This window comes from Myripristis murdjan, chromosome 7 (genome assembly GCF_902150065.1).
Source record: "Myripristis murdjan chromosome 7, fMyrMur1.1, whole genome shotgun sequence".
NCBI lineage: Eukaryota > Metazoa > Chordata > Actinopteri > Holocentriformes > Holocentridae > Myripristis > Myripristis murdjan.
In genome coordinates, this window is record NC_043986.1 from 17150166 (window position 1) to 17222254 (window position 72089).

Sequence of the window (72089 nt, forward strand, 5' to 3'; positions counted from 1 at the left end):
TTGTTAATGCAGTTGTGCCTGCAGAGTAATGGGTCTTCGCCTGATAAATCTGGGGCATGTTAAGCAAGCAACACGGGTATCCACATAAACATTACAATCCTGGCAGACTTCCCCAGAGCATGCCTCAAGAGACAAAGTGTAATTTGAAATCTCCTAGCCACTTCCAGGAGTTCCATGTTGCCATGTTCTCAGTGTTGTTTCCAGTAATTACTGCAGGTTAAGTGCACGTCCTGGAGCCCAGTGGCGGCAGCTCTATCCCTCACCTGGGACATTACTCAGCAGAGTCCAGGTCATCCGGCTATTTCCCTGACCATTTGACCACACCCCGACCTACTCTAAACCCACAACACTGGTGCTCTTTATGAAGAACAGCCCAGCTGCCTGCTCTTGCTTCATTCCATCTTTGTTTACATCACATCGTGAAACACTAGCTTTTTTCACTCACTCAATTTTACATGCAAGTATAGACTTAAGTATTCAAAAGTGTTCGTATATGCATAAAATCTAAAACACAATGCAGGACGATATTTGTATTATAATTAGCACTGTATATTTTCATTGCAGTTTGCAGTTTTTTCAGCTTTAATATTGTCAGAGTTGGCCTGATAAAGTGTACAGTTGAGAATATTTTTCCACTGACAAAGAATCACATTTGATTTTCTTCCTCTAAAAGGATTCTGTCTGGCCTTGCCTTACATTCGAACATCAAACAAGAGATATCTAATGCCTTTCAACCTGTTTCTCCCCACATGGTGTAGATCCAGACTATTGGAGCCTTCCAGTGCCTCGGCCTTGTGGTCTGTATTAAAACTCAGAAATGCAGATATTTCATGGTCTACTCTCAGCCGTTAATGTTATTGTTTCATGCCGAGAGGATCTGTTTCATCTCTGGAATATTTTGGCTGGGGTTGAAGCCTGGGGAGAGGTAGTGAGAGAACCCCAGGGTGTGTGAGTGTGTGTGTTTATGTGTGTGTGTGTGTGTGTGTGTGTGTGTATGAATGTGCATATAAAAGTGTGGTGTTTGTTACCTTGTGTGACTGAGTGTCGGTCAGTTAGTGACTCATTTCACCCAAAGGCCTTTGAGTGTGTCTACAGTGCGTCCATGTTAGAACTGAATGGATGAACCCAGCCGGCTGCCCTGTCCATCCACCTGCCCCTGATTAATCTTCTGTGTGTGTGTGTGTGTGTGTGTGTGTGTGTGTGTGTGTGCGCGCGCACGTGTGTGTGCACATGTGTATGTGTGTGTTTTTCTATGTGTGTCTGTGAGTAAATGGTTATAGATGGGGCGACACCACCACACTGGCAGTCTGAATCATTACTCACACAGATAAGGAGAGACCCAGGGCAGAGGAACCCCTAACATCCTCCTCCTCCTCTCCTACTCACTCACACACACACACACACACACACACACACACACAAGCACACACACACACACACACATCCCCAGGTTATTCATTTCTAAGCAGAGTGCCTGGCATTTTACCACATCCACCCCCCCTTTATTAAGAGACTGAATCACAGGGTTTCCTCTCAGAGAGGGGGAGTGAGGGATGGTTTTCGATTGGGCCTTGTACTCTTTGTTTGCACCCGTCCTTTCCCCCCCTGGTCTTACTCTTGTCAGTTCTCTAAATCTTTCATTTCCATCTCTCTCTCTCTCTCTCTCTCTCTCTCTCTCGCTCTCTTTTTTTTTTCTGTATTTCCAGGGAAACTCAGAACCCCATCCTGGCCTGCCTGACAGATACTTTTTCTGCCGGACCTGCCAAGGTAAGAGTGAAAAAAAAATGGCCCTGCAACATACTCATATAAACCTCTCTGTAATGTATGTATGTGCACATATACTCCTGGTCTCCCACACTGCCTGTGGAGTCGTAATAAATTGGCAAACAACCCTAATGTACCTTGCAGACTTCACACTGATCCCATATGTAAGGAGTCCAAAGAGACAGCAGAGAAAAGAGAGACGTTTCTAGAAAAGGCAATGAACTCGGTTAGACACCGGCACTCACGTCTGCCTGTAGTGGTGGAGGTGCCCTCTGTGTAGACGACAGGTGCGCCACGTTGCCACATTAGAATCAATGACACATGCAGGACACCATCACGCTCACCCTGTTTAATGAGAGGTGACAAACTACTCAGTTGAAAGGACGCTTTTGTGAATGAGCTGTACTTAGTGAATTTGTGAACAAGAGCATGGAGTTTAAGTGTGTGGCGCGACCAGGATTTGTTTGTCTTCTCCAACAATATTCCTTGGTATTTTTAACTTATTCCTTTGAATTGATTCCTTATTTGGTTTATCTGCTTCCAGGTTTAAACAGAGCCCCTGCTTGTTGGAATATATGAGAGCAATTATAGTCCCATCATGAAGAGACTGTGGACCTAAACAGAATGGTAAAATGATAATAATGTTGTGGAATGTTCCTCACATAAAACTCTTAGAGAGCGCTACGACACAGAGATATAAATGTGTGCGCGTACTGTATGTGTGTATCTGTGTGTGTATTTATCCATATGTGTGGTGTGTGTGTGTGTGTGTGTGTGTGTGCATTTGATTTTGGATAAGGCATGTTTGCGGTCTTCAGTGGTCACACATCTTTTCTTTACGGAGTGTATATGTATGCACATGAGTATATGTGTCTGTAACAGTATGCATGCATGTGTTGGAAGGGGGTGCATATGTACAGGAAGAGAGCCTGTAAATAAATCTGTTTGGGGATTGGGGGTGTGGGGATGAAATATGGTCCCAGGGATGTGGAGCAATGTGAAAAACTCGGCAACACCAGGGAATAACAAATCTCCTGATGTCGCCTTGCTGCAAAATAAATACACTCCCCCATACAAGTCATCCATCTGGACTATGAGTCGCAACAAAGACGCCCCCAATACATCCCCCATCCCACCCCAACACACACACACATGCACAAACAACAGGCACATGCACACGCACACGCACGCCCCCCAACACACACACACACACACACACACACACACACACTCACACTCTGTAGTTTATTTATATGTGTTCTTTATTTTTATTTATTTATTATTTTGTTTGTTTGTTGATTTAAATGGGAGGTGCTAGCAGGGGGGATTTGACTGTATTTATTGGTTTTTGTGAATGAAACATGATTCCCCCCCCCCACTTTCCAAAATGCTCTCTGGGTGGGGGTGGAGTGGGCGGGGGGGTTCGTGTTAGGGGAGATTGGGCTTTTTAAGTAATGATCGATCACAGGGGATTGAATAATTAAATATCGGCCTTGACAATTTAAAAGTCTCCCCACACATAGTGGATTGACTGAGGAAAGAGGGAAAGATGAAAGATACCACCTGCAGCAATGTATCAGAAGGATTCAACATCTAATACATTACAGGGAGAGAGAGAGAGAGAGAGAGAGAGAGAGAAAGAGAGAGAGAGAGAGACAGAGAGTGAGAGGGTAATGATGCACTGCTTTTTAGCACATATACACAGACACACACACACACACACACACACACACACACAAACACTCTACTGTCTTTCTGACATATAGGCTACAGTAAGTACATCCAACTAAGCATGTAGGCCCACAAGATTCTTCTTCACTTTCCTTATCTGGGCCTCTTCTCCAAGACACTTTATTACTATAGCCTCTGCAGCACTAAAAGCCTACAAGTGGGGCAATATGTATCTGTATTAAAAAAAAAAACCTTACACAACAGCATAAAGGCATTCATTGTTACAATAAACGGGTGTTATGGTTGCCATTTTGTTGTTTTCTTTACTATTCAGTGTTCTTTTTTCCAATTACCATCTATTCTCTTGGCTTAATTAGGTCATGGTGAGTTGTGAGTCATGTTTCGTATGCTTGTGCGTGCATGTGTGCGTATATATGTGTGTGTGTGTGTGTGTGTGTGTGTGTGTGTGCACTAGTGTGTGTGAGGGTCACTCTGTCCCTCCCAGGGATAAATATTAGCCCTCGTTGTTTGCAAATAGGTGATGTATGGTGGCCATATCTCGCGGTGATGAATGTTTTTTAGAAATTTCCTCTCCTTTATCAATTGACTAACAAACCCATGTATCACTGCCACTCTCTTCCATTCCCCACATAAATTAAATAACCAGCTCTCTCTCTCTTTCTCTCTCTCTCTCCTTTTTCTCTTCCGATTCTGACCATTTGCTGCTCCTCCAGGCCCCCACTCTCTCCCATTCGCTTTCATTATTTTTGTTAACTTTATCATTTTAATGCATTTTATTCATTCATATTAGTTAGCACGTGTCACAAACACATGCGCACTCACAGACACACAACAAACCTACAGCAGTGTTGTTGTTGTTGTTACGGGTATACTAGCAATGAAGTTTCTCCTTCTTCCTCCTCCTCCTCTTCTTTTTTTTTTGCATACATCTCAATCTCAAATTACCCTGTAATGTGATTCAGACAATAAAGGTGTTTTCTATTCTGATTACTCCTTTGCCTCTAGCATATTATTTGAAGCACTGATCATCAAGCATAATTTTGAAATACTTAAGTACTGATCATTGTGACAGAAAATATGTTTACTCATTCCTGTTCGTCACTGACACTCTCTAAATCTGCTGTCTTTCAGATGGACGGTGTGTAAAGAGCTACAGGCTGGGGCTGGGCGGGTTCCTCTCTGTCACAAGAGATGACAGGAGGCAGATTATACCACAGCACCATATTGTAAACTACTCATCATTAGCGGGCCCATCCCAGCTAACGACCGCACTGGAGATAAACAGGGGCGATGTGGAGAGCCATCTTAATCAGGAGAGCCGTTTAGAGCGGGGCTCTGTCATTAAGCACAGCTGTATCACACCAGGATATGGGAGATGTTTAGCTGTAAAGCTGAACTGTTAAGTCGGCCCAGGCCCAGCCTCGAGCTTCGCAGGGGTCCAGTGTTGTTCTGATTGCCCTTTAAATCCCAAATGATCAAGAATAGAAAGATAAGTACCTAAAACACCCAGCCAAATTAAATTATTACCCACCATAGAGGGTCTATAGTCGCAGCCTCCCAGCGACAATCACAAACTTCAGTTAGTGGGATGAGGGGAGGGGATGAGTCGAAATTAGTGGTTGATTTTAAACCTACTCCCTCGCTCCTTCTGCCTCTGCTGCTATGTTTATTCACAACACTCCCTTTTCTCCTTGTCTCCCTTTCCAGCATCCCCAGGCCTCACCCTCTTGCTCCCTTGTTTCCTCTCAGTTGGGACTATTGAGGTCACTGACTTCAGAGGAAAAACAAATAGATAATTATGAGAATAGCACTCATTAACACACATGAAACACACGCAAAAAAAAAAAAAAAAAAAAACGGGATGATTTTACTTGTCTTCCAAAGTTCATACCCTTGGCTATGCATGAACAAACATATATAGGATGTGATATCTTCATGCCAACTGCAGTAAGCCAAATTTAAAGACTTGTTTACTAATATCAGTTTTCCCTGATTCCCACTTATTGGGGGATATATTTAAAGTTTCATTGCAGAAATAAAACTTACTCCATGATAAGAAATTTTACAGGTCAAATAAATTTCTTTGTAACAAATTTGCAGCTTTTAAAGTGACATTTGGGAGTTGTTGGTCGATGATTACATGAGGCAGATGAGCAGCTGACATATAGCCGGTCGTCTTGGTTGTCTTGTGGGGTCAAAGACACCTTTTCCCTCTTCTGTCTTTTTTTTACATACACCCAGCTGTTTCAGATACTCACAGTATGACAGACTCTACTAGTTCCTTGCCTCTTTGCCTCTCCCTCATCCCAGTCCTTCTTTCCCTGCACTGCTGTCATCCCTTGCATCCAACATCTCTCTCCTTGTGTGCCCTGTTCGCTGTTCGCTGTCCCTCAGATGGACAGGCGTGAGTTGTCTGGACAGGCCGTAGCTCTCCCCACAAGCGCTTGAACAATTGGAGGTAAATACACTGGAGACAGCCCATTTGTTTTGGGCTGGCGGTGATGCATGCTTTTGCAGCGAGCAGCACATTTTTACCACGCGGCCCAAAGCAGCTGTGAGTAATGGACTGCTCCGGCCTGTCCACTCATACTGCTATTTTTATTATTGTCTCCCTTATAGTTTTCATTTTTCATATCACAGAGAGAGAGAGAGAGAGAGAGAGAGAGAGAGAGAGAACGTACAGCATTCCCTTCAAGTATGTTCTTTCCCTAAAAGAGGCGGGAAGCAAGGCCCCCATATTCCTACTTCCACTCACTTCATCATCTTCCATCAGACGTCCCTCGCTTTTTTTAGTCAGACTGACAGGTTTTGTTGGATGAGAGGAAGAGAGAAATAAGGGACTATCAACAGACAAAACAATATTTCAGGTTGGACAGCTTTGTAATAATTTTTCATCGATCCATCACTCTGTTTCTGTGGCATGTTCTCCGGTTCGGGCCTCTGGGGACACGTCACCGGGTATTCTGAGATTGGAGATCTTTGAGTCCATGATGAAATGAACGCAGAAGAGAAAGCCATGTCGAACCAGCACCTTCACCCGGAGCAGAACAGGAGATAATGTGTGTTCTGTGGAAGTTGTAGCCGCGTCGCTGAACCTAGCAGGACTCCTGTTTTGAAGATGATTCACTAAGTAGCTAAAATTATCTCGCTCTCCCGGCCCCAGGGAAGACTGATATTTTGCATTGAGGCACACGTATGGGCACCTATAATGGCTGCCTCTTAATTCCAATGACAGCTTTACGGGTCCTGAGTTATGGAGCCGCGGCCATGCTGCTCGTTAGGCTCTAGCCAGGCTTCATGCTGGGTTACACTAATACACCTCCTTTCCCCCGCCCTTAGCCCCTGCACACACTTTCACACATGCAGGCATAAAATCAACCGTATGCAAGACTAGCACGTGAGCACAGACCCAGAGAGCTACTGCTGGCCCACACAATTCCTCTACACACCCTTCTCATATAATGGGGGTTATTTGTTCAAGTTGTTTGTTGATGTTTGGAGGCATCAGATTTATTTCCTTTCCCCTGCCCTTAATTTTCTATTCCTATCTTCCACCTACATTTTCCTCTCCCCTCTTCCTCTTGTGCAGTGCCCGCCAGGCCAACACCTTCTCCCTCTCCCTCCGGCTCCATCCCCCCTGCTCCTATACAGACAGTAGCGGGGTCTCGCTGGGTGATCCATCTCTGTCAGCCTGCTAAAATGATAATGCCAATTAAAGCAGAGGAGTAATTGCCCTCCGCTGCCTCTGATCCCTGCAGACCCTCAACAGGAGCCACGGCCCCAAATACGAAAGAGACCCAGGCCCCTGGAGGCCCCTGCTGGGCGAGAGTAAGGACAGGTGGGGAGGAGCGGAGGAGGCAGGGGGAGGTGGGTTGGAGGGCAGGGGGAGGAGGGGTGATTTGTTACTTTTAACCTCCACTGATCACCGATGGCCTTGACATGGAAGGAGTGGAGGGGAGAGGAAGAGATATCACATACACACACACACGCACATACACAAGCATACAAACACACCGGCGTAGATGGTGGTAGCTGTTGCACATGAGTGAACATACACACATATGTTCAAGGTCGCTGTCAGAGGACTTATGTCCCTTGCCGTTGCACATGGGTTCTCAGTGTGAGGAGCCTAATAGGAAGTGAAAGGACTATTCGGCAGTGGACTGTAACACCACTGATCAGAGGTGACATCGCTGCACTCTGGCAGGGGCAGGTCAGCAAGGTGGCCATTATTACTACAGTACCAATCACTTTTAGGATTACTGCCTCCCCTCCGATCACATGCTCAGCCAGGGCTCTGGGTCTCAAAATCACTTCGGCTGGTGGGTCAGTAAGCTAAGCCGTGAACCTTGCACTCATGAGATAATGTATTTTATTTAAACCAAACTTTATTTATGATTGTTTTCATACAATCAATTGTAGTGCAACGTGCTTTACAGTGAAACAAAACAGAACATTGTGGAAAAGAAGAAAAAAGACTAAAAAAGACAGCGGCTACAGTCTCAAAACCTATAAAATGAATTGTGTTTCAGCATAGTAACAACTTTGTGTGCTGATACAGGCTGTAATGCAGCATATTAAAACAAGCCGCTTTACCTGTGCAGTTCCCTCACTTTATAATATAGCATCACCACTGTACACCTGTCTGAGTATCTATTGACCTTTGTGATGCTTTCTTTTTCCTACCACTCTCAACTGTGCATTGTCTGTTAAAGCAGTAATGTGTAATGTGAATTATCAAAAATTAATGCCTGTCAAAGTTGACACACCGTCATTATGCAGGAACTTGCACAGGCACTCTTTCAAGTTCAACCAGGCTGTGATGACAGACCATGCATTTCAGCACGCTTAAGGCATGCCTGTTTTGTATGAGTGTGTGTGAGTGTATTATGACAGCTCAGTACCAGGAGTGTGTGGGTGGACAGCTGTGTGCGGGGTGAAGTGTGTAGGTGGCTATTAGCACAGGCTCTGTCACCCACTACGACTGAGTGGTGACCTGTGGCACGGAGCAGCGGGTGAGCGCAGCGGTGGGGAACGTGACATGACATGGGCTCGGAGCTGAAAATCACTTTCACATTGTTTGCATAGGTGAAACCGGGGTTGTTATCAAAAAAAAAAAAAAAAAAAGTTAAAAAAGGGGACTGTTACTATACTTCAGTTGTGTGTGATCTGTTTAAGCTCTTGGACTCTTGATGGTGGTGTAAGAGCGTGGGCCGCGTTGTTGACGGAGACCAAAGACACTGCAGTGTGCACATCAGGCGAGCAGCTGAGAGGCTTCACTACAGAGACCCAATAAGCTCCATCACAAGAGTAATGATCACCAGAGCCTCAACGTGACAATAATCTCCTCTAACTTCATCAACACAATTTATGCCAGCCAGCCACCAAATGCTTTCAATATGTTCTGCATTATGATTCTCCCCTCTGCTAAAATAATAGCTACAATAATAGCAATAATAAAACACGGAAGCTGACATTGATTCTGCTGGGGTTAGTCTACGCTGTACGTCCCAACGCCTTAGCACCTTACCGCGGGCCGATGCTAACACTGACTTATTACAACGGAGCGTGCCGCCAAATCCATAATTAGACTCCTTTTGTTGCCCCCGTTGTTGTTGAAAATGTAATTATGAAAGATGAAACACAGCCTTCAATGAGATGGCTGTAAAATAGCATAATTAATATGGGCTTTTGCGAGAACAATCCCCGCTTTACGGGAGCCCCGCGTTGGCCGTGAAATTAATTAAGTGTGCCAGGATTTATGGCCTGTGCTCGGAAATGAAGAGAATTAATCGCAGGCCGAAGATGGATGGTTGCTGGAAAATGATGACGCCCAGGACCGTGTGTGGGGGGGTGGTCTAACTGCTTTAGGGGGGCACTCTTGGAGGGGAATAGAAGGTTTTGACGCAATTACACACCCCCAACCAACAGCTGGGACAGGGGTGGGATGCAGAACATTTTGGGCCAGGTTGGAATTATGAAATTTTACACACCTCCAACCCACCTGCACCTTGTCCCCGCACACCGCATAGAGCCCCAAGGTAATAAAGGTGGAGATGGTTTTGGCAAACGTGGAGAATTTCTTGGAGAGTGGAAGAGTTGTGTTTGTGTTTTTGCGCTGGCTGTTTTATCATGGATGACTAATGTCTCATTTTCTTCATCCTCCTCTATCTACTTTCCATTCAGACAGATGAACAATAACCATGTAATTGAACACAATTACGACAATTATAACATAAACAAGATTACGGCTCCAACTAATCCAATGTTAACACTGTTTGACGAGCAGAACATTATTGAGTATGTGTGCTGCTGATTTAATGAGTTATCTCTTATGCAATGCCTTCTATGCTGAATGAATGGGTGGAAAAAGATTTCAATTAGCAAGACTGCAGCGGTTTGTTTCATGAAAGTGTGAGATATGCAAAATCCAGGGAACCCTTAAATTACAATAAAATAAATGTTTATCTCTCACGTTCAAAGTGTCTATTAGGAGCATTTTCTGCTAGAAGAGGTCAAAACAAGGGCAAAGAAAAACGACCAAATAACATATTTTGTTAAATAGCAACTGATATGAAACATAGACTGTGACCTTCCTTGATCCGGGACAAGTCCTGAAGCGTGTGTGTGTATGTGTGTGTGTGTGTATGTGTGTTTGTTTGTGTGTTGTAATAATGGAAGGCTAATTACCTACCTCCCATGTCCCTGGACAGCGCCACAATGTCTGGGTTAGGCCTGTGTGTGGGATGAGTTCATGGTGGTAATTAGCTTGATACACACACACACACACACACACACACACACAAAGACAAGATAAATGAAGGCTGGGTGGGTGTCTGTTGTTGGACACTTGATTGGGCAGGTACTAAGGGAGTGTCTGGGGTCTCCAGAGCATGTCCGCTCTGATAATTATGTGTGTCCATGAGCCTCTGTGTGTGTGTGTGTCAGTGTGTGTATGAATGTGTGCAGCTTCACTAAGGAGGAGCTCTTAGCCCAAATTGCTGTCTCTTGTCTCATTGTCAGAGTGATTATGAAATATTGTTTAATTTACTGGGCGGTAGAGTCTTCTGTGATTTTGATGAATCGGGGCTTTTATTTCTTCATTCCCTTTATTGTCTAGTGGTTAAGCGTCGAGTGTTTGCACGCTCGAGTGTGTTGAGCGCTCAGTTGGTACCCGTGTGAATAGACCCTACAACATATTACAAACCACACAGATACAAATGTATGTGTATCGTGTGGAAAAATTAGAGGAAAGGGGAGGGGCCATAAGTGATGCCTTGCTCAAGGGATAAGCGAATAAGGTCGATCATATGCAGCTGGACCATCTCCTGCCTTATAATTTGCTGTAGTTTACCTAATGATGTGCTTTAAAATGAAGTAGACCAAAATCAACACCTCAAATCCTACTCTCTGTCCTTCAATGACCAATGAGTTTTTTTTTTTTTTTTTTATGTGTGTAGAAGGTGCCAAAGCTGTAGGATTCACAAACCAGTGTTAGACTGGATAAGAGAGTATTTAGAAAGTGTGCCAGAGGTGTGTGTGTGAGAGAGAAAGGGAAAGAGGGATAGAGGGAGGCCTTTGCCCACTCTAATTGATTATACAGCTATCGACAGGGACCCAGAAAAACAGGCGCTCGCTTTCCCCCTGATTGAATTAAACACCTTTTATGGGGCAAATCGATGGGGCGGAGATGATAAGGGGGCGGATGAAGGGATAAAGGGAGAGGAGGGGCAAGTGTTATGATATGTGGAGGTGAGATCTGTCTTTAGGGTATGCTCTCTCTCCCTTCCTCTCTCTCTCTCTCTCTCTCTCTCTCTCACACACACACACACACACACAGCCTCCCACAGACAGGCGGGACGTCCGATGCTGTGTTGTAATTCAGGCAAATCAATGCTTTTAAAGCATTTAGCCATGCCTCGTGATGAAGTACAGTCAGAATTGGCCGGTCAAGCAATATATGTCCTGGGCCCATATCAATCATAATTACAGGGCCAGGCTGGGACAGTGTAGTGGATGGACAGAAGGACTGACTAGACTCTACTTCCCCATTCTCTCATTTTATAGTTTGATCAAAGACAAATTGTAAAAAGAGGATTGCCAATCAGATAGGCACTGAAGGGCTATCTGACAGAACAACAAATGCCCGTCTTGGTTGCATTTCATGCTGGATTGTTGGATTGTACACATTTTCCATATCCAAGCCTCATCTTTTCTCCATCTTCTCATTTTGCAGTTTTATTCAAATTTGGATCATAAACTATGGGGGAGTTTAGACAACTTGGACTAGTGGCAGAGGAGCCATACCTCACGTCAGCCAGCCTGAGTTGCGAGCCAACAGATGCTGCCAAAGTGACATCATACCCACAAAACTGGTATAATCAATAAAAAATGGGAGGCCTCAGATCGTTTTTGAACCCGTCTGTCCTCTAATTAGTGTACACTGACCCATTCCTCCTGGCCTGGATTGCTTTCATAGAGTCCTGCTAGTTAGGAGCTGGACTGTATGACCTCATGTTGCCATGAGGAGACCCCCGCCTGTTGCCAGTCCTAATCAGCTCCTCGGCCCATTCATGAGTCCACTATGACCACATTTAGTGACCGCCAGCCCCCTACCACTGACCCCCACAAACCACCATGCTAACTCCTTAGCCCGGCTCGGCCAATCAACAATGCTGCCAACACTGGCCAAACCAATTAAAGTGTCTAATGAGCGTCTTGTATAACACTAACACACCCATTAAAGAGCGTTTAAAGAGAGCACAGGGGTATCGGGTGGAGGGCTGCGGGTTATGGTGTCATGGCTTATTAGTATTCAAGCAGCGTTTGGTTTCCATTAAGGCTGCGTTCACAAGCGCCTCAGGTGTCTTGATGGAATCGGCGCCGGCGCTGTGATGATTCACACGTCCAAGACTTTATAAACAGCTTTCAAACCGATGAGAACAATCTCCCCTCATAAAGAGCGCTTTTCGATTTCATTTGTGAATACGGAGATGTGCCGAAAAATAAATAAATAAAAGTATGCGAATGTGTTTGAGAAAACAGTGACTTGACAGTATTACGCAGGCACTCAGTTTAATACCCAGCCATAATATTGCTGGGGGAACGGGCCCAGGGCGCTACTCTCTTTTATTAGTCATTCACTGGGATTATGGACACATTGCTTCCATTACCTAAGAGAGAGGAGCAGAAGCCCTGTCCCCCTGGGGATAGTCAAATAACTCTCTCTCACACACACACACTTTCACACACAGACTATGGCTTAAATAGATCTGAGCATCAGTGAACACACACACACACACACTCCCTCATCATGATGAACACAGGCCTCTATGAACCCTTTTTACCAGTAAGATAATTGAAATCAATATTGCATGTAAATAAATGGCAACATAAAGGGATCTGTGATAAAGTGGCTGAAAGACATTAGATTAAAGAGGCATACTGTATATGCATTTCCACTGGAATATTTTTATCTGTCTGTAGTCTCCACGGTTTGTTTGTCACAGGCATTATCTGTGTTTGTGTCTCTCTCTCTTTTTCTCCATGTCTTTCATCTTTGAGTTAATCTATTAGATCTGTGTGTCCTGTGCTGGGATGGGTGGAGGTCACATACTGATACCCACTGATCTAATCAAATACATGTGCTCAACATCCACACACACACACACACACACGCACACACACTCTCAGTTGGTTTGACAGTAGTGATAAAATGAGGTTGATGGGTGGCTGAAGAGAGGAAAAAGATGGACAGATGAATTTGATTTGTCTCAATGCAGGTGAACTGCAAGGTGGCGAGGGGCTACATTAGGTCATTACTATTTCAGCCATGAATGCATGTATCAAAGTAAATCAATTACAAATCGATAAGATTCTTCAATTTGCATAAATTGGACTGTTTGGAGCAATAAAGCTCGCTCCTCCTTGGATCTCTCCTCTCTCGCTCTCTCTCTCTCTCTCTCACTCTCTCACTCACTCACTCACTTTCTTTCTTTTCTTTCTTTTCTGTTTGACATAGATCAAGCCTGCTCTTCACCTTCATCCTCCCTCTCTGAGCCCATCACCCCCCCATCTCTCTCTCTCTCTCTGCACAAGCTCCTGACTTTGATGTGACATTGCTTACAATAGAATGTTACGGTCTCTGGGGATGGAGATCTGCATCAGTCCATCATGTCATTCCGCACATATTGCACAAGTTCAGATGAACATGCTTCTGCTGACCTGCTGTGGCATGACACATAATTCAGTTTTGTACTCACTGTGGCTAGAGGTGCTACATTTACAGTGTATGCTGTTATCTGGCATTCTTATCCAGTGAAATGTAGAATAGGAGCAACAGCAGAATAAACTTCACTTCTTAGATAACAAAAATTACAAGAAGCCGTTAACAAGGAGTGCAAAGGTTTGAGAATTTGAGAGCAAACTCAGCAGGTGGAGGAACTAGGATAAGGTTTTGTGTGGAAATTGTGACATGACGTACCTCTTGAAAACAGGCAAACAGCAGGGTACAGCCAATAAAGTCTCTTCAAAACAGCATTACTGGTACTATGACAGTCCATTGAGGCTAATGACTGCAATTTTGAATCTGGATCATTTTATCAGTCAACACCCCACAGATTTGCTTGCTCACACTTGTGAGGCAGCGAACAAACAGACATTATACACTAGAAAGTAACTGAATAAAATCCCTGCCGGTGAAAAGGAAATGTTTTGTTTTCTTCAAACAGCCCCATGAAAGCATGCGTTGAAATTCATGTACAAACGCTGATCATTTAAGAGATTCTGGCTGCATGAGCAGGAAAACATGAGGAGTGCAAAGCAGCCGCCTCTTGACATCAATTCGGAGAATTAATGTGTCCAACAAATCTTGTTGTTTTATTTCCACCATCACGCACTGCCTCCATTATGTGCTTTTAGTCATTAGGGCTGATATTTAATGATTGACACACAGTTAAAGTGCACCCCCAGTGCATCACTTATCACAACCTGCTCACATGCACTCCACGCACATACACATGCAAGAATGCATGTATACACACACTTGCACACACACACACACACAAACACACGCACATATTAATATTTACTCACTTAAACACACAAACACACACAGCCAAGCACCCACTCTCCTTAACCCCAATGTGGGCATAAATTTCTCCAGCTGTGACTTCAAAGACAAATAGCCAATAAAAGTGCCAGGGGTGTTCACACACATGTTTCTGGCACAATCAAATCAATTTCCTCTAAGTAGCCATAAACATGTTCTCTTTTAAAAGGTGTGAGAAAGGTCCCATTATCCCTGGGCCCCTGGCCTTCTCCTGCACCCCAGAGGCCTCTCCGTGGGGGTCAGCATCAAGGCCTAATCTGTCTCAGCCTGCTACATCCATCTCTAGATCTCAGACACAGAGAGATCAGGACCCAGGCCATGTCGAAGCCTTCTGATCACAGACTTATGTCCATTAATCAGTAGCAGGCAGACCAGTAACAAAGAGATTGCCTGGCAGGGGGCTAAGGTCCAGAGAGTTTCCCCTGTCCTACTTCAGGACCCGTGCTGCCCTCCAGGCCTGCAGAACATGGAAGACCAGACAAGGGACTCTAGTGTCCTATTAATTGGCAATGGGAGTGATCGACTTTGGACTTTCCGGATTCAACAGAACACTAAACTACGTCTGTCTGTTATCCCCTTGCTTCTGTAAGTCATCCCTCTTACACCAGCTCCATTTGCTCCATTGTAATGCAGTTACTGTAGTGCCTTCAAGGGGGGTGCAAAGACTACAATTACCCTGGATGTCCTTCCCATGGTGAATGATTGTAATTGTAATTGACTATAACCACTTTTTGCATATAAACCCCATGTAAAGCACTCCACCCCCACCCTGCTACCCCTCCCCACGCTCTCTCTCTCCCTCTCTCTCTCTCTCTCTCCCCCTCTTTCTCTCGCTCTCTCTCTCTCTCCTCCTTCACTGTCTGGTAAACCTTGGGCCCCCGGCTTACACTCATGGGAGTTGACGCTCAGCTCCTACAAATCCAGTTAATATTCAATGGCTCATTAAAGATTGATTGGGAGCTGTAAAAGGGAAAATCACACACATATAAGAACACCAAATCCTGCCTTTAGCTTGTAATTGTACTTTATGGAGGAGCTTTGGCCTGGCTGCTCCCCTGGTCCTAGTTAGTGAAGGTAAGGGATGTGTAGACCTGCGTGATGGGGACTTTGGCCTGGCCCGGGTCGACCCAGACCTACCCAACCTATAAACACCAGACCGGGGCAATCAGGCATAAGATTGCCCCCCTGAGAGAGAGGTTCATTTCTACTGCTGAAATATTCAGGAGTCTGAGCATGCCCTAAGAGACTAGGGGTAGCAAATCTTAAACATATGCTGGTAGAGGTAATCCCTCTGCATCCCAGTCCAGGTGATCCCCCAGTTTATTGACAGTGAAACAAACCAGCACCAGCATTCCTGCAAACAAATATATATGCGTCAATGAAGAAAAAGAGAAAAGATTGCCTGATAAAGTCTTCATTCTATTTACCTAAATTATAACTATATTTATTTTTTTAACTATTTAATTTTTTTTTTTTTTTTAAAGAATTCACGTAACATGGACTCTGACTTTTCGTCTCTTGGTCTGTCTTGGTGTCTCAGTTTCTGTGTTTTCCTCTCTCTCTCTCTCTCTCTCTCTCTCTCTCTCTCTCTCTCTCTCTCTCTCTCTCTCTCACACACTCTCTCTCTGTATCTGACCCCTGTCACCCTTCCAGTTTCCCAGGAGCCCCTGAAATAGACGCCACAAACACAATTTCCGTAATGTCATTTGCAGCACGGATGAAGGAGAGAAAGTCCCGGCTGTCAAAGCCGCCTCAACGCCACACCGAGAAACACAACCCGACACATGACAGATTCTTAGGTTTGTACAAATGGACAAGGCCCCAGCTCCCCTCCACAGCCCTTCAACCCCAGCCCCCAACTCCCTCATCTCCTCCCTCCACCACCCTAACCCCCATCGCCTTACCCCTCTTTCCCCTGCTCTTTTCAAGCCGTTCTGCCCCCAGTTTGACTCAACCTCTCAAAGTGTTGCTCCCTCCCTCTCCCCATGTCAAATGGGCAGAAATTACTGCATTATTAACGGTGTTTCGAGGGTGAAGTCATCTTATCAAGTCTAATCAAGCCTTGCTGTCACATGATCTTTGCCCTCATGGTTTTGATGCACAAATATGAAGAGTTCAGTCATTGAAAAATGGGCCAATCCAGTGTTTTTCATTTTCTGGAACCCCCAGTGTACTTTCTTTAATATGAAAATATTTTAATTTGTGTTAAGTATGAAAGTATGCAGATAAAACATGATGTTTAAATAATCACTCATACATTTTTTTGTATTGTAATAATTGTCAGTGAATTAAATTTTAGTGAAATTAAAATATTCCTTATTTTGCTACGGACACCTTGAAGTTCTCTGGACACTGTTTTGAAAATCTCCCCCCTTTTAACTATTGAACTAATATAATCGGTTATTTGTTAATAAGCAGTGTTACATGTTACATAAAAGTTAAAAGTGCATATAAAGAGGGAACATTTGTTTTCATGTTTTCTACATCTGTCATCACCCTTTACAATGTCTCCTCTCACTTCAGTACATGCTGCTGCTTGCTGGCATTGTGAAGAAAGGCAGGATGCTCTCAATCATTGGGCCAATCAATGGAGATGATTGGACCAGTGAACAGGAACACATTGGGTTAACACCTCCAACCTGTGCTGCACCTGATGTGACCCACAGACACCCGGAGTGTGCTCACATCCCATTTGTCACCGTCGTTTTCCTGGAACGGGGGAAAAGATTGAGTGGGCCACCATGGAAATATGATTTTCAGTACGCATTGTTAACTCGCCAGGGAAAGGCTTTTGCCAAATTCCATCAAAGTGTGCAACTGTGTATTAAATGACTATCAAAGGGCCAGCCATCATTTTTCATGCTGTAACCACGGTGTGCCCCAGGGCCAGACCCTCTACAATCACAAAGAGGGCCATTGCTATTGATCCACTGTGAAAATGTGTTGACACTGGTTATTGATAGTGGCTTAGACAAACAGAGGCAAGACAGTTGAGAGCTTTGAATATGAAGTCGTGGTTAGTATATCAGTGCTGCATGGCGCGTGCAAAGGTCCAGGTTAATACAGCCACTTGCTCTGTGTACAGATGGAGAGGAGGCCTACGAGTCTTTTTCTTCCCACGCTATGTCCAGAAGTTTGCCGCCATAGCAATCCATATGGAAGCAGGTGGGCGTGGGGCTGTGAGTGGGTGCGATGGGGTCCCAGTGGGCGGCGGGTCATGGATCTGCGGTTGATGAAACATCAGAATCTCCCACAGCAGAGAATGGCCGCTGAATGCAGTGTTCAGTGTGTAGGAAGAGAGCTGGTTAAAGTTTAACCAGTCCCATCCTGTTCTCCACACCCTCCATCAGCCAGGCAGAGTCAGGCCCAGCCCTGCAGCCTCCACCCCCACTGACCCCCACCCTGTTAGGGACAGAAGTGATGGATCGCCCCTGTCATTGTACCCTGTGAGGGGACCATGGCTAAGAGGGACCCGGGCTCCTTGTTAATCTGACCCTCCGAGCCAGAGTGGACAACGCAACACATTATGACAACCCCCCTCCAAAAACAAAAAGAGAACACATGGCATGTAACTAAAGTCGCCCTCCTACATAAGACCCAATACTCTTCTCTTTTCCTTTTTATTCAGTCTATTTTCAACCCCCAACCCACATAAACCATTATAGGAATGCCTCAGAAGCGGGGTCTGTTCAGTGAGGAATATAAAAAGAACAGAGAAAGTTGGGGAGGAAGAGAAAAATGAGAGGTGGAGGGGAGAGACGGCGAGCAGCTGTGTAGAGTGACAGGACTTGGTGCAGATGAGTAATGGCGCTGGACAAGCTCATGATATTGATGAGCAATCAGTCATATATACTGATGCTGTCTCTGCCGCACCATGTGTTCACTCGCACAGAGTCTTGTTGCATTAACGCTGCGTTTCCCTCTTGATTATGTGAAAGAGATATATCAGCTTGAAAGGAGGAATACAAACGATTTGATAGAGACAAACATTTTTATCAAGCTTTGAAGTGTCTTAGAATGAAAGTAAAACAATTCAACTTCAGATTAGAGCAGTGTGGCTCCTACATACATTGAACTGAATTTTAAATATAAGTAAATTTACACTATCCTTTTTTACCTTTCATATATCAAATAAATAATGGTTACCAGTTCACAGAGAGCTCCATGAGATCAGGATCTCATGTAACTCCCTTGAAAATAGGTCCTGTGTATTAGCAAGCTTATTTGAATTTTTTTCCTGACATCTTTAATAAATGAATAATAAAACAGCAACAATGCTGTATATGAACCAAACACAATATTTTTGTCCAGGTGGCTGCACATGAACTGCACACCGCGTATGAACCCAACACAGAATTTATGTCCAGGTGGCTAAAAGATTTTTTCACTACTTCAGCAACCTTTCTGAAATTTACTAACATTTGTCTAAAGAGTGCAGAAGCATGCGTGGACTTTATAGCTGAGGAACCAAACATTTGCCATCTTAAAGGCTTCACATATTATGACAAAAGAAAAATAAAATCATGCTAATTTGTAACGGCCCTCCCCTTGATTATTATATGTTTCCCTTGGGGTGTGTTGGCAAAGTTAATTTTACTGGCTGGTTAAGGGAACATGATGTCAAGCCCTCACAAGAAAATGTAATGATGCGAAGGACATGGGTCAAATTTAGCATTTGCAGGGAAAAAAACGTGAATCTGTCGTCCTTCCCGCTGTGACAGTGGGGTCAGCTCCAACCATCTGGTCGAGAGTGGAGACATGGGGTGTCAGTGGGTGAAAGAGAGGGGGCCCCATACTGCCTGGGTGCAGTGGCTTGATCATGGATGCACATGTGTGTGTATGTGCGTGTGTGTGTGTGGGTGGAAGGCTTGACACACACGCGCTGCACCTCTCTCAGCTGACTCTGAGAATATGTTTGCGTGGGACAAGTCCACCAAGACCCATCCATCAAGCAGGCCCAAATACGCCCTGCGCCGCTGCTGACATGGGGTTAACAACTTGACACTGACAGAGGTGGGTGCGGCCTACGGCAGAATGGCTGCTGGGACAGAGAGGGAGATGGATTGGACTGTGATCGACATTCAATTTGAATTATTGCAAATATTTCCATTTAGCTGAAAATTGAGTACACGATCAAGTGGACATGTTACAATTGAGACTGGCTTTCACATGCATTGTACGAGGTAACCGTTCACACACCAACTGTATTCATTTCCATCTCCAGACTACTCAGTGTTTAATGGGGCAGAACTGAAAACAAACACGGATGTATCTTCTCATGACCTTGTCCTTAGTTCACCGAGTATCACTCTGCAACTAGCTGGTCCACTAGGCAGGCCAGAGATGAGTTTGGTTGAAACTGTTCATGAAGACATTAAACTTCCTTCCTCTCTGTAATTACTATGCATTATCACACATTAAACATACACTAATGTACAGTTCAATCAATGCTGTGGCAAGGCAACAGCCAGAAAGTGATTAAAACTTTTAGGGTCCATTGATTTAAAAACTACTTTGTGGGCTACGTGAAGAAAAGAATGCACATGAAGTTGTAGATCAGGGCCAATGAGTGGGTCGGGATGTCAAAAAAGTTCCCCGCCAATATGAGCAGAAAGGATAGGTAAATCTGTGAGTGGCTATGGCGGGGATGCAGGTGGAGGAAAGCGCTTGGGAAATGTAGCGTAATCTCAGCCTCAGCCATGTTATCGGCTGGGCTTTTTAACACAGGGGCCAATTTAATTGCACTTAAAGCAGAATGGCAGAACATCAATCTTGATGAGTGGATCTGCATCACAGTTCTCCCAGGCCAATCTATCACCATCCACGCCTCTGGGCAGCCCCTCCACCCCCCCCACACCCTCCCCAACGCTAACACACTCATACATGCCCGTGCTCTCTCATCCCATCTGCACTTTCCTATCATTTTTTTTTTTTTTTTTTTTTTTTCAAAATCACACATTTCTATGTACGTTGTTTGAATATTGAGACACATTTGCAAAAGCAGCAGTGTTTCCATGCTGGACCATGACTATACTTCTTTACTGTGCTCTACGCGCCAAAGCCCTGCTGGTGTTGGGATAGAGCTGTTAGGGCTGTTTTCACATGTGGCCTTGTAATGCCACAACACAGTGAGAAAACCTGTCCAGAAATGTGTCTGCTTTCAAATGGACATGCTTTCCCCTCTTTGGGAATCATCAGATGGCACAGTGTCTCTTTGGTTTAACATGCAATTTACTACTAGAACAGGTGATTCACTGCTTCATGCAAACTCTACCTTCAAGTTGTTGTTTTTTTTACTCAACACGTGACAAGTTATTTCATTTAGGTTCCAGGTGAATTCAAAAATTTGGATGTTGTAGCATGCATGCACATTTAGAAAACAAACAAGAGAGTCAATAAAAGCCTTGACATTTTCACATGTATCAGTGAAGTAAATGTATGGGAAGTGCACACAGGCATTAGTGCTTAAGCCAATAGTTCTGTGGTTAGAGAACAGTAACTACCTCCTGTGCCATAAGCATCTTAAACTCTTAGTGGCTACAGAACACTTAAATACAGAGAGCGCTGGCTTCATCGAGGCCATAAAGTATAAAGAGGACTTATCTAGCGCTGAAAGCTAGGGACAGAACCTATAGAGGAGTAATGATCCCTTAATGCCGTGGCCTCTCTCTCCTTCTCACAACCTCCATCTCTCACTCTTTCTTTCTCTCCCCTCCTCCCACCCCTGACTGCTACATTAGCAGGGATAATAAATGAGACTCTGGCATCACAAGCATAAACTTTTCATGACCCACCTAACCAGCCTTATCAAATGTGGATGTGAACACCCTGCCAGGTGACAGATGGAAAGATGGATAGACAGAAGTGAAGGAAGGGATGGAGTTGCAGTTAGGGGAAAATGCAGATGCATATTTGGGCAGCGCCTTGATGGACACCAGGTGGAAATAAACCGAGCTGGGCCAGACATGAAATGAGCTAGACATGAAAATTATTTAACATTATGCACATGAAGGAATGATGAGCGATGGGAAAAGTGGGGAGAGGAAGTGTGGAAGCAAAGGATGGGGAATGAAAAATGAGAGGAGAATGAGGGAGGTGAGGAGTGGGAGGATGGGAGTGTCTTGAGTGCTGCTCTGGTAAGCTGTGCTGAATGAACTGGCAAGATGGAGTGGACAGGCTGTATGGGCCCAGCTGAAAGGCCTCTTTCTCCCCTACATGATAACTTTGATCCCTCCTGTTTCTACACACCAGTCAGCAATATTGTTAAGCAGCAGTGGGTTAATACTTTAACCAACTCCTGGTATGCAGACGAAAGGGGGAGTAACCCCCACACCCTCCATCTCCCTTTCCTAGTTTGTCCTAAAGCTTGCATTTTTTCTGCCCCAATTTTTAAGTTACTCTATAGGCCTACCATAATAATTACACACAAAATTATTCAACATTTTCATCAACTGCTGTCTCAGAAGAACATCAAGGATGGAGGGAAGCATTTTCCTCAAGATTTGAGATCTTAATTTTTTGTTTTGTGAAGAATTTACTTGGAAAAGAAATCCCTGGGCTTGCAATATTTTTATACATTACTTTAATATTACAGTAGTACAATGTTATAATGCTTTATATAATTGCCTTGAAAGTTATTTGGTTTTTGTCCATGTTCTTTTTCCTTGCCAAGTTAATTTCTACTTCTCTACCTTACTGCAAAAAAAAAAACAAAAAAAAGCATAACTTGTATTACAGTGAGGGATTTTCCTTGTGCAAAAAAATTACTGTGCCCTGTTAGCTGTATGACATAGCATAGATGCGTACTAAACATGTGTGACATGTAGCTTTTGTTCTGCCTCATTAACGAATGGGCTGGGTATGAAGACATCAGATTAAAGGTAATTAAAATGACAAAAACACACCATCATTCCTAATGCAGCGATAATGATGGCCTAAATGTAGCTGAATGCCAGCCCCCTCCGCCTCCCTCTCTCCCTGCTCTTCCCTCCTCTCATCCCTCTCTCCTGCTCAGCTGTGGCTACAGAATCATTAACCTGGCTCCGTGAGAAGGATGTGCTGACAGAACACTCTGCTATTGTGCTTCCTGTCATCTTCAGGAAATCAGGGCTTCCCCCTGCTGTCGAAGTAAAGCGCCACTAGGTGATGAGCGATACCAGCCCTTTCTCTTCGTTCCTCTTTTTATTTTGCTCTTCTTTCCCTCTGTTTATCTTATTCTCTCTACCCCCTGGCTTAGTCCCTCTGTAACAGCTCCACAAAACAATAATTTGTGTTTTGGTAAAATATCCATCACTGCAAAAAGGAATGCAAGACAGAACAGCAACTGAGACACACACAGCATAATGCATAAAATAATTATTTTCGCTTTCACTGTATGTATTAGTCATGAAAAAATTCTGCAAATCTCAGTAATGACGTAATTTAATTTTGTGCAGGACAGCTACCACCTGCACACCAAACAAGACAAAACATCGCACAGATATACTGCAGTTACATGCAGATATACGCATATACAAAGTACACGTAGGTTTGTGTGTATGGGTGTGAGTGTGTGTATGTGTGTTTGTGTGAGTGTGTGCGTGCATGTGTGTGTGTGTCCGGGTGTAAGTGATGGAATGGGCATGCTCTGTCATGAGCAGCACCGAGTTGACGCTTCCTTTACATGGCAGCTGCAAGGCTCCGGTGATGTATCAGAGTCGGCAGAAGCATTGATCAGAACTGGGGTTAATCATTGCTCCAGGAACCCAGAGGACAGAGGCTGCCTGGGGAGAAGTAAGCCAGGCAAGTGGGCAGCTTCACCGCAGGAGGCCTACAGCGCTACAGTAAAGGAATGCTGGTAGGGAGACTTAGCCACTTGTCTGCCTGTCTCTTCTTCAGCTGTGTGCGATAATGAAAGACTCTGCATTGAGTTTCTATGTATTTACATGTGTGCGGGTGCATTTCTGTATATGAGATGTGGGCTGATGGGACCAGCAATGTAATCCCCTCAAATGGACTGACTTCGGAAATGTGTGCAATGTGAAGCCGGATCTGTGCTGTGTCTACTCAGCAGTACCCATTCACTCCCCTGAGCTAGGGAGTTAATAATTCAAAAGAGAGCAGGGGAAAGAGGCCGTATGCATAAGTGACAACGGAGAGACAGAGTCCAGTAAAACTAAGAAAAAGTGACCGTGAGTTATGGAGGAGGAGGAGAATGATGGAGAGGTAATGGGAAGAAGAAGCAAACAGTTATTTCGCTGAGGCAAAACATGGTCAGTCATGGAGTGTCATGTCATCCTGGACATCTAGATGGTGTCCATTGTGTAATTTCCAGAAAAAAAGATGACCACTTTAACTCTCCACCCATTTCCACATGAAGTGTCCAGCTTTTCCCTGCTTCTCCTTTTCTCCTCACTCCATCCTCTTCTCCTCTTGCTCTCCGTCCCTCTGGGAGGACTCTTCCCTGTGACCTGCTGTCAGCACCATCACTGCTGCCAACATCACAGTCCAGGATGCTCTCTCCAAGAAGTGCACACGAGAATATAAAGGAAGCACAAGTGCCTGCACACACAAACACACACTCCTGCCTGCACATACCAGCACAGACGCACACACACACACACACACATGCACAGATACTTCAAGGAATGTCAAAAATGCCAGCAGGAAGGATAAGGGGCAATGAGAAGACAAAGAGGTCCATCTCTTCAGAGGGGAGGAAAAACAGGGCAATAAAAGTGTCACGTCAAGCCAAGAATCTGCTGATGGCACACATACATATACACAAGTTCAGAGAGACAAAAGAGAATCTGTCAAGCAGATAGAGCTATCGCTTCTTCTTTTCATCCCTGGTTTTGTCCAGAGGCATCCCCCTTTCACCTTTCCTCTGCCCCTCCGACACTTGCCAGGCGAGGGAGTTGTTAATGTTTAGCTGGGCAGTGATGGCGACGCTGACAGCGCTCGTCTGTCTAAGAAGACAAGATGAGAGAGAGGGACAGCCCATCAGAGGATGCCACTTAGAGAGAACGAGGGAGGAATGTGGGAAAAAAAGGGAAAACAGGAGGATGGAGGGATAGAAAAGGGACCCATTTTTCTTTACAAAGTGAAAGGTTACATCACCAAGGTGGGCTGTGAAATAATGCCATTGTCATCTCCCCTCCCTCCCTATCCATCCACCTACACAGCCCCCGTCTCCCCACCCCACCACTCCCCTCCTCGTGCTTGTCAGCAGTTTGATTCAATACCTGCAGGTTAGTTACTCATTGAGCTGAGGAGGGACTGCAGCTAGTGGAGGTGTATGGATGGATGTCTATGGGCAGCCACTGGGCAAGGCTGGTGGTGGTGGTGGCTGGGGGGGGGGTCCGCTGTTTGACTGACAGATCTGCCTGCGTCGTCCATTCCCTCCTGGAAAGACACAAACAGTGCCCAGCTCCACAAAGCACAGGAAGTAGAGGGAGGTAAATAGCTCTGAATGTGAATGGCACACTGCAGGGGCGGTTAATAATTGGGAAGCGTTGGACTATTAATCTGAGAGACAAGTCCTTGGAGATGTTAGCTTTGTTTGGTGAGCTATTTCTGTCATCAATAATGACTATTAATGACCTTCACTGACATTAACAGTTGAATATTAAGATCATCATGGTGTGCCATAAGCCAGTGTCAGTAATTATGAAACCACAATAACAAATAATTTTGATAGTGCCATTACGTTGCTATTCATTTTCTAGCTGTGACAGACTGTGCAGTATACTTTGGACCTCTGATGAAATATTAAGGCTGTAAATAAGTGTCTCTCAAAAACAAGGTTAGTCAGGTTACTAATCAATTACTTCCCTACAACTTGTGCAGCTTTTTCCTTTTCTAATCAATTATTTAAGTTAATATTCCCCAGTTGAAAGATTAATGACTAGTTTGAAGGATGTCAAAGAGTTTCCCTCCAAAATAAGATAAGCACCACTGAAAACTAATAATAATAATAATAATAATAATAATAATAATGCAAAAAAATTGCTGGAATGAAAGTGAAGGACATGGTGAGTTATTAATAAAATTATAAGTAAAACACATATGAAATGGTTATATTTAGTTGTTATGATTATATGTTATGTTTAGTGATATTTATAAAAATTTATTCATTTTAAATTTTCCTGCTTTGGCCAGATAATAAAGTTCTATTCTATTCTATTCTATTCTATTCTAACAGAATCCATTGGTATTTGGTATTATTTATATCAATTTCAGGTAGCATTTGTTTTTGTTTTTCAGAATTTAAAAAGTTTTTTTTTTTTTTTTTCAAATCAAAGACTTCAGTTATTTATGGATAGGATTATCATTTTATGGTGCAATCCTAAACATGTAATGTATTTGGGGTTTTTATCTGTGTGTGTATGTCTGTGTTTGTGTGTGTGAGCATGACCAAATATCTTCTTAGATGCATCAGAGGTTAAAGGAGAAGGTGCTTTGACTGCCATGACAATTTAAGTAGAGGGAGCGGGACCATTGTCTTCCAAATCAGCTGTCAGTGTGTTTCTGCTGTCAGCAGTTTGACTCACTACCTGCCTGGTTAATCATCGAGCCGCTCTGAGCTGCTGCAGGTTTACGGCCCGGCATCACGGACCCCCATCTTCGCCACAACAGGACAACACCTGATTGACAGATTAGCAAGCACTGGCACTTTTTCACAGAAAGAAGGGAAATACAGGGTGGAGAGTAGTGACTGAAATTGAAGGAGACTAAAAGAGGAAGTGTGATGGAGAGGAGGTGTTTGTTTGTGTGGGTAGGGAGGATGCAGGCATGAAGGGGCACGGGTCTCCTGTATTGTGTTTGTGGAGGAGTATAAAGATGTAAGATGTCCTGTTTGGTATAGAAGATTTGTAAGTTCATTCCTTTGTAAAGGTAAAATAATTTATGGGTTTGTTTGAATTTAAGTGTGTGTATGTGTGTGTCAGTAAGGGCCAGATGAGCAGATAAAAAACATCAGAGTGACATTAATGGAGAGTACAGTGGACCATATCTTTCTGACAGCCTGTAACATGTCAAAGCAGAAAATGTATAAAGTGCGTGTTTGCCATGTGTGACTCTGTCCTCATCTGTTCTCTAAATGTGCAGCTATGAGACAAGACACACACACTCACACACAAAACAATGTCTTAATGGCAGGTAGTTTTCCCTTATGAGGGAAAACGACAGAGAGGAGAGAGAGAGTGACAAGTAATGAGGATTCTTTTAAAAGTGAAATTGCCTCCCCTATTGGAAGTTACAGCTGTTGCAACTCCCATTTGTACCCCCCACCCCTCTACCTTATCCCCACTCTAGTCCTCTTCCCCCTCCTCTGATTCCCCCGTGCGCACCCGTTGAGGCTTGATTTCAAATGGAAAAATTAATGGGAGAATAATAGCCTTGGGCCTAGCTCTCCTCTTCCACACACACATCTTAGTTGGTCTACAGGGGTGCAGAGAAGAGGAGGAGTAAAATTTAGATCCATTCCCCTCACTTGGCCCGCTATTCCATTGTGACACAAACACACACATACACACACACCAATGCGCACTCACAAACACATGCACACACACACCAGGGACCTTACCCCCCTTCATTTACACCTTAGAGGGCTTAACTTTCAAATATTAGTACAGTGGCTGTGCGGATTTCAAATAAATAAATAAATGAGGAGGCAATGATTAGCAATTCCCCTGATAGTTAAATCAATGTGTTTCATATTCATTTTCACTTCCAGGAGAATATTTCTGCAGAAACAGTGATTTTGAGAACTTTCCAAGCTCTAAGAGTGGCTCCTAAAAACTGGTGAGACTAAAGGAGTTTCCAGAGTGTTCTTCCAGCCGGAGTAAAGTCACTTCAAAAAAACCCTTGAAAGTCCCCTGATTGGATTTTGACAAAGCACAACAAATTAGATTCTTTTCTTCGAATAACTTGTATTTTACAGTCACACGGTACGCAATAAGCGAACAAAGACAGTCCAAATATGTATTATCCAAATGGCTCTGAGTACCTCTGGGATAATACTGGTAGGAGTTACATCTTGCAGCCTATAGAGGACACAAAAATAGATGCACGCATACACGTGCACACACACAAGATGTGCAAGTTTCACTTCAGCTGATACAGGGCCAAGTTGGTTGCAGGCGTTATTAAATCAAAGTTAAGACGCGCTGCTGTTAGGCTAACAACACAAGAAGTGTGTGTGTGTGTGTATGTCTGACTGGGGTAGGGGGTCGGCTGTTAAGAGTTTAAAAGCGGAAGAGGAGACGTGTAGAACCAGTATTGATGTCGGGGAAGCCCACTGGCACTTTCTGTTCAAACATTTGAGAGGACCAACCTGCAGAGCTGCAGTGCCCGGGTGGCAGGAATCCTGCTCTTCCTGTTTCTCCTGACTTTGAGGAATTTTACGGTGAACAAACTCCCAATGCTCCTCTCACATACCCCACACCTCACCGCGGATACCTGCCTCAGCAAAACTAGAAAGAGATAGGCAAAGGGGAAGAACTTTCCAGGCACGGATATGTTTGAGGAGATTGCAAGTCGTGTCACCCTCTGCGTGCATCGCATAAATAATTTTTCTAGATCACAGACATACTTTTTAAGTCAGACCTTACTTGGAAAGGCCTAGGTGTGTAAAACACTTCCTCGATGGAGCTCAATCACACTTTCTGACCCATGCCTTTGGTTCAATATGCACTCACTTCTTTCTGCCTGTTCAAACATTTGGACACATTGCACTGTGAGATGGCTGCGGAATAGCCTAAACCAGGAATAAACTGTCTTTAGGGACCTGGTCTATTATCAAAAGATAAAAACAGCTTTACACTGAGGCATGCGGTGCAGTTGAGAGAGGAGTCCTTTCTCTCTGGGTTTTGCCAGGCCCTGGCTCATGCATCAAGGTGCACAAATTCAACAATATTAACAAACAGCTGACTAAACTTATGCTGAGTTAATATAACACAATTAAGACTCTTCTGTGGTCTCACTGACAACCAGCCCAGACAAAAAGGAGCATGGCCCTCCATGTTCAGGGATGCAGAAATTCAATCAAAGTGCCTTCATCACAGGAAAATTGGGTGGAATGAGAGGTTTACAATGCATTGAAGGAAAACAAAAGCAGGGGGAAAGCGTGTCTAGGGTATAGAGTGATGGTGCGACACACTTCTGAAGCAAGCAGCGTCCCCATGCCTCTCGCAGTGCGCCCGTGGGCACGTGTAGCATTAATTGCTGCCTCTACAGAGCCTGCAGACTCCACACACTATCTATTGCTCGCATCAAAGAAACCACTCGCTGAACTTTATGAAATTTTTATTCAATGTGTTCACTTCTCTTCCCTCTTTTTCTTCCTATTCCTATTCCCCACCTTAGCCCCCCTCTCCCTTTTTAGCTCCGCCACCAAACAGACAAGAAAGACTTCTCTCTGCCATGTTTTCAGCTCCACTTCCTTCCTGCCCAGAAGCACTGGAGTATCTCGTTAGTTCTCTCACAGCTAACATCTCTCCTCCATCTGCCAGGAGCAAAAACCTGATCGGGGAAAGGAAAAAAAAAAAAAAAAAAAGAGCAGAAACAAGAAGAAAGGGGGGACTACATCAAGAAGTTTGGTGGGCACGACTCTCCAAAGAGCTAGGTGAGAAACAGTAATACCACTTAACTACAATAATTACAGCTACAAAGAGCACACAAAGGAAAGAGCGGAGATGAGAGGGTTTTCTCTCCCTGTGGACAATGTACACCGAAGGGCTTAGTTTCATCATAAACTTAGCACAAAGACAACACGTAAAAACACACGGCAGGTTCGTTGTTGATATGATGCAGCACGGCCCTGTTTTCTAGAAGAGGTGAACAAAGCTTTGCTCAAGGTTGCCTTGTTTAAAATATTTTTAAAAAGTTCACTGATCACTACAACAGACTTACAACAGCACCTTGCTCAGTAATGACAGCTAAAAACAATCAGACATTGGATTGACGCATCTCACACCCGCCCCCCCATTGCTCTCTCTCTTTCGCTCTCTCTCTCTCTCTCACACACATACACACACACATTGGTGATCCATCAGAGCACTGAGTGTTGTTTCTTCCCCCACACGTCTCATACACACAGGTATAAATCACTCAGCCTGATTTCTGGGGCCAGGGTTTAAATAATTAAAGAGCTTTAATTTATCAGGATTTAGCACCCCCAGACAGTAAGGCTGACAAAAGAGAATGAGAGATATATTAGGAAAGGAAAAAAAGTCATTTCACACGAGAAACAAATGCAAAATTATTACACATTTTATTGGAGAGAAAAAAAAAGCAAGACAGAGGTCTAAGTGGCACCAAGGACTATGTGAAAAGGCATTCAGGCGCCGAGCCAGTGCTACTTCATCTGGGTTTGTGTTGTGTTTTTTACCCATTGATGTAGGATGTGGATGTGATCAAGAGGTCTGTGAAGGTTTGTACCAAATGACAATTTGCTTACATGTCAGATGATAGACGGAAAACACCAGACTTATTTTATGTGTATAGTACAAAGATAAAATAACTGTCACTTCAAAATCTGAAAGAGAGTACTTTCCAGTCACCAAATTCTTACCTAAACCGAACTGTCACTTATTGGAAGCATAAACTATGTTGGTATTTCTCCAGCAAAATAAAGAAAGGAGTGTCTTTTTGAGGGGACATTCGAGACACAGGGCATAAGAATAAAAGACAGCAATATGTGACAAAAATCATATTTCAGCGTCATATCACCAACTGTCTAATACTCGAGTAAAATTATGACAAATGCCCCACAGCGCTGAGTTTCTATAGATCAGGGATATTTCTGTGTGCCTCATTTGAACATAGCCCTGTTGAAAAACCCAGGCTGAAGAACAGACTGAGGGAAGCACATTTATAGAATGAAATGTGTGTTGAATTATGTCTTGCGTCTGAGCCAGGAGGCCGGTGAGGGCCAGCGGCTGTGATGGATGGCCAGAGAATGATGGAGCTCTACTGCCCTCCTATGGCCATAAAGATGCAAACTGTTGCCACATGACAGCATGAAAATAATTGAACTGACCAATTATGACATACTGCTGGCCTAATGCTTGCATCTTTTACTTAATTGGCTGAATTATTAGCCCTGTGAGCATTTGGAAGTCAAGAAGATCTACCAGCAGCCACAAAGACATAAGGGAGAAACATTAAGTAAACAGCCGTCTCAGGCCTTGCTTGACCCTCTTGTTATTTATTCTTCCTAGTCGAGCTCAAGGGGAGAAAAAAAAACATAATGAAGAGAACAGAACACCCCTTCTCCTTCTCCCTCTCTCTCTCTCTCTCTCACACACACAGTCAAGTAAAGCATAAAAAATGAGATCCCCATCAAATTAAACTATGCACACACACAAAAAAAGAAAAAAAGCAGTGTCTCTTTGTTTCTGGGAGTAAAACATGCAGAGTCACTCATTTAAGAAGAGTACTTTATATTGTTAACATTATTTAACAAAGACTTCACCGGGTAAAGTTTGTTGTTTCCTGGCAATAGTTAGCCACCTAGTGGTACAACCCTCTTATAACATCAAGTATTGACGACAGTAGGAATTTAAACACAACCTTGGATTTTTTTTTTTTTTTTTTTTTTTTTTTGGGGAGGGTGTGGGGGGAGGGCTATATGACAATGCCATCAATCAATGAACAGCTCAAATAAACATGGTTTAGTGGATATCCAACAAACTATCAAATCTACAGGCTCAATTAGGGGGAAGATACAAGATTATCACACCAGCAACACTGTATCACTCCTAAATCAGAGAGCACTTTTTTAACCATATTGTATGATTAATTTTCTAGATAATAAATCTCTAGAGTCATAGTTACAATAACAATTCCCTTTGATGCAGATTACCCACGGTTATACCACCATCCTTTGTGATAGACAAATGATGATACAGTACTTTGCTCTGTCTTCTCAAGACACAACATCACAATCTCTCATTTTACTTTATTCCTCCTTTGGTGGATTGTTCCTCACAGCTCAGTTCTCCATGAGGGAGCGCTGTAGAGCCTCCTGGATCATTGTGTGCTCATCTGTGGAGTAATCCTGAAGAGACATACGGGGGTACAGTAAGTGAACAGAATTTGTGTGTTTAATGACTGATAATATACAAAAAAAAAAATGGAAACGGAAATATGGTTCAAGTGTTTAGCTTACAACAAAGGTGTCATAGGAGAAGGTGTGTCTAATCTTCAGGTGCTGGAAAAAGTCAGCGCTCCTGTAGTTAGGGTCCCCCCAAGGCATTGAGGCACAGATAGGGCACACCTAGAAAATGCAAAATTAGTGCATTAAGATTCAAGAAAAACTTTATTGTCCATCACACTGTGATAGAAATTTGCCTTTTGGTCAAAGGCTCTCTCAGTCTATAAACAACATAAAAACAAAAAACATCAACATCTCTGGCCATCATCACACACAACACAACACAAATAAACAAACAAAAAAGCATGTATGAATAAATTACAAACCACACAAAGAGAATGTGGAGCTATGCATCATTAAGTTTTCAGAGAAACACATGGAACAAGATGGATGTCTCACCACTTGGCGTGCATCTCGAGCGTGCTGGGAGGTGCAGTGCTCAATCAGGCCATCCTGATCGAGGTTCTGGCAGTTGCAGTAAGGGCAGGTGAAGGTGTAGCGATTTGGCACTGAACTGTAAGTAAGTAAGTAAGTAAGTAATGTTTATTTATAGAGCACCTTTTGCAGATAAAAATCACAAAGTGCTTTACAATAAAATAAAATAAAATAAAATAAAATAAAATACAACAATAAAAACACGAAGTGCATATCTGTAGGAGAGAAAGGAACAATACAATATGTCTTCGCATTGCTGACTGTTTGAACATTTTTATTAATCTGTAGAGAGTCTTACAGTATGTAGTCCTAAAATATAGGACACGGTCTAGCCTTAAATGTAAAGAAATGCTGAACTACCCTCAGCAATCAAATCATATTAGAATTACACTAATTTTTGTATTCCCCTTGTATTTCACCTGATGATGGCAGGCTGACTCTGGGCAGTGGTCCTCACTCCCTCTTCGATGTACTCCTGGTATTTAGAGCAGGCAGCTGTGTGGCTTCTCATCTGGGAAAGGCCAACCTGAGAGTCGACAACACGCACAACATCAGTAGCTTGTATTGCACTACAAAACCGATACACGTTCCCTCATGTCCTCAAAAATCTCCCAAAATACAAAAAGATGTTTACCCATTTTTACCCAAATGTTTACCCAAACTGTATCCCATCCACCCACACTCAATACAAAGTCAGGGCGGACTGATAGTTTTCTGGTGTTCTTCAGCAGAAAATAGATCTCAAAAAAAGTCTTTGCCCTTGTGGGCTGTGGCTTACATCGAGAATCTGTGTCATTGTTTTTGGAAAGAGCTGTTGCAAGTGAGTTTCTCACATGTAAATTTTTGATGGTTTGAATTGAATTCCAATCCAGGCCCACTGTACTTGGGTGCACAGGGAAGATGGTGTTACACTGGAAACCATGCAAAATCACACAGAAACAAATACACTGCACAAGGAGTATGTGGGAAAATATATATATATTTTCTGCTTGTAAAATCAGCCAATCTGGGGATATGCATTGAGTCATGCGGTCGCCTTGTGCAAAAAAGTGGTTTACTGAAAGCACTGTATACTTTCACATCCGATAAATAAGAAAACCACAACAGGGGTCATGAAAAGGCCCTGTTTCTGTTTCTACACAAGAGATACCCAATTTCCGTCCTGTGAAAGGCCAAAAATTATTGTGGATGCAGGGCTGCCAAAAAAAAAAAAAAAAATGTTGATGTTCGACTGAAATGCAATATATTTCACATAACATCAATACCACAATTCTTTGTAGATAAGACATATATAATTTAACAGGGAAGCTTAACAACACAGGGCTGAACATTGTCGTAAAATTCAGATTATGTACTTTGCAGCTGCACAAAATTTAGGTTTCATAGTCATAATGGTTAGGATTTTAAAGCACTTTCAAAATTAGAGAACAGACATCAGCTTGTCAAATGCCATGTCGGGCCAAAACAAAGGAAGCACAGTCCAAACAACTAAGCAGCCCTGTTTTAGATTGTCGTGTGCCATACCTGAACTCCACATCCCTTGCAAGCTGCCACGGATGAATGGATGATGGCATCTAGCTCAGTCGCTTTAGTCCAGGGACCCAGAGCTGCCCTACACACTGCACACACAGGTTTCTGGGGACGCAAACACTCCTGCAGACAGCTCTGGCAGAATCTGTGAGCAGATGGATGAAAATATGTGATGAGGGAGTGCAGGGAAATTTGGTGATCCTGTGACTGCAACTGGTTTTGATTTGGCCTCCGTTTAAAAGCTGCCTAGTTCCTCTTGTCACACCCTGAGATTATTATTTACAGCCTGACATAACAAAACAGTATCAGTCGTATGCTGACAGATCCCTGCTGGCTCCACTTGTAACTCAAAAACACTTCCTGGAACTCCAATGGAAAGTCCCCACCTCAAGAGGGCGCAGGGACTTGTAGTCCTTGTCAATATTTACACGAGTACAGCGACGGCGCTCTGAACTACAACTCCCAAGTGAGGCCCTTTCTTTGATGTAAACAAAACTGAAACTGATTTAACAAGATTCTTTTGGTTTTGCTAGATGTTGAAGTAGACAAAATAAAAATATTAGCCGATAGCAACACTTAGATGTGCACACGGCACGCACTGTGTTGTGTTGTGGGGGCACGACATGTTTATAAGCGAGGTTTTTCTTTAACAATTTACCTCGTACCGCTGCATCGCTGCTTGTAGATGTGGGTTAACAAGAGGAAGACGGTCAAAGAAGAGCAAATACTCACGTATGTCCGCATTGTGTTGTTACGGGGCTGTCGAAAATTTCGAGACAAACTGGGCAGACAAATTCTGTCATGTCGCCGCTTCCCTCAGAGACATTTTTCTTTTGCTGTGCGGAGCTAAAGCCTCCTAGCATCGCCATTTCTTTTCTTCGGAGTGTCAATCCCCCACCACCGTAACCGTAACTACGTCACCAGCTCTCTGCTGGTTTTTTTTTTTAATCCGGGGGGGGCGGAGTTTAATCCACGGAACCTACGGACTCAATCTGCCGATCATAACCATCTCAGAGACGTGCGTGTAAAATTTAAGGATTATTTTAACTGCACCCGGTGTTCACCGCCATACCAACAACCATGACAACATCCATAGGAGTGTGCCTGGCCCGTTCTCACACCCCTTTGCTATGAATGTTTTAACTCAGATCATAAAGGCTTACATTTAGAGCTCGGAAGTGTGACGTTAACTTCATCACTTCATTTCAACACAAAAGCAGGTTTCCAAAATAATTCCGTCAGACATGGTATAGTTTTTTGGGTGGATGTTGTTAGATATGTAGTTTATACAGTGCTACTCTTCAATCATAGCGAGTGCGAATATTTGTGAAGGCAAACCTTTTTCAAGCAACATCATTAAACCTACTTAAAAAAAAAAAAAAAGGTTCAATGACGAATGAATAAGTGACGACTATTGATGTTTTTTTTTTCCTCAGAAAGACCTGAGGGCATGTCATAATTCTCACTATGGCAGAATTCTGATACATTTTACAAATTGTAACGTATGTTCATATATATTTATTAGCCGAAAAGGTTGGGCACACAAGCTAAAATCATTAAAGATGTTAAACAGTTGGAGTTGGGGTTACCACATCCCTGCCTCTAGCCCTTCCTCTCCCGCTGCACGTGGGCTTCTGGTGCTGATGAACTGTCAGAAGTGCACGCATGCGCGATGCGATGATGGGAATTTCCAACCGCGGAGGAGGCGTAGCTAGCCAAGGCTAGCTTCACTTAAAGGTAAGATGTGATGTTGGTGGCGTTTCTGGCTTTAAATCGGCGTATTTTTTCCTACCAAAAGCAGGACTGAGTTTGATCACGCAAGAGCCATAACACACTCTCAATATATGCTTAGATGGCTGACACTAAATGCCGAAGATTTCCAACTGTGGACCGCCTTGTTAGCCAAACCAAACGTTAGCTAGCCAGCTGCGCTGAAATGGGCGTTCACTGCTTGTGCCCAGCTGGGGGCCCATGCCAGTGACAGAACTGGGCGTTTGTCAGGTTTGAGCTTTGCGAAGCTTCCCAACATCTTCGCACAATGCTTCCATCGTCACCACAGGCGGCCATGACAAACTGTATCAGTCGCAGCTGATCCGTACCAGTAAACCAAGCTAATGTTGTTAGCTAGGACGTATTGGCTACTAGCTCGCTATACGAATGCTTGCTAAGGTTAATGTGTGAGCTAAATTGAGGAATAGCCAGCGAGCGAACCAGAGAACGAAGGGCAGACCCTCCCTCTGTTGCAGCTCCAGCCCCGCGACACATCGTTTTGGTTCAATAGAGCATACTGGTAGCAGTAATCCAATGCTGAGTTTTGCGTGCTTCATTTTAGCTAACATTCGCCCAGTGCAGTCCACCCACATTTGGTGTGTAACGTTAGTTTAAAAGCTATGCTTTACACGCCAGTTAGTAGTTCGCCACTTCACTGACGCACACAGCAGCGAACAACAAAAGGAAATTTCCGTGGACATATTTTAAGGTTTCTGCTTCCGCCCATTTACAGAATATACATCTCGTCAATCATTTGATTCCATACCGCTTCATAGTGATAGTAATCGATCAAGACATGGGCCCGACATGATATAGTCTGCACGGTGCATGCTCACATCATCACACTCAGAGCACCGACACACTTTACTTGAGAATAATTTTTTATACACTCTCTACGTTGACTTTGAAAAGTATTTCATTAAAAAAAAAAAAAAAATCTGTCAGCTGTGAATGATACTGATGCTAGCCTTGCATTTTCTTTATGGTCTCAGTTAATGCTGAATCAGTACTGAGGACATGTGGCCAGCGCTTCCTATTGTGTGTGAGAGTGAGAGAATTGAATTTTGATCCAGCTCTCCTTTGTCATTACAGCTTGGAGATGGTTCAGAAGACTCATACCATGATGACTGTGTCCTCATGTGCTGAGTGACCTTGAACCCAATACCTTTGGTGAAACCTTGGAATGGGCATATAAGACTAGATGCAAGTTTAAATAAACAAAGCATGAAGTAACGGCTCGTCTTGATTTCTTCTAGCATGACACAGGCCTGACCGGAGGACAAGTGCAGGCTTTGAGCCAGTGAACAACCTAGAGATGCTCATAAGAAGGTATACCTGCAGGCTGCTGCCTAGTTACTCCAACTAAAGACTGCAATCAGTTACATCTTGTTATTTGGTAAGGATGTGCTGCTGATTGGACATTTGTCTGCCACGTCTCCCAAAAGTCATCAACAGTGAGTGCATGCCAGGGTGTAGATTGTATGATGGCAGCAGACAATGGTGCTTGAATGCGGCATCGTGGTGCAGGACATGCTAAAAGGCGTGAGGCTCTCTGAAAAAGGTATCACAGCTGACTGATAGTCTGCTGCCGATAATGGATGCAAAGCTAAAAGAGGACCTATTTCGGAGGTATGTGGCAGCACTGGAGAAGCGACTGGAGGATGGAGTGGTAAACACGGGGATTGGAGATGTACCAGAGGGGGACAGAGGCAGACATAAGGACAGTGAAGCGCTACTCTCCACAGCCACAGCTCTGCTAGGAGCCTACCAGCCAGATCCGGGACAGCGTTTTCGAATGGTGCGTTTCTATGAGGTGGTGGAGAACTCACTTCGCTGCCAGAGAGGAGGCAACCTCAAGGGCTTGGAGAGGGCCTTCCACACCCTGGAAACTATCTGCACCAACCTCTTGCTCTTTCCTTGGAAGAAGGAGTTCAGGTGTATAAAGGTGAATTTTGCTTCATGTTTCCAGGGTTGTCATATTATTCCAACTTAAAGTGTTCAGTCGCTGGTTATAGCAGTCAGCTGTCACATCTCAACATCACTTACACCTAGAGTTTGGATGTGCTTTTAGTATTTCTACATTTCTGTATCAGCAGTTGTGAATAAGTAAAGGTTTTCTTAAAAGTATGATGGAAAACAAAATAATAAAAGTGTAGTTGTTAGGTCACTGCAGCTTTTAGACATCTGGAAGCAAAGGAGTGACATGTACGGACTACTTGTACTGTCACTGGTTGTTGTGGATTGCTTAGGGTGAAGTAAAGAAAGTGCTGAATGTTATATCAAAGTGAATTATTTAATGGCCCACTGTACTGCTTGACATGACAGTTAACCTTAACAGCTATGAAACCTTAAAACATGTTAGATTTAGTATTTAAAGAAATACTCCTTATCTAAACACGATTAAGTATAAAATGCCAGCATATGTTTTATGATCATGAAATATTGTGTAACACCATACATCACTGCTGCAGCAGTCCATGAGAGGCGCTAACTGAGGAAGAACTTCTCAAATCATGTGACATGATTTTAATGTGTTTGCATATGAGATGCCACAGCTAAGATGCAAAGAATTATAATTAAAGTTAAATTATGATAATAATCCAACTTTTACTGCCTTGTATGAATTAGGTATTGCTCCAAAAAGAATATACATATGGTGTAGAAAATGATTACTACCACATTACAGTGAAATTTTAGGAAATCCAGGAGGGATGCACCAATATTTTATTTTATTTTATTTTATTATTTTTTATTTATTTATTTATTTTTTGAGGGAGAAGCCAATATTTAAAACATTACCACCTATAATGGTGAACACCAATGCATTTTTGCAAAATTAATAATATGAATTCAAGTGCCAAACAAGGTAGGCTTTGTGGACAGGCCCGTGTTTAGATAATTAATTTAGATAATTAGACTAATTATGTGGTCGTTCATGATTTTTGTTAAACAAAATCAGAATCACAAATACTTGGTTAATCCCTGAGGGGAAATTGGTTAAAGGACCGTCTTTCTAATTTTACAGCTGTATGTAGTGACACACTCCTAGGAAAAAAAGGGGACACAAGTAGCCTACCAATTTTGCATTCAGCCAAATACTGACAGTGAAAATAGTACTGGACCAACATCAATATTGCTGATAATGCCTGATACAAATAATCTGCTGGTTTGTTCATCCCTAGCGTCCAGTTATAGAGAGGGGATGTTTCTTATCCTGACAAACAGTTCTGAATTTGGCTCTTGAAAATTATCTTGTTGTGGTGATCATGCTGTGGTTAAAACAAGTCATGGAAAGAACACCGTTTAAAAGAAACACACTGCACAATCACCAGTAACAGGAAAAATAAACACACTCACCCGAGAGTGCTCTCTCATGTTCAGTACTGAAAGCCAAGATGTGTTCAACAAGAAATGTCAGCACCTTGCTTAAAATTTGCCAAAAATGTTATGTTAGCAAACAGGAAGGACTTATAACAATAGCTTAATGGCATTTCCTCTAAATATTGTAAATCTTACAACAGCATTGTATAAAATTCAATTGCTGTTCAGGATGATTCACTTACTGTTATTGTAGTGACTCAAGCAAAGTTTCCCACTGAATACGTTGTTTAACAAGCTTGATTGCAGTTTCAACACACTATAATTACTATTATAATTTTGATTTGATTATCACATTTCAGAGTTATAACGTAAATAAAACCAACAGTTACAAGTAAAATAGCAATGTAATCAGACCAAAAAAGGCATAACATGAAAGCAACAGAAAAAAGTCAAAAACGCAATCAAGAAAATCTTACATAAAAGCAAATATAATATGTACAAGTGAGTTTGAAGCCATCTAAGAGATGATACTAGCCATGGCCATCCTAAACTTGTCAGACTTGTTGTGGGTCATAAATTGATTAATAATTGTCCTTACTTGCAGTGACAGCATTGTATCCAGTTGAAACTAATGCTGAACAGAGTCACAATGCCCACTCATGTTGGCTGTCAATTTGCATATTGGGCAGTTTTAAACATCTCTGATAATTCATGAACACTATTACCAATGCATGTATGCTTTTGAGCAAATTGTAGACTTTTAAGTTTTGCTTTTGTTTTCAGAGCTGAGAGCACATTTGCTTCTGGGACAGATAACATAACGTAATGTCCACCTTTTAGGTGCAGAAATAGAGATTGATTTAGATCAATTGTACATATTAATTAATCAACCAATCTTTTTTGCCTACGTATGAGAATCACTTCAGTAATAGTAATGCTGATGACAATATATATCTTTTTCTTCAGCAGGGTGAAACTCTTGTGGCAGAAATACTGTGGCAGGCCACATAGTTGCAGGCCACCATAGTTTAGGCCTAGTACATGTCCAATATAAAATTTGTCTGTATTACATGAATAGCATGCCAGTTCAGTTTTGGAGTGGGTTTGCTTTACTTTTTAATGTGTCAAACTGACTTTACCCACACTAATGGTAATTACTCCATTTCTCTTTCAGACCTTCACAGGTCCATATGTGTACCATCTTCAGTCTGCCATTTCTGATGCTGAACTAAGGTCTCTTATGCGCACCATTGGCTACTCCCGTGACCATGAATCGCAGTTTCACTTGCGGGAGCACCCAGGGGGCGCAAACCATCTCCGCCAGTTGGCTTTTGAGCTCTTCCTGGCCCAGGCAGAGTGTCGTCTTCTGGGAGAAGTCGTGGCTTTGGCTCGAGGTTCAGCCTCAGAGCTGGAGGCCCTGGAACTTCGCAGAGGTTGCAGGGATGACGCAGCTGGCTGTGCTGAGGCACTCCGCAGACGGGATAGCCTTGGGGCAGATATGGCGCGACTGTCTGTGCGGCCAATGGATATAGAGCGACCTCATCCCCACCACTTGAGGAGAGGTAGCCGACCATCGAAATCTGTGGATGTTACAGATGGGGCCGGTCACTGGCATGCTGCAGCAGTCAGCAAGCCTGTTCTGAAGGCCTCATTGAGTCTGAGAAAAGAGCCGCTGTTTGTGGACACAGAGGAGGACATGAAGGACGAGATCATCAGGCCCAGCACTTCAGCATCTCTTTTCTCTGTGGCAGCTCCACCTTCTTATAGCCCTGTCGCTGATTTCTTCCCAATTCAGTCACCTCCTCCGGCTGATGCATACTCATCCTACCACCTGTCCTCCTTGGATGAGATTGACTTGTATACAGAGAGGGGTGGGGCTGGGATAGGAGGAAGGCAGACCCCCTCTAGACCTCCATCCAGAGAGCCTCGGGAGGCAAGGGATGGGTGGCTGCTCAAAGCCCATGGTAGTGTGAAGTGTCAGGGTTGTGGGCTGGGCTGTTCCACTATGGCCTCCTGCCAGAGATGTGACATGATCCTCTGTTCTGCTTGCCACGATGTGGACCCCTCCCCTTGCTGTGGCCTGCAGGACTACCATCCCAAGTCGCCACGGCCTCTCGACGGATACATCCCAGTGAAGGAAAAGCTCTCTGTCTACTCTAATACTCACTCCCACTCCCACCTCCACCCTCACCCCCTCACACTGACCCACTCACACACTCATCCCCACCCTCACCCCCAGATGGTGGAGAAGCCGCTCATGTCCACTAAGCTGTTTCCAAGCAAGTCTGTTGCCATGGCAGCACCGATGGGAGGCAACAGTGAGCGTGTAAGCGTGGGGGGATCGCGGTGCGGGTTTTGTAACAAGCCTGGTGCGTCACACACCTGTGTGAACTGCTCCAAGGTGTCATGTGACTCGTGCATGGGCTTGTATGCGAAGGATGTGTGCACCCGTAAAAATCCCCAGCACAGTTTTGTGCCCAACCATCAGCTCAACTTCAAATCTGGCACCATATCTCACCTGGTGTACCGATGAACGAGGCACACAGAATAAGTTGTTCTCTTTCTCCCTTGTAGTCCCTGCCCTTGATCTCCAATGTAGTCTTGCACTATTGCTTTAGCTCTGTTCCCTCCCAAAACAACTCGCTTACTATCTTCCCCTTATCTGATTCTCTCTCTCTCTCTCTCGCTCTCTTTCTCTCTCTTTCTTTCTCTCTCTCCCTCTCTCTCTCTGTCTTGCTCTCTCTTCGTCTGTCTCTTTCTCTTTCTCTTTCTCTCTCTCTCTCTCCTCTCATTCTCTCTCTCCCTCTCTCTCTCTAACCCTCCTTTGAACTTTGTACATTTTCTCTTACTATCAGAAGTAGGGCCCTGGAATGCACATGCTACAGAGAGCCATATCGTCTGCCCATCTCTCTGCCTTGTACAAGTTCAGGCCTTTTATCTACTTCCTCTTTACCTTGCTACCTGCTCTTGAGTAGTCATGTGATGTTGTAGCGCTTCCCAAACCCTCAAATTTTGTCCTCCTGAAAGGGAAATTGGAGAAAAGAGAGCTTGATTCCTTCTTGTTTGAATGAAGTCCGTCCAAATGAACATAAATACTTTGCCTAACTTCTCAGCTAAGAATTCCTCTAATATATATATATATAAATATATATATATATAAATAAATATAAATATATATCTGTGTGTGTGTGTAGAGAAGACCTCTGAACTTGCATTGTGACAAAGGAGATCTTTTTAAACTTGAAAAACAACGGGGGGTGGAAACAAAGCAGTAAACATACACTGGAAGTCAATAGTATATATTTTTAATCTCTTCTCTAGAACAATGTGAGACTGTTAAATGGGCATGAGGTCTGGAATTGTGATTTTTTTGGGTATAAACTTATGTCTGTGGGGTTTGGGTGGGGTGATATTTTAAAGGGACATATTCAGACAATGGTCAGATGCCATATAGTCTATTTAAAAAGGTAATGCCTTGTAAATTAACCCTCAATTGTTTCTGGTTAGATGACTGAGGTTTAAATGCTGCTGTTGACTTGTGGACATTGGAGATATGTGGTGTTGACTTCTTTCTGGTAAATAACCTGTTGGGTTGTGTCAGTTTCAAGCCTCCCCTTCCATTACACTCCATTCCTCAAGCCTCCATGGTCCATGATGTTGTACCCCTTACCACTCAGTGATCAGTTCCCCCGTCAGTGTCTCAGGTGGAGTCATAGGTAGTCTCAAGCTGGGCCACAAAGTGTCATGATTGTGGTTCTTTACTTTGATGGTTTGTTTCTGAGCTTATTGATAGGTTTTTGGACAGCATGAAGGCCTATACTCTGACACGGTTTGTCCGTCTACCTCAAATGGCTTCAGCTTAATCACCAATTTTGACACCACGGTTTTAAACTAGCCCTGGAAACCCTATCAAGTATTGTCTGTTGCATTACTCCACAGTAATTTGCAACATGTATTGGCTGAACAAACACTAACACCCCCTTGTATGAACAGTCGATTCATTCACTTTTAAAGGTTAGCAGAGGTTATTTATTTTGTGAGGTTATCCTGTGCCGCGCCATCTGAAAAGTATTCTGATAAATCTATAAATTTGTTTAATGGGAGAAAAAGTGGGTGTAGAAGTTATCAGTTTGACCTCTTTCATGTCCCAATGTAAAAGCATGGAATGCTACCATATGATTTAAGTGTAACAATTCCATGCTTTTATATTGGCAAATTGATTGACATTGTTCAACACTATTGATGATTTCTTTTAACATTAGAAGTACACACAGACTCTCAGGGCAAGGGAAAAAAAAGTGATTTGAGAGCGAAGAAAAGGTTGAAATGCTGCTCATGCTAATCAGTATCTTGGCAGTTGGATGCAGTTTCGGCATACACACACGCACACACACGATAGGGAGGAGTCCAAGCACAGAGCAAATTAATGTCAGTGTTAAAAAATATTAGAGTAATTTCTCATGATACTTTGTGTTTTCATGTTTAAAGTTCCTGAAATGCTGTTGTGCAGTCTTTGAATGAGGTGATTTAGATAGTGGTGCATTTCATAAGCGGGTCACTACCTTTTGCTATGGAAATTTTTTTTTTTTTTTTACCTTTATTATTGGTATACTTTAAAGGGCATAGATAATTGCAGGTAAATATTATAAACTCTGCTAACATTTAAAATTGACTGTTACAAGGTTTTAGAGGGTACATTACTGTTTAGCCTGCAAGTCACGATGACAAAGGAGAATGAATGCAGTATACTGGATAGTCCATAGTCACCAAGGGCTAATTATAAATCAAATCATGAAAACTGTCTGTGAGTCGAGGTTATTTTGAAAGACCACATACGCTGCAGTAGCCTTTTTTTTTTGTTCTGGAAAGAATAACCTTTAAATGCCTTAAGCTTGTTCAGCTGTCTTACTTGAGACCTTTTTAAGTTGGTGGTATTGTCATCTAATCGTTTCATGTTTCATGTCACAGTTTATAGGGTAAATTTTAGCGTGGTGAATTTGCTGTTTGCTCCATTTTTGTTGGCTACATGCACTGAAGACATAGCATGTCCTGTAACAGCTGAGCATAACTTTAAGAGTAATTAAAAAATACAAATAATTTTGGCGTAACCACATCACAGTTTCTTACATGAAGGCTATAACAAACAAATTCAGCAGAAATTTACAAAATGTGTAGCCCTATAAATATGTGTATGTGTGTATATGTATGTATGTGTGTGTGTGTCTGTGTGTGTGTCTGTATGTATATATATATATATATATATATATATATATATATATATATACAGACACACACACACACACACTCATACACATGTGCATGTGTATGTAATTTTTTCCTTTTACATATTACCTTAAACCTTCACCTTAATACTATGTTGAGCCTAGATTTCTAGTATGCCTTTTCTCTCTTTTTTGTTTGTTTCCCATCTCTCACGTGTTACCTAAACACACCTATTTGGTTGAGGCTTAAAGGGGATAATGTTTAATTTCTTTCTACTTCTTTCTATTTTCTTTCCTATAGTGTTTTCTTTGTATAGTAAGTGTTCATGTGAAAAAAGACCAAGAAAAGATGTTTCAACACTGATGGATGAGGCTAAAGGGTTCTTTTTAAGGGGCTTTTAAAGGTCATTGGGTCAACATTTGGAAGGCTGACTTGAATATCACAGAAGTCTTGAGTGACCTTAGGGAGGTGTGCAATTGTTTTTTTTTTTTTGTTTTCTTTTGTTTTCTTTTGTTTTCTTATATGATGAGCCTTTCTGAAATGGCCTGAGTGTGAATATTTATCAGGATATATTTTAGTTACTTGATTTTGTTCTTAGCAAATCATACCAGCAATGAAGGCAAATTTTCAAAGTATCATTGAGTCATGTTGCAGGAGTGATCATATTGCCAAATGAAGAACAAATAACCTTATTGGAATACAAATCAAAATCCTGTGGCCTGCCTGGATGAGCAGTTTATGTAAAATAAGAAGCCTGTGATTTAGCTAAAGCATAGCCTTGTGTCTGTAGCTGTTGGCCTTTTTAGGAAGCTTAGAATGAGAATAATGAACATTAACATCTACCCGCACATCATCTGACATGGATTTGACTTAGTACAGTGTCTGTTATATTCATTGTATATCAATAGACTGTCTATTTGTGTGTGTAGGCCACCACAAAGGGCTAAACAGTCTTCAGGGCTGCTGCTAAGTTGGTTTATCTTTTAGTGAGCAACTGACTTGTCGTGGGAAATAACGGTTATTATATATCTGATATGGAAGTCATTTTGCATTTGTCAGCACGCATGAATTACTGATGTTAAAAGAGCTATTTTTATTTTGTGTCACGGAATACATTGAGCCATTTGAACAAGTTTTACCCATACCAAACACTCAAGTCATTGTGGAAGTCATTATTCCCTTTCTTTTTGTGTTGTTATCTTACTGGTATTAACTGTAGTGGTCCCCCGCACCCCCTGCCCTGCAGATTCCCTGTTTTCCCACCCCTTTCTTGGCATGCTCTGTACTAGACCCAAACCCATACCTCATTTACCCCCAAACCCAGGTTTACCCTCACCCATAGTCTCTCCTCTCACCTCCCCGCTCCACCTTGGCACTGAGGATCATCGCACAATGTCTATGTGAAGGGGTATAGACCTCACTATAATATGTGGGCAAATGGGGGAGGAAAGGGAAAATAGCCAAAATTGTTAATCGGTGAAAAAAATATAAATATAAATATATATATAAATATATATTGAAACGTAAATGAGATTTTATAAAATAATTTCAAGAATAAAATTCTGAAAAAAAAAGTTCTTTTCTGCGTTGATTTTGTTGATTAAAACCTTGAATTCACTATGTCCCCTGTGTTCGCCTGTCTGTTTAGGCTTCATGCCCAGAGAGTTTGTTGTACGACTTGCCTGTTTCATCAAGGGCTGGGCTGTGTAAGCAACTGAAGACCAAAGGAAACAGATGGCTAGGTAACCGTCTGTTTTTTTTTTTTTTAACCCTTATAATTAGGTAAGTTGGCTCTCAACACATTTTTCTTAAAGCAGTGGCCCGGTGAATTAATTGCTGTGGGAGAGTGTTACACACTTAACTAAAAGCTGCCCAATGCTGCCACAGACTTGTACTGTTGTCCATCACAAAATTACACCAGAGCAGAGGGCGCTCAGAGCCTTACTCAGTCACTTTTGGCAGTACTTGTTGATAGGGGAGAGCGTTACCTGTTCACTTTCTTTACCCGGGTGCATGTTCAAGATCTGAACCGACTTCTACGGTCACAAGCCAACCTCTCAGACTATCAGGCTGCCACTTCCCTTAGGTGAGTGGTTTGGTGAGTGCCTAACCTCGCCTTCACCTAATTCAGGCACAACTTTGTGTTTTAGTGACACATTTTGAGTGTACAGGCTGTACACTGGATTGCCTTTTCCTATATGACCAGCAGATGGTGATAACTACCCTATAGACAGGGAGAGGGAGAGAGAGAGAGAGAGAGACTGCATACAGAGGGCACTGTGCCTGCGTAACTTGTAACTTCATGCATATGAATTGAGAATTTCACATAAAGCAGTACTTGCGTTGGGTTTGTGCCAATCTGTCCAGTAGCACTGTGTAGTTATGTGACAGAATATTTAGCCTAGTGTGTTGTTTGAAGCAGATGAAGAAGATGATGTATGGCTTGATAAAGACACCCATGGAGATTACAAGGAAAGAGGGAAGCTTTAGGCAACCAGGAGGTTTTCTTTTTTGGCACAGTTAAAGATTTGTTAATTCAATTCTATGTTTGGCATTGAGCTCATAGTGGTGCTGTTGTACTGGACTGCATTTTATTTATTTATTGTGTTTCTACTATCCTGTCCACCTCATGTACATAAATAGGAAGAACAAAAAATTAGAATCATATTTGAATATAATGTAGTCCAGTACAAGACCTCTGCAAACTACAACCTCAGTAATAAACACAGAATTAAATTTACATATTCTCCACAATTATCAACAAAAAGTGAGCATTATAAACTTTCTTAAAAGGTCAAATTTATGAGATTAGATTATACAAATGGACCTAATAAAGTGGCCACTGAGTGTATATCAAGTAATTCAGTGTGTTTTGATATTTCTTTGTGATAGGATACAAGTGTCATGAATTCTGTCATTGTAGTTAGTGTATTTATGCTTTAAATTTATGACTTTGGCAGCCTGCAGGGGACTCAAATTAATTTTAAACAAGATTCATCCGCTGTCCCTGCCAGTAGAAGCACAGATGGAATTTGCTCTGATATTAACAGGTTTACAGCTCAAATCTAATTTAGCTGTTGCCTCAAATCAACATGATAGGCCTATTACCAATTGCCACAGGATCATTTTGGAATGGACACCTGTTTTGAATAAACTCCCAAATAATAGCTTTGGCTCACACACCCTGCACAAATGGGATCTGGAAGCTGACACCTGTCAGTAGACTACACACAAAGCTCCCCAGTATTAGGAGTTAATGGTCAGTTTCTGGACTAATGCCTGGGCAAAACATGGAAGAGCTGTAGCTGAGATCATCCACAGGGGGGAGTAGCAGAGGTGGAAATAAGCGAGACCTCCACAGTGAGTGAAATGGAGAGTGAGCGTGTGAGTGCCAGTCTGGCTGCCCCGTGCCCTGCATCATCCATTCCTCTGGGGTATGTTACAACAGTGCTGAAAACAGCCCTTTTAAGCCTTGAGGGAGCCCAAGACACAGGGTAGAGAACATTAGTGTTCAGCAAGAGAAAAAGACAATGACCGACTACACAGTGCTTAGCCTTTTAGTAACACCACCATCAGCTGCACCAGTAGTGTCGTCTTGGTTCTTTGTTAATGGTCCCATTAAAGCCAGGCTGCCAGAGAAGCTAATTGCACAGCTAAATGCCCACATGTAATAACTGTGATGCAAGACACATTTCCATAGTACAGAATACATGAAACAATTTAGTATAGCTGACATATGTTTTCTGTAATAGGTTTTGATGCAATAAGGCACATGTATATTTTTTAATTATATATTTATGTGCCTTGGCTGCTGTCTGCCTCCTGTCTGTCTTTGCACACTGACAATCACTGTTGAGGGACTATACCAATATTGGGACAAATTCAGTTGCAGTTTAAATTCCAGTGATAGTAACTGTCTAAACTCCTGGTGACCAAGACATTAGCTGGTGAAAGCGAGGAAGGGGATACAGGAACAATCACCCTCATTTTAGTGGCAACGCGTGTTTAATGGAATGCATGCATCTGGAGGCATGTTACACCTAATCAGGGCAATTAAAGGATACACAGTATGTTGCGCACAGTTAGCACTGACTCACCTTGTTAACTCAATGTTCCCCCTCCCCCATACCACCGTCAGTCTTATCTAATCCTCCACCTACGTGCCTACACACTTAGGTGTGTGACACGATGCAGAAAATGTTTATTGTGTGGATAAAGGGAGCACTACCTGGCTGGACAATGTGGGTGTTAGTGCGTGGTGTGGCTCTTATTATTGGTTAATTGCATCTCTGAAGACGTGGAGGGTCACAGCCACTCTTCTTTCTTCCAGGGAGAGTTTCTTTCCTCTTGCCTATCACCCCTCTCTCTCCCCACCCTGCCCTATGTCTCTCTCTCTCTCTCTTGCTCTATCTCTCTCAATTAAGTTCAAAGGCACATTATTGGCATGACAAGTAAAACACTCACAGTATATTGCCGGGGCAAGGTACATGAATATATTCTGTATTAAGAAAAAAATCACCATTGCACATTCCTTCAGAGTTTGTGAACAAGAAATGCATAGAAAGCAGCACCAGCATTTTGGAAACAGAAATCTCACAGCGAGTGGCTACATTAAACACAAGGATTGCTTTACAAACATGATCCTCTATATTGCCTACGGCAAGTTTTCTCCTGTTGCTTTGAAAAATTAAAAATCTGGTGGAATCCGTCAGAATTTCAGATTTTTGTTTGTTTAATACCGTGTCTGGGAGCCATATACACAATAGCCATTTAACATCAGCAACTGTCATTTTCTGATCTTACAGAATAAACTACAATTAACTAACTACCTTCCCGCTGTACCAGTTTTCATAAAAATATAGGCAGCTCACATTGGCAATACTCACATGCATCTTTTTTTAATGATGTTGGCCTGGTCTATTTAAAAAAGTAGAATAGTCAAATTCTACATGTATACATGTATGTACAGGTACATGTCCATATGATATACATATACTGTATATTCACACACTTACACATTCCCTCTCTCCTCTCTGTGGCACGTTATTACTATATGCATAATTTGATATCTTTGTGTTTGGTCAGCATTTATGAATTCACAAAATGCATATACTGAACATTTCACCCATTTTGTAATTTATCACTGTCTCATACTTTGATGTGTTGAGTGCAGGGGGCTAAAAGTTGATCCTGGGGCTTACTCCTCACTGTACGCTTGGGTCTCAACTGCTTTTGGAAAAACATAAATGAGGACACATAACTTAAAGGCTACTTCCAATTGTTTTTTTCCAGTTATTTTCAACTTGGGGCTTATTTTCTCAATTTTTAACATCAAGATGATTGATTGTTCAAAAGCACATTACCCCCCTGCAGATTAAGGCCTTGGCACTATGTATGTGTTTTGGACAGCAGTGCTCTTAGCAACCTGAGGGTATAAAAGCCCTACAGCATAGTAAGTAATGCAAATTTAATCACAATGATGGCAAAAACTAGGAAAATAAAGCCCAGAATGGAAAATCACTGGAAGTATCCATTAAGCTCAACAAATACATGAGTGTGCAGACAGATACACGCAGACCCCTGCACTCAACCCTGCTCATTATCTCTGCTTATTCTTGCTGGTGTCCTTTAAAGACAAATTCCAGTGTGTCTGAGGTTTTTGCTCATGAGCAGTTCTCCTTTCTTTTATCTAGTTTCTTATACTTGCGATTTGGAAGCCATGGCTTAGATTTTTAGTCCAGTATTGTCCTACTGATAGCCTATCTTGGCCTGCCTCATTGGTGAGTGAATTGTGTTTTTTTATCAACTGTTGGAGGGAAGGGGGTTACATCTTTTTTCAAAAACTGAACTTGATAACTGGCAGCAGGTTAATACATGTGGCAGCAACAGTATAAATTATTTTAAGAGGGGGGCTTCAAGTATTTTTTCAACAATACCCACATGAACATGAGGTTGAAAAAGCCACTGGCTTCATTTATCTGCATTTTGCAACATGTAGGTTATCATTTCAAACGTAATGGGTTTACTACAATTTTCAGTGCTCTATTTGTTGATAGTAGGCAGATGATTATGGTGATAATGAAGAGAGAGGAGACACTGCACCATGCACCACAGACTGGAGATGACCTGGTTAATACTGGCAGCAGAGTGGGAGAAAGCATAACACCGCTGGTGCTATCTTGAAATAATTGCGGCTTTACACACGGCGCAAACACACACACACACACACACACACACACACACAGTGTACAGTTGGCCGACGGCTGTTGCTGAGAGAGAGATTGAGGATGGTGTGTGTGTGTGTGTGTGTGGTGGTGGTGGTGGTGGTGGTGGGGAGGGGGGGGGGGGGGGTTTGGGGGGGGTTTAAACAGAATGACAGCAGCAACAACATAAACCTTAACCAACCTCTGAGGTGATGTCACAGTTGCTGCACCACAGAGAGAAGCTGAACAGTTCACCCATGCAGACAGAGGTATAAGATGTTTTAATGAACCCGGTGGGTACTGTCAAGTTTGCGCTGACTTTAGCAACTATAGGCCTACACTGCACATAAAGACTGGCTGCTCCTTTGCTGCTTGATTTACTCTTTGAAATGTGTGCAACACCCCGATGTTACCAAGGTGAGGTTTACCAGTTGCTTCAGTCTCCCATTTGCATCCCTAAATTTGCATCATATAATTTTTTTTTTTTAATGATACTCTGCACAAAATGACTCATTTTAGTGGTGAGCGGCCCTTTCATAGTGGTGGGCAAGGCACCTGCCACTGCCTATGGTAGGGTTAACACTGAATAGCTGTGAATTTAAATGTGCTGCATGTTCAGTATCCAGTGCATATTTCACTGTTAGCCAGAGTCAAGTGTCAAAAAGTTTTGCAACAGGTATGATCAAGTGTATGAACGAAAAAACTTCCAATACAAAGCCTTACCTCCTCTAATATGAACAGTGACACTTGCTAACATTTCATTCCCCTTCATGTCTCCCACTCACCACCTTGAAGCCCCTCTTGCTGCCAGCAACAATCAGCTCTTCCCTCCCAGTATAGCGCGTCCTCACCTTCAGATTCCGCCTAAGCTTTTAAGAAAGCGGATCAAGTTTTGACTGTGGTTATTGGAATATAATAGTCAGCCTTGGTATTCCTTTCAACATCACTCTGTCTTCTCTTTTTTCTTCACACTGTCACTCTCGTCACTAACAACCTTGGCTGCTGTAACAACAAAAAATATTGATCAGTTTACATGTTTAGTGGTTAAAGAATTTTCTAGAAGAATTAACATCTTGTGATAATGTTTTCAGTGGGAATGAGTTGTCGTGCTCAGATTTTGTTCATATCATCCTGCACAGTTACATAAAAGCCCACACATTCGCACAGCTTGTTTTATAACTATGACACTGCAAACAGCATATCAGTATATGCTCCAACAATCCATACTCAATCAAATTCTATGAACAGACACATGTCAAGTGTCATGTATGATAAAGAAAATAATGTCTATCAACCAAACCATAACCAAAGCCATTTTCAAAACAGCATCAACTATGATTCAGATGATCTTATTCTCAGGGCAAGTTAAAGGTGTCTCACTCCAAGTATAGCTTGAATCAGCAGAAAAATGAATTAACATGAATAACTATTGTCAATAAGCTGAGCAGTATGATTAACTTAAAGGCCACATGGCTTTGTGCACTCACCAAGGGAATGAAAAAATCCTTCCAGAAATGTTATAAACTTTGTGTGTTTTTATGTGTGTGTATGTAGATGTGTGTACTAGTGTGCTGTCCAACTCTAATAAGTCCAACCTCTAGCGATAACTGTCTTTCTGTGTGATAAGACATCCCAGTAGACTGTTAGAAATCATGCAAAAAACTGAAAGCCATCTCAACTAGAAGTACTCTCTTGACTCTCCCTTGCCCATTTCATTGAGTCTTGGGGCTGCATTTTGTGCAACTGTGCATACAGTCCACACTAAAATGTTATATGTGCATCAAAAATGAAAACAAAAATCATAAAAAATGATTGGGAATGCTTATGCTCTTGCAAGGATACATATTAAAAAGCTTCAGTCAGCGTGTGAGTTTCAGTGAGAAATGGTATAACTGTGAGTGCAGGAAGAGAATTGATAGTTCATTCAGTGTGAGATTGATGTTTTTGTGCGAGACATGGAAGCAAAGAAGTCTTCGGTGGCGTTAGTGTGGACGTAACAAAAAAATACAATTTGCCAACTGGCAACATGTAACTGCAGCAATCAGGGCTGTGAACTGAAAGGTGGGGAGCTTCACAGAAATGAAATAGGAGAGACTGAATATCAAGATAGATGCCAAGAGGCACATTACTGATAATGTCAGTAACACGTGAGAGCTCACTCCCTTTGACAAGAGTGTCCCTTCAATACAAAAAGGCACAGCAGAGTTTCTCTCTCTCTCTCTCTCTCTCTCTCTCTCTCTCTCTCCATTGAATTTATCAATGGGTGCAGCTATGTCCAGTGGTTTAGAGATGACAGAGGTGGAGAGCTGTGTGCCAGGTCTCAGTACTGTATCCAGTGCAGTAGCTGTCCTCACTGATCCTGTTTTAGAAATTGCATGTATTGCAAACACACACAATTGCAGCTGTAAACAGTGATGCACAAGAACATTTTTACAACTATAAGAGAAAAAATGTAATGTAAAAAATGTTTACTGTGTCATCTTTACCATCGTTAACAGATGATTCATCACGTCTGCATGCAACTGCAGCAAATTTTTTTAAATTGGGGATTGGGGTGTGAGTTGTCACGCCTGATGTCGGAGATCAGGCCAGTCCCTTGTGCAGTGTTGTGCAATGCAGCAGATGCCCTTAAAATCCACCACACATTAGCAGGCTGATAAAGCAGCATGCCACTTGATGCTTTCAGGCATTGCCGTTGGCCCTTCAGCAACCCACTGGTGTGCTCCACAACGAAAAACACCCGAGCATGGAAAGCACTGTAGTGCCTCTTCTGCACTTTGTGGGACAGAGATTTGGGTGAGGGTTTAGCCTCAGGGTTTAATTCAGAATCCAAAACTGTAGCCACTTTCACTTGCAATTTGATGCAGTAGTTAACAGGTGTATGTGGATTATTTGTAAAAGCAAGAGCTGTGAAAGTTGTGCACTATTAAATAAGCCTGCAGCAACTCACCAACCATGAAACACAGCTCCAGCCTCCAGTCTATCCCTTACAATGTTGTTTCTCAGAATAAATTAATCATGGGATGAGCCAGGCCATTATTGACTAACATTTGTCCGTTTCATGTCTGCATCACAGACAATTTGGACGCTGACTGAGTGAAAGTGCTTTTGATTAACATAGTTAAATTCATTCTCAGTTGGTGCCCTCATTGCAAAAAAGGCACAGTCATTCATGCATATTACATTTGGGTACCCAGACGGCGCTACAAATTAGATTTTGATATTGGCTTGTTCACCCCCAGTGTGAGGAAGCCTAATGTATTGGCATGTCATATCTATTATGCCATTTAGCATGGCTATCATAATGCAGCATAGAAATGGCTGTGGTATGTCCAAGCTATTAGACTGAAAGGTACTCATTGCTAAAAAGCTAACAGTAACTAGTGCTTGTAGGGAACTGTATTGCCTGGTTTCTCAGTGTGGTTCTTTGTGAGGCCAAGCCAACTTCAGCACAGAATTCCAACAGAATGGCTCTTGGAAACTTAAATTAGCTTATAAGCAAGACATCATTGTAGCCCAGGAAATCTCCATGGTCCTTAAACATCTGCTCCATGCTAGTTCCATCTTTGGTGTGGACTTCCAATTGCCTAAGCAGCAATAATGCATCATTATGCACCATCCATACAGCACTTTGGCAATCAGTCCAATGGTGTATACCTTTCATATTTTGTAATTATTTGGTGCCACAACGAATCAGCACATAATTAAATGTGGGCAAAATTCAAAATTGAGATGCATTTGGATGTACTATAGAGGCTTAGGCTTTAAGAATAAAACAACAAAAAAGCTACTCATATCCAATTGTGTAATTAACTTTGCCATTGATCAAAGTTTCCTTAGAGATGGCACAATCTCCCATCAAGTTTTTTTTATTTTTTATTTTTATTTTTTTTTTAAATTTCCCTGTAAATTCCTACTTTTGCGGTGAAAAGAGTGCAGGCATGTTTAAGCCCTATTTTGTTTGTATGCAATGGTTATGAATCAAGTCCCTGGTTGTGTGTGTCTTTAATTGAGGATATTAGTGTAATGCAAATATAGTTTGTGTGGTGTGTGAAAGGTCAAACCTCAGTTTTCATCGTCATTGTCCTGATCCATTGTTTCTATTGAAACAATGGATCAGGACAATAAGAGCAGACTAGGTGAGCAGCATAGACTAATGAGAGACAATAGACAATAATGTCCTATAATTTCCCATTGGTCATGAGAGATCCTGTCACATAAATATACAATCTAAAAGTACACTGCTATACACTGTCCTTTTATGTAATGAAAGCATTGTTTTGGTAGGTGCTCACCAGTGACTCTGAGAAGGAATGAGGTATCTATTGCTTATATTCAGTCCTAGATTGTTCTTTGATACTTAAGAAAAAAGTGTTCTCCCCTCTTTTTTATTTCATTATTTTCCTTGGATAACTATATGTGATGTAGGAATTTTGTAGAAAAATTATTTTAAAGTCGTGGAGTCAAATTCACACTGTGGTCTCCTCTTAGATTCTTTTGGATTCTCAAAGTCACACTTACCCTTGTCCTTGGGCAGAGTGAGAGTATAAGTCCTCCTTGGACTTCATGCCTGACTGGCCTAATTTCTAATTTAGTTGCCCTCTTCGCTTACCCTCCGCCTATCTCGATTAGAATAAAAAAGAAAGGAATATTGCCCTCAGGAGGAACATTTTTCAGAGCATCCATAGAGAGCAGATTACTTATGCCTCTGTGGGTCCATAATCTACCATCGGGGCTATCAACCACAAACACATCACCACATCAAACACTATTTAGGCTACATAACTTCACACAAAAAGGCTTCTCAAACATCAGACCTAAAACAGAAGTCATTAAAATTTGTTGGGGAAAGGAGATAAAGATAAAGCTTTTACCAAATTATGCTATTATTGGATTGAGGTGGTCTGTTGATAAGTCCAAGAGGAAACCCTAACAGAATGGCAATTAACTTGCTGAGCAAAACCTTTCCATTGCACCACACAGGATGCCGTTTGCCATGAATGCAGTGACATAAGCCTCATATTGGATGCACTGACTTGTTTACAGTGATCCACTTTAAAAGGGGGTCACTTGCATTGTGAAACACAAATTTGCATACAATTTGTCGCACTCAGACATGAAATGAAGTTTTATTCAGACTGAAATTCTCAGTGGAATTATTCACAAACTAAAACCTTTGCAATTAGCTTTAAAATTATGTGTGCTGCTTATTTATCATTATGATTAATATTTGGTGCTCTTATTTTTAAGCACACAGTGACCCACAGGAAAGATTGGTGTAACTTGCTGCAGCCTCTTAACGAAGTCGCAGTCTTGGCCTTTTGTTAGAGATAGACAAAATGACAAAAAAAAAATTAGTGAATTATTTACCAACTAAAATGGCAGCAAATAATTTGCCTAATTACATCTGATTCCATTCATGGCAACAAGAATACATCCACTGAAACAGTTCATCTTTACAACAGGCAGCTCTAAATAGCCACAAAATCACTTGTATCAGTATTTCTTTACACACTGAGAGAAAATTATTTAAATGTCATGAGATATGCATTTTACTTGTCATTATCTTTTTTTGATGAAGTTGCACTTTTGTCAACAGAAAGTTTAGTTATCAGTTGTGTGACAGGAATATCAAAAAGGCAGTACAAAGATTGGGTAAAACATGTGACAAGCATCGCCGGCTCAACCCAAACCCAGGAACTTGCACGTGGCCTCGGTTACAGTCTACTGAGCTGCCGCAACCAATATTTTACTTCATTAGGCTGCTAATTGTCACTTTCCACATTTTTCTGTGGGACAATGATCCCACCCAATTTCTTTTTCCATAATAATACTCTCACTCATACTGCTCCTCCAGTCTCATCTTGTTAGACTATATTGTACAGAATGGAAAGGATTCGATTATCTCATTAACTAACTTAGGACATAGGATCATATTTCAAGCAGGGAGGCAGGCAGGTCTTTTCCAGCAGTTGGGGCAAGACTTTTCTTGGTCTTGAGATGCTGCAGCATTTATGAACTGACAAACTGTAGCCTAGAGTGTACATTTTCTGCCAGATTGACAACTTACCGTTAACCTTTTCCTCTGCTCCGCTTGCATTCACCGTCACTTTTCTGTGACTCACTCTCACACTCACTTAACCTTGCACTCGCTATGCACACAGATTATGCACTGCCCTATTCCTTAAGGCAGTTCAGACCAAAGATTATCATTGAGATGAATGGAAAGTCGCAACTACTGTACTTGCAAAAGAAAGTGGCCGTCATCATTCTACAATCTGCCAGTTTACACGGATGAGGCTGGATGAAATGCAGTACCATTCCATAGTGACAACTCTCTGTACTTCCCCTCTAACTTTTGGTTTTTCAGACTTTTTTCTTGTAACTGGATATAATTTGTAGTTTCTTATGAATATGAATGATGGCAGTGACAGTGCGATACTTGCAATAGTTGTATTTCTAGTTAATGAAATGGCAAAAACATAAAAAAATGAGAGGATTGAGGATTTTGGAGCTGTCTTTGGGTGCTTAAACACAATACCCAGGGGGCTTATGCAAATATATGCCTTGAACCTGAGACAGGAGCTCTCTCCTCTTTTGTTAATTTCTTCTGGCTTTTCCTGGAGCAGTTCCATCATTTAGTGGAGTTGATATCACTTATATTACTACTACTACTATTACTACTACTACTACTACTAATAATAATAATAATAAGTGAACTGCCTTACGTTCTAACACTGGCCACTGGCGACTTGACAAGCTGAGTTGCATGTGATGCCAAAGACCGACTGGAGTGGAACCGAGACGGGCCAGTTCACACCGCTGCAGCTTCTCCCTGCAGCACTCTGAGACGGTTTTGTCTCATCATGAATCTTTAGTCTAGCCTAACTAGCCTTTAAAGGAGCAGCACTTGTCTCATAACTGTACCTTTCATGTCAATGTCCTTTGAAGAATGAGGAGAGGGAGGATTCTGGGATTTGATGCACTAGTCAATGACTCAAAACTATTCCACAGTAACGTAAGGGGTTAGAGTACACACACAGTCAGGGACGATTTTTGCTATAAGCAATGTGGGCAACCGCCCAGGGCGCAATCTACTTGGGGGTGCACGAGCACCCTCTCCCCCCAAAAAAAGAAAGAAAGAAAGAAAAGAAAAGTGTGTCCTCAAAAAAAAAAAAAAAAAAAAAATCGCTAGTTTTCTAGACTACCATATTGACCTGCATAAAAGATGACTGTGATTTTAAGACAACCCCTCTTTTGCAAGACCCTTTTTCGGAAAAATAGGCTACTTTTTATATGGACAAAATCTTGTTTGAATAAAAAAGCCACTGGCCTGCATCAGGCGGGCCGGATGCGGCACTGGTCGGCATCAGGGGGGCCAGACGAGGCACCAGGCGGCATCAGGCGGGTCGGCTGTGACACCGTCCTGTACCGCGGCCGGTGCTGCGGCCGACTGGCACCGTGGTAGGAGTAGTAACATGGAAGGGCTCAAGCCAGTAATTTCGCCTAGGGCGGCAACATAGGCAGAACCGCCACTGCACACAGTGTGCGAGTGAAAATCAGTTATAGCCCACTGACATTAATGATTGTGTGAAATTTTAGAAGCGGCATCATAATTCTGCAGGAATATAGGGGAGACACTGCCATTGTCAATAAACTTATTTTCAGCCCATTTGATTCTTACTGAACACTTAACATCTACCAAACTGCAATAATGGAGCAAAACATTGTGTGTGTGTGACTGTGTGAGTAAGAAAGTCGCTGTGGCATTGCTAACATTACAGTCCTTTCTTTCCTTTGATTTTTCGTCTCATTCAGACTTATTTTTAATGTAGCCAATTATCAGTTTACAGTTGCAGGGAAAAGAACAGGGAAGAAGAAAAGGGGGAGAGAGACTGAGGAAGCTTGTCACTGAACTAAGATAAATATATTCTACAGAGAGAGAAGAGAGAGGGAGAGAGAGCAATTGAGATAGACAGTGTGTTAATGTTTGTGTTTTCAGATTTAATGCAATCTCTCTTTGAAGTCTGCCTTGTAGAGCGGCGTAGACACATGAACATAGAAGACCTCACAGCGATACACTGATAAACTACTACCATGCATTTTATGTCCTTTTGCATTTTGCATCTTGCAACATTTCAGGTTTATTTTTGGTTCATTAGCATTTACAGACAGTCAGGTTGCCAGCGAACAGCAGTGGTAGTAGTGGATTTAATAAAAAATTCATCAGCTCCTTGTGTGAATACAAGTGTGAATCACACTGGATCAGATGAACAGTGGACCGTTTCAGTTAGAAGAAATGCTGCTCTCAGTCAAAAAGCTTTTTCACTTCTCATGCAATGTGGATGTAGACATTTATCATCATTGTGGTGTGCTTTTCGGTGCAGTGTAAATCATGCCGCGTCTCTCCCTCTTTATCTGTCATTACTGTAGCAGTCATCCTTTTTCAGACTGTCATAAAAGAACATTAGGGAACACAGAAAGGGTTCTGACATTTCCTTTTGCCTTAATGTCTGAGAAATGTTTTCACTACAATGCCACTTTGAAAGCAACCATTGGTTAACCAGTAATTTCACTGGTTCACATCATTCACATTCACATAATCCTAGTTGTTTCAATGCATCTTTGTGAAGTCAAGCCTCACATCAAAGCAAGCAACCTGACAAATTAGTGGTTGAGAGGCTGAACCTGGTGCTTCTCTGTCAGTGGTAACTGGCTCAAGGCATGTCTTTGTTTAACATCAGAACAGCTCTGTTTAATTATAGTGCCAAGAGCTATTAGCCAGTACATGTATGTATAGATCCCATTTACCAAGACCCCCGCTGCTGTCTATGTTTACAAAATCAGTTTTAAAAGTCACTGCCAGTGAGGCACCTCCAGTATTTTTGTCTTCATTACATAGTCAGGAGACATTGTGATGGCGACCTTGACAGAGAATTGTTCATGCTCAGTAATCAGGACTAAACTTTCAAAGACCACAGAAATAACACTGGTGAATTCTTTTCTAGGGTAGATAATTCTTTTAATAGCATAGGCTAGTTGTGTAACCACATAGCTCACATAGCTTATATCACTGTCACTGTCCATGTCACTGGCCATTCGACTTTTGTCCTTGCACCTACTGCATACTCATCTGTCCCAGTGGACTAAAGCTCTTTGATTAAGTCTGGTTTCTTCCATTGTATTTTATTTTATTATTATTATTTTTTACACTGAAAGGTTTTCAAGGAAGTGTTTTCTTGCTTGTGCTGGGAAGGCTAACTTATCTAGAATAAGGAGCTTGCTCCTCCTTCCTAAAACTTGGTATGATGTGTCTCATGCTTTGTTTAGCTCCCTTGTGTTTGTGTTTCATCATTCTACAGCTGACTGTTGATTAGTTAGATTGAGATACGGCTCATTCTTTGTATAGTCCTATGAGGTGAAGGGCTGTATGAGTAAATGAAGTTGGACTTGAACTTGACTAGCTGCTATCTACTGATGGAGTATAATTACAGATATGAGATGCTTTACAGTGGTATCAGTACAGTTCAGAACACATTAATTCAGTGTTGCTGAAACCAGGCACGGTAAAAATGTCTTTTTTCCCCTGTCACATTTGTTGGTGCATGATTGAATGAAAAGATGTGTGCATTTCTATATATGGTTTTTGCACAAATGTGTACATTATGCAGGCATAGCTGCACACATGCTGTACACATTTGTGTACAGCATGTGTGCAGGGCACACATTTGTGCCCTTAACACTCTCATATTATTTTTGATACCACCTAGAGCAACTCTGATTCTGTTACACTTCCACATTTGAGCAAGCAGAGCGCTCCAAACACACACACACACACACACACACACACACACACACATACATACATTTCCCTATTGTTTCTCTCAGTGGGCTGTCTGGCAGGCACTCTTCATCTTACTGCACTGGCCCGGACACACGCAGAAGAATGTATACACACTCAGACTCAGACTCACACACACACACACACACACACACACACACACACACACACACACACACACAATTTATACTATATAGACACATGCACACACAATGACATGCCAACACAAACACCCAGCTTGACAAGCGTACACAGACATACAGACAGGCAAACACACACACACACACACACACACACACACACACACACACATACATTCAGAGAGGCAAACAGTCTACTTTTTCTCATTACTGGGACTGACACATTCATCTACTTGTTTGTGTTGGATAGACTGTCTAATAAACTCATCACCGTTGATTTACTTCAGCATCACACTGCTCTGTGCCAACCTCTTAGACTCTGGGCTGCAGGAAACAGTGGAAGGGAACACATTTTCTGGGTTATGGTAAATAGAGGGAGTTGTAAAAGGCTTTCAGGATTTTCCTAGACTTTGAATATAAAATAAGAAAGGAAAATGTGAATGGTAACATAGTCAGATATATTGGACTAGAATAGGTCAGAGTTCAGTGGGATGTATTGAACTTAGATGAGAGATATAGACAAGCCCCACACTTTTATTTAGTTATTTAGTTTAGTTCTTCCGTGCATTATGAGCATTTTGCCATATCAAATGCTTGGTGGAAACAGCAAATGTCTAATAAAATCCATAAAATGCAACTAAATGTTTAAATGCTCACTTGAGGTGGATAAACTTTTTATTTGATAAGAAAAGAAACACAAAAATCTGTGATGGAAACACATTTGCCAAATAAACACAGAACATACACTTGTGCTCTTTCACCACAGACAGACCAAGCTGACTGTCATGGCAATATTAGACAGGAAACAGCAGTGCAATTTAACTATAGTTATAACTGTGTTGATAGATTTAGTCTATCTTTGCAAAACTAGGCTCAGCCATTTAATGAGCAAACAAACTGGAGGCTACATTTAATTTGCTTAAAGAGATGTTATGGAGACGCGCCTGAATTTGCTTGATTTTTCTTGTTGCCTTTAATTATTTGCAAGGAAATAATCTGAAAGTTTTATGGAAACACAGCTATTGAAATCAAGTGGCTGTCTTTAGCAAAGTGTGAGACTGCCCGGTATAAATGAAAATCAACCAGGTTTTAACAAGGTGTAAAGTGACACTCTAGTAGACAGAAGGAAGAGATATTCGTGCTTCCTGTGACTCTTGTTCCCTTCGCCTTGGTCCTTGCCCTAGTTCAGGGAATGTGCATCCATGTGTTGTACACATGATGTAAAGTCTAAGAGTGTGACATGCTGTGTGGCTGAATGTTTACGAAGGAAATGGCTAAGCACATATACTGAGTGTGGCATGTGCACACACACCTAATCAACTGGGCTCACACAAATCCACAGAGGGGCATGGAAAAGAAAAATGTTTTTAAAGTATGAACATTGCCTATGACAACAACAAATGTTTTGTAATTGGTTATATAAGATGTGCATTATGTAAGCGCAGAGGGAGAGTATGCATGCTACATGTTAGCGATCCCCTCTGAGGGCATGCCAGAGTGGAAAGCCTTGAAGTGTTAAAGGATCAGCGCGCATGTGAACATGAGAACAAGTGTGAGTGTGTGTGCCTGTGTGCATGAGAGAGAGAGAGAGAGAGAGAGAGAGAGAGAGAGAGAGAGAGAGAGAGAGTAGGGGACTTTGGGTCGCTTGACAGGTGACGAGCCAGTGGGAGACACGTGCTGATAAAATGAAGAGATGAGAAATGATGAGAAAGCTGGAGTGCAGTGATGCAACAGAAAAGAAATGAAGCAGGAGGAATGTGGTGAAAAATAAGATGGAAGGAAGAGAGTGGGAATGATGAGGAGAAGAAGATCAATGGGGCAATAAGCAGAAGAGATAGAAGGGGGAGTGATTCATGGAAATGGGGCGAGCAGTTGACACAGATGCATAGACAGAAAGGTAAGCAGTAACAGAGGAAGAGGGTAGTAGGGAAGAGGAGAGGGGCAGAGAAAGAGGGTGAATGGCAGAGAGACCCGGTGGCTGTACCTGCAGTTAAACCAGTTAATGGGTCAACAGTTTGTACCAATACTAACTTCTTGACTTCTTAACAGGTTACTTCAGAGACAGTGGTACACATGGAAATGAAACACAGAACCTTATTGTCCTCATTTGTTCGATTCACTAATTGCGAGAAATTGCAAGAAACACACAAACACACATGGCTGTACATTAGTTTTAGTCCTTTTAGTCCATTTAGTCCAACAGCATTGATTTTCAAGACAAATTTTCCTGCTGGCACAGTAAATTTGGATTTGAATAACATTATGAGTAAATAAAAGAAAGATTGGCACCCCAAGAATTCAAAATCCAGTAAATTTATGAATCAGTTCAGTTATGAGATTCACTTCAGTCCATCTGGGTGATACCACTCGGCTTCATATGCCAACCTGGCAAGAGATATTGGGCACAGCAACTAGCAACCAAGATACAAACTAATTAACTAAATGAATAAAACCATAAGGAATAAGTGCCACAAACCCAAGTCAAAATCACTCATCCTTCATGCCAAAGGCATTATTAGTTACTTCCCGCAGCTTTCCCACAGCACTGAGTCAAGGGTAAAGGACTTCTACATCACAGCTGCTGGGGGCTTGAAGTTTTGGATGATGTGACTGCCATTTTCACAACATCAGATGAATCTCGTCTGGTTTTTGCAGCGGGCAGGGCTTGTGGTTTATGTAATACAGGGTGACCCAAAAAAAACGGGAATTTTTGAAGTGCGTATTGGCAGACATGAGCAAGTGGCAGCACAGTTTTTAAAAAATGAAAATTCCATCATTGTTTCTTAAATGGCATGTTTTCAGGTTTCAATTACTATGAATAAAATATTTTTCTTCCATCACTCTTGGTTTTATTGGATTGTTAAAAAGTTCCCATTTTTTTTGGTCACCCTGTACTTGAGATCAGGGAAAACAAGTAGGCAAGAGAAAGAGTGTGGAAACATCGGAAACCTGTCCATACAAAGTCAACAAAAAATTGTTTAATGACAAACAAAGCAGGTTAATTAGGCACAGCAGACAAAATGAATATCAACTTATTAATAATCGCAGGGGCATTTTTAAAAGTCAGCCATTAATCACTGTGAGTGGTGGATATAGCACCGCTCATTGCCACCCTGGCAGCTCTATTACCATGTGTCCTAGAAGAAGAAGGTCAACTTCACATCACCTCATTTCTGCAGTCATTGCACCTCCTACTCAGAAATCAACTTAACTTACATGATGTGCATTGGTCAGGATGAGAGGCAAAGGGATGGTGACAGTAAGAGCCAGCCAGTGTGTTTTCATTTTCCTTTAACTTAAAATTCTTCTTGCTGGTTTGAACAAATGAGAGGAGCACTACCCGTCGTAACTCTGATTTCATAAATCAGCTCACTGTCTACTGAGTGACAGTGGCGGATTGAAGCTTCAAGTAGAAATTTGGTATAATGTCAGGAATCATATCTCAGGGCGGACTGTCTCTCAGTGTTTAAGACATTTATACATATATTCGTGCATATATATAAATGTAGCCCATATCCCTAGTCAGGAGATAAGCCCTGGGCGATATGACAGAGAAATGTGATTTATCGCTGCATTATGGCAGAGTAATGGATGGATAGTTGTCTCCTGACAGGGAAAGCATGTGATGTAAACCTTTGTAGCAACATCTCTGGCCGTGTTGATCATGTACACATCATACCAATTTGCCTAGATTGGTAACAGGGAAATTGCTCAAAGTATATACGGGACACTTGTTTACTATCAGGGGAAATTCACATGTAAACAGATGTGGTGTGTTGTAATGAGGGTACCAGGCTAGATGAAGAAAGGGCTAGATAAATGCGAGTGAGGGCTGCTTTCTTGCATTGTTTTGTAGTTTAATTTGAATAATCTTGAACATGTCCTGAATGCAAAATACCTATGAATTAGAAATTATTCACTGAAAGCAAAGCACATGCCCATAAAGACAAGAGACAGTGGAGCACTGAAGCGGCGTGCTGATGTGTAGGAGGATGCAGGGTCAGGAAAGGCCCCTGCAAATACGCATGTAACTTATGTAAATTGCTTGTGTATGTCATACATGCTCCAGCTGACAGATGTTAGTTCAGCTATTCAGGAGCATCAATTGGCAAAATGGCTGTGGTCTTGTCTTCTGAGATGCGTGTTCAATCTGTGCAAAATTATGTTGCATTACCTCATAGATCCAAGACAAACAGTAACAGACCCTGTAGATGGTGTGCGAACAGGAAAAGTGGAGGCTAGAAGAACATTTATCACATGATAAAGATGGAGATACACCAAACAGGCAAACCAACGTTGTATAGAGACACAAAGACACAGATGGTCACACACACAGGAATTTGCACTGCCTTGTAGTACCTTGTCCTTTGAGCTAGAACCAGAGCTTTATGGCACTTGCTGTCGTTGTTCTCTCCTGAGTAGCTCTTTTTCTTGTTAAAAATCTCATATGTGCATTCCTTTGGTTAAAGGCGTCTGCCAAATGTGAACTGTAATTGAAATTTTAATTGTAATGCAATTGTAATTTCCCAGCTGGCAGGTTGTTCACAGGAGTTTTTGGTTTTTGTACAGAACTTCAATGCTCAGCCAAAAAAAAAAAAAAAAAAAAAAAACGTATCAGATGTCAAACAAACAAACAGCAAAGCACTTTTAGCACAAATAGAAGTTAACTTTTGCATATAACACTTGAGTTATATAGGTGCAACAAATTGGAAATGAATATCTCCATCCTTCAAAAGTTAACATCTCTTTATCCTCTGCCATTTCTTGTCTTTTTTTCATCTTGTTGCCTGGCATGTCATACATGCTATGACACATACATGTGTTGTCTGTGATCTTGGCGTAGAACAAGGCTGGAGAAAGAAACAGGCTGGGCTGACGGATTTCCTATAATTCAGATAGAATGATAATACATGTAATGCAACCCATTTGTTAGATCAGTAACTGTATTGTGATTATTGATGCTGTATAAGTGATGCCCTACATTACTCCATAACCTGAAAAAGAAAAATGTGATAACAGAAGAATCACTCACAATCAGTGTGTACTAAGGGATGAGCTTCACCTCTTTTGAACACTAAGATCCTTCATATTATGCACATATAACTTACACCAAGTGAAAGCATGCTATGACACTGTAAGGAGTAGAGTGTATGTTCTTACTAACTTACCCCTGTTAAAACTATGCATTTGAACTCACATCACAAAATCTTCTCAGTAAAATTGCTAATATAATATTAATGAGTCATCATTATGTATTAAATTTGTTTCTACTGCAATGCATATGTATGGGGTAAAATGAGTCAACGTGTTGCAATTAAAAGACCCTCTCTCTTTCGTGAAATTTCCATAAGTTAATGGTGTTACACAATTAAGAAGCCTATTAAATTGCAAATTTAGGTATTTCCCAAGTGAGAAACTTTCCACACAAATATCATGTGAATAACCTGTGGTTGTAAGAGCTACTCATGAAGGGTTAGGTCAGCCATATTCTTATTTGAGGCACAGGACTGATAGTTCTCAGTGTATCTTAATCTCCGTGATGACCAGCTAGACCCAACGGCTCAAATTTAGCAGGCTAAGCTGTCCGTTTGGCATCTGATGTTACCATAAATGAACTGCCCTTTCAACATGTATTCTGATTCTTATTATTCATCATTAGTGCTCATTATTAGTTACAGTGAATGAACAGACAAGGGTGAAATTATCTGACATCTTTTCATGATGGTAACAGCGATGTCTCATTGATGCATGGATTCTTTTTAATACACATGTAACTGCTCATAATAAGAGTTAATTTACAGCGTGTTTCCCTTGGTGAAGCAAGATGTGAGCTAGAATACAGAACTCAAGGCTCTTGCTCTGAATTAGCTTGTGTCTTTGTCTGTGAACATATATGTGTGCATTTATTTACACAGGCATGCTTTTGTTTTCAAAGGCTTTTGAAGGAATACAAGGAAAGCATTTTCAATCTTGCAAAGTATTTTTCTTTGTTTAAGAGGACTGTAGAGAAACAGAGGAGCTGAAACATTGTTGTGACTGTGACTTGGAATCATTTTCTGTATTGAAAAACAGAGACAAAGAGAAAGAGAGAACCTTTATCTATTTGTGTGTGCATGTATGTGTGTGTGTGTGTGTGTGTGCTCATATGTGCTTAGAGTTGTTGTTCAAAACATAGTGCTTTGCCATGCAGGTATTTGCTTTAGGTCAAAAAGCCTTTATCTGTTTGGGTTTCTCTTTGTTTATCTCTTTGTTCTTGCTATTACCTGCCTGTGTGTGTAATCACATCAGAAAATAACATAAAACACAACAATAAAGAAATAAAGAAGATCTAAACTTTTTAGGTGTTATAGTTAAGGTTGTACAATTTATAGTGTGCATTCAGTTGATAAATGAAAACACTTGTATGGTGCTGTAAGTGCATGTATATAATTTTGGTTGTAGGGCTTTTAACACTGATTTAAGCATATGTAATGGAATCAAAAGTGAAAACAATATAAAATAATCATAATCAAGTAACACACAAAAACAGGTATTGCTCTTAGTAGAAGTATGTAATTCATTTTTCTTAATTACACTCTGCGTAAAGAACAGACAGATCATTAAATCTGTAAAACCCAAGTTTGAAGATAAACTGTGTAAGCTCACACCAAAATGCCTCTTCGGTTACCAGTAATTTGTTGTACTATGTGGAGCACTGCAAGGACAGCAAAGGGCAATTAGAAAAGCAATCAGAGAACGGCCACACTCTCCTCTCATTACACATTCAATCACTCTCTCTTGTCTTCATTTTTCTTTTGTTTCAGGAAGCCACTCTCTTGCACTCCTCCTCCCTCCTGTGTTTGCTTTTGTTGTCTGAATAAACCTAAAGAGAAGAATACATGCAGTAGCGCCACACACACACACACACACACACACACACAAACACACACACATCTGCTATATCTGCCATTTCTTCAAGACTGTCTGATTTTGCAGTATTAGTGAAACTTTATCCCATCTCCCGGTCATAGCCATCCTGGGCTGTGTCCTCTTGCCCTGTGGTATGACCACAGTGCCTGAGGAGCAGTCTTTTAATTTTAATGCAAATGGAGGTTAATGACAGGCAGATGTTGTCAAGCTGACTCAGAAGAGAGAAGCACAGAAAGACAGATAAAGACAATTCAAGCAGGTAAACCAGCAGACACAAGTACACACGGAAAGAAGAGGAGAGGTTCTGAGTGGATAATATTATGATGCTCAACAGTGAGCAGCCGAGCAGATCGTCGCAAATCTGTGTTCATCACCGCTCTAATGACTAGTTCACAACGTGATTTTAGTCCTGATTTGCCACTCGCTGGCGGCTTTCAGAGCTCACCGACAGAAGCCCCAGATCAGGCGTACTTGAGTGTTTTGTGTGAGCTGTTCAAAGACATCAGCTGAGAGGCTCGCCGATGTACCGCCAACACATCCCAGATATCTAGCAGGCTGAATATGTGGATCTTTTGACAATGACCTGCAGCCAGTGGTCCAATGAGATGAAAAGACACAGCACTCCTCTGCTGACATCCACAGCAGCTCCTCGAACCCAGTCATCATCATCATCTCTCTCTCTCTCTCTCTCTCTCTCTCTCTCTCTCTCACACACACACACACACACACACACACACACACACACACATATACACACACTGTCTCTCTCTTTGTATGGGGGGCACAATAATACAGTTTCTAGATTGCATATACATTGTATTTTCATTGCAAAAACATTTATTTCCCCCTAAATGTCTTCAGAACAGACAGTTTCCTGCCCATGAATCCCAATCCATTCTCTCATCCACTCGTTTCTTGTGTCACTCCTCGTGTGTGTTTTTGTGACAAAACTTAGTTTGGAGATGAGACAGACACACTGGGGATTCCTCCTGGTGAAAGATCTTGTAATGTGTTACTCCCTGTTGCCGCTGAGTCATGTGGTGTGAAAACCACGACGACTTAAAGATTCCCGAATCAAGACAGCAAGTTGTGTAGTGCAAACGCTACAGCAATCTGACAGCTTTGACAGTTGTGTGGTGTGAACTTTAGTGACAGGCTTAAAAAGATGGACAGTTTGTACACACAACCCTCAGTTGTTTTTTTCTCAGGGATCAGTGTCAGCACTTGCCTTGTCTAACAGAGACAAAAATGTGCTGCATGCTAGAAAGTGGAGGAAATGCAGACTACAGGCTGTGCTGCGCTGGCCATCTATTGACAGATTTTTGTTCATTTGTGCCTTTCTGTGATAACAAATACTCAGGAAGTAGGCAGAAGTCAGGCATATGTCAACTGATTTGAGGCCGGAGGGTGCACACCGACATACCAGGAGGAAACTCGATATATACACTGTATGTATGTATGTATGTATGTATGTATAATATGTATAATATGTATAATATGTATATATATATATATGTGTGTGTATATGTATATATATATATATATGTGTGTGTGTGTGTGTTTGTGTATATATATATATATATATATATATATGTATGTGTATGTGTGTGTGTGTGTGTGTGTGTGTGTGTGTGTGTGTGTGTGTGTATATATATATACACACTCACACACACACACACACACACACACACACACATACACATACATATATATATATATATATGTATGTGTATATACATGTATGTGTATGTGTGTGTGTGTGTGTGTGTGTGTGTGTGAGTGTGTATATATATATATATATACACACACACACACACACACACATATATACACTACTCACAAAAAGTTAGGGGTATTTGGGTTTCGGGTGAAATTTATGGAAAATGGAAAAAGTTCACGCTACAGTGATATTATATCATGAAAGTAGGGCATTTAAGTAGACGCATACACTGGTGATTTCCTCATCTCAAACAATTTATTGAAACAAAAGCCAACAACAGTGGTGGGTATACCACAACAAAAAATGTCAATGTCTCAATAACTTGTCATGTTCCCCTCTGCATCAATTACAGCTTGACAGCAACGTCTCATGCTGTTCAGAAGTCGAGTTTTTGTCTGCTGAGGGATGGCATCCCACTCTTCTTGAAGGGTGGCCCTCAGGTCATTGAGGTTCTGGGGTACAGAGTTACGAGCCTCTACACGGCGACTCAGCTGATCCAATAGGTTTTCTATGGGATTCAGGTCTGGAGAAAGTGCAGGCCACTCCATCTGAGGTACCCCAGTCTCCAGCAGCCGTTCCCTAATGATGCGACCTCGATGAGCTGGAGCATTGTCGTCCATGAAGATGAAATTAGGCCTGTGTTGGTCATGCAGGGGCACAATGACTGGATTAATGATGTTATTCAGGTAGTATGGGCTTGTCACAAAGTGTAGGGCAGTTCTGTACTGACTAGACACACCTGCCCACACAGTAACACCACCACCGCCAAAGGCTCGTCTGGTGACAACAGTGGCTGATGCATAGTGCTCTCCTTGACGTCGCCAACATCGTTGGCGGCCATCATTTCTGCTCAACATGAATCGGCTTTCATCAGAGAACAGCACTGAGGCCCACTGGTCCCTCGACCAGCGTAAATGCTCCCTGGCCCATGCAAGACGATGACACCTGTGCCTGGTGGTGTGGTCAGGTACCCTTGCAGGTCGTCTAGCACACAGACCATGCTGATGTAAATGGTTTTGAATGGTCTGACGTGACACTTGGGTGCCTCTCACCTCCCTTAAATGTGCCTGGAGTTGAATGGCATTCATCATCCGGTTCCGCAGGGCACTGTTCACAATGAAGCGGTCATCAGTGTGGGATGTGGCCAAAGGACGTCCACTTCTATGCTTTTCTGTGACTCTTTCAGTCTCTCTGTATCTCTGTTGCAACCTACTGATGACACTCTGTGACACTCTAAGCTCAGTGGCCACTTCCGTCTGAGAACATCCTGTTTGAAGCCTCGCAATGGCGAGGTGCTGCTGATCAATTGTTAGGTGTCGTCTTGGTCTCATGATGTCAAAATGTGAACAGCATGATGAGGAGGACTGTTTAAATACCAATTCTAATTGAACCAGGAAATTTATTGGTCGATTCATGGATCAAACACCTGTTGTGAATTTTGCCGTTAAGCTCCTTGTTAGAGAACAGCAACTTGTGCAAAAAGTACTGAAACATTGAACAGTTGGACATGTGCATTCAAAAGTTTACAGAAGGTCACATTAAGTTCACCTGTAAAGGTTATAATGCATTTTAGGTTCATCCTGAAATTTCACCCGAAACCCAAATATCCCTAACTTTTTGTGAGTAGTGTATATCTATCTATCTATCTATCTATCTATCTATCTATCTATCTATCTATCTATATATATATATATTATATATATATATATATATATATATATATATTTTTTTTTTTTTTATTATTTTTTTTTTTTTTAAGTCAGTATAGTTTTACTCACTCCATATTATTCTCACCCCTGGGATGGCACACACTTTTGTGGTATGAGAGTCTATTCCAACATGATGCCTCCTCTTAACATTAATTAGCCCATGGGCGGCCACATCACTTTTCTCATTACCAAAAATTGTCCCTATCACTAACTTCACATTAACTCACTCACATTTCACTGGAACAACAAAATAGAGCTCCATTGGTCCTTCTTTGCTTTTCGTCTGCCTCCCTTTCATTTACTTGTGTGACTGGTTTGGTGCTGTATGCAGTACAGTGTAGTGTCAAATTATGAGCTAAAATATGATGGTTGTGCAGGTCTAACTGAAAATGTAGCGATGTGTGAAAATTCAAGAGTCAAGTTTAGTTGACTAACTTTAAACACTACAGATGTAGGAGTTTTCATATCCTTGCTTGATAGCAACAGACTGAGCTATTGTATATGATTAGATAAGCAAATTAAATGTTGTCATGTGTTTGTTTCAGGACTGACAACATACAAGCATACAAGCAAGCATACAGCACAACCATTATTTACTAGGTGACCAAATAAGTGAATAATGAATAGTGTAGTTTACAAGATTGCTAACTAGCTCATGCATAATTAAGGAGCATGTCTTTATTGCTGGTTTTATTCATGTTATAGAGCCAAGTGAACACCTCTGATGGCTCAGTGTGAGAGTAAGGTTTTTTTTTTTTTTATTATTATTTTATTTTATTTTAAACGCGTGTGATCTTCAGTTCCCCTTAGCACCTTCTTCTGTACTCAGTGGGTTGCCGGGTTCCTTATTTTGTATTTTGACTTTTGCAGGCACTGCGAGGGATGTTCACGTGTTCTCAGCTCCAATCTCAGCAACTCCACTACCCCTTTGGGGGCAGTGGAGTTGCTGAAATTTTTTGGGAGTAAAACATGAAACAAGAGTATGCGAGTGTTTCTCTTTTCATTAGCAGAGGTGGCAGCCAAGCTCTCTGCTTAGAGCCCTTCACTCTGTCACTGGATAGTCCAAAAACATCTAAAATCCTGCATGTATGCTGCCTCATCACACAGAAGACTGTTGTAAATAGTGTATTGCATGCCTATTAAAAAGTAACAAACAAAGACAATGTATGTGTGAACATGTGTGAATGTGTGGGTGTGCAAATGTGTGTGTGTGCATGTCTTTGTATATAGGCTATGTCTGAGTATGCTTTGTGCATAGCCGAGGAGATGCATTTTTGTCCTTTATTGTGCATTTTGCTGTCAAAACAAGCAGAGATCACAGGGGCTTTGATTCTAGTTGGGCTGAATGGTACAAGGAGGAGATAACAATAGTTATTCAATAATCTTAAGCTTGGGATTTTCCCCGGAAGCTACATGTTTTGGAGTTTTTCTGCCATTGCATTGATTTCAAAAGACAAGTGCTGTTTTTTCTTCTGTGCAGCTAGCAGCTTGGCATCTCAAGTGAGATGATTCTCACAAAACCCCCCTCAACTCCACATTTAGGGCACCTAATTGATTTGTAAGGAAGCTAAAAATACCAAATGAT

The 72089-nt window shown here is 42.0% G+C and overlaps 2 protein-coding genes across 2 annotated transcripts; one reads left to right on the forward strand and one right to left on the reverse strand.

The window, feature by feature from the left end:
- Positions 1 to 29802: 29802 nt before the first annotated feature.
- On the reverse strand, positions 29803 to 34687 carry rnf114 (ring finger protein 114). Its single transcript, XM_030056543.1, has 6 exons — positions 34401 to 34687; positions 33663 to 33813; positions 32558 to 32664; positions 32103 to 32217; positions 31719 to 31826; positions 29803 to 31607 (listed from the first exon to the last, which is right to left on the reverse strand). Exons 1-6 carry the CDS (start codon positions 34535 to 34537, stop codon positions 31542 to 31544), a joined length of 684 nt encoding a protein of 227 aa, XP_029912403.1. The 5' UTR covers positions 34538 to 34687; the 3' UTR covers positions 29803 to 31541.
- A 582-nt stretch (positions 34688 to 35269) lies between these two features.
- On the forward strand, positions 35270 to 44345 carry spata2 (spermatogenesis associated 2). The gene is made up of 3 exons (XM_030055463.1): positions 35270 to 35405; positions 36531 to 37383; positions 39934 to 44345. The coding sequence occupies exons 2-3, from the start codon at positions 37033 to 37035 to the stop codon at positions 41290 to 41292; spliced, it is 1710 nt and encodes a 569-aa protein (XP_029911323.1). The 5' UTR covers positions 35270 to 35405; positions 36531 to 37032; the 3' UTR covers positions 41293 to 44345.
- Positions 44346 to 72089: the final 27744 nt, after the last annotated feature.

Excerpts from the sequence above, each read along its gene's own strand:
- rnf114 (XM_030056543.1), bottom strand. The coding sequence starts at position 34,537 with ATGGCGATGCTAGGAGGCTTTAGCTCCGCACAGCAAAAGAAAAATGTC. Across the intron at positions 32,665-33,662 it reads GCAAGGGATGTGGAGTTCAG|GTTGGCCTTTCCCAGATGAG; the intron begins GTATGGCACACG and ends GTCGACTCTCAG. Across the intron at positions 32,218-32,557 it reads AGTCAGCCTGCCATCATCAG|TTCAGTGCCAAATCGCTACA; the intron begins GTGAAATACAAG and ends ACTTACTTACAG.
- spata2 (XM_030055463.1), top strand. The coding sequence starts at position 37,033 with ATGGATGCAAAGCTAAAAGAGGACCTATTTCGGAGGTATGTGGCAGCA. Across the intron at positions 37,384-39,933 it reads AGGAGTTCAGGTGTATAAAG|ACCTTCACAGGTCCATATGT; the intron begins GTGAATTTTGCT and ends TTTCTCTTTCAG.